General features: G+C 38.6%; 1 protein-coding gene and 1 long non-coding RNA gene across 3 annotated transcripts; one reads left to right on the top strand and one right to left on the bottom strand.

Annotated features, from left to right (window-relative positions):
- Positions 1-35,679: 35,679 nt before the first annotated feature.
- On the bottom strand, positions 35,680-39,641 carry LOC141594261 (uncharacterized). Its single transcript, XR_012522083.1, has 4 exons — positions 39,386-39,641; positions 38,777-38,865; positions 37,208-37,287; positions 35,680-35,968 (listed from the first exon to the last, which is right to left on the bottom strand). It is a non-coding gene; the product is annotated as an uncharacterized LOC141594261 (long non-coding RNA).
- A 2,563-nt stretch (positions 39,642-42,204) lies between these two features.
- Positions 42,205-51,943, top strand: LOC141596670 (ABC transporter C family member 8-like). 2 transcript variants are annotated; one of them, XM_074416889.1, is made up of 12 exons: positions 42,205-42,361; positions 45,477-47,419; positions 47,543-47,863; positions 47,940-48,026; positions 48,497-49,099; positions 49,261-49,425; positions 49,515-49,809; positions 50,037-50,251; positions 50,383-50,688; positions 50,896-50,959; positions 51,184-51,423; positions 51,514-51,747. In XM_074416889.1, exons 1-12 carry the CDS (start codon positions 42,295-42,297, stop codon positions 51,642-51,644), a joined length of 4,437 nt encoding a protein of 1,478 aa, XP_074272990.1. In that variant the 5' UTR covers positions 42,205-42,294; the 3' UTR covers positions 51,645-51,747. The 2 variants fall into 2 exon arrangements, with proteins under 2 accessions (XP_074272990.1, XP_074272991.1); XM_074416890.1 differs by lacking the exon at positions 42,205-42,361 and adding an exon at positions 44,899-45,278 and having other exon boundaries at positions 51,514-51,943.
- Positions 51,944-72,089: the final 20,146 nt, after the last annotated feature.

Below are 72,089 nucleotides of genomic sequence, written 5' to 3'. Positions count from 1 at the left end.
ACTTTATAGGTTATCCTAAAGGAACACTTGGTCATTACTTCTATTCGCCAACCGAACAACGTGTTTTTGTTGCGGCTAGTGCGACATTCTTAGAGAAGGAATTTCTCGAGAATGCAAAGAGTGATAGAACCTTCGACTGTCGGAGATTCCCGAGAACCAAGTCCGAGCATCTATTGGAGGAACTGTTCCTTCAATCCCTACCTGATTAACATTCTGAGGAACCTAGGAGGTCGGGAAGAGTCTCTATTCCTCCAGGCAGATACATTGGTATGGTCGAGGAACATGACATAGATGACGTTCTACTCTTAACGAGTAGTGAACCACCAACCTATAAAGGTGCCATGACTAGTTCCGACTCAAAGCTATGGCTTGAGGCCATGCAATCCGAGATGGACTCTATGTATGAGAACAACGAATGGGATCTTGTTGACTTACCTGCTAAGGTTCGTCCCCTTCAATGCAAATGGCTTTACAAGATAAAGCATTCTGTGGAAGGTCAACAAGATATCTATAAAGCACGACTAGTTGCTAAAGGTTTCACCCAAGTGCCAGGTTTGCACTACGATGAAATTTTTGCACCCGTAGTCATGCTGCGTTCCATTCGGATTATCTTAGCGATCGCCGCTTTTCATGACTATGAAATTTGGCAAATGGATGTGAAAACCGCCTTCTTAAACGGTTTTTTGGAGGAAGAGTTGTACATGGTACAACCCGAAGGTTTCATCGATCCACAACATCCTAAGAAAGTATGCAAACTTAAGCGTTCCATTTATGGACTAAAGCAAGCATCTCGGAGTTGGAATCATCGCTTCGACCAAGTGATTAAAGAAAATGGATTTACTCGATCGGTCGAGGAACCATGTTTATATATCAAGTCGAGTGGGAGCAAGATTGTTTTCCTAATATTGTATGTTGACGACATACTCCTGATTGGGAATGACATACCTCTCTTAACTTCGGTGAAAGTATGGTTGAAAAACCATTTCCAGATGAAAGATCCGGGAGAGGCACAAAGAATTCTAGGCATCCGTATCTATCGAGATAGATCACGACGGATGTTATCTCTCGATCAGAGTCTTACATAGACAAAGTCCTAGAGAGATTCAAAGATGACTAACTCCAAGAAGGGGTTTCTTCCTATGGCTCCAGGTGTGCATTTGAGCAAATCTCGGGCACCGGAGACACCGAAGAGAGAAAGAGCGCATGACACGGATTCCTTACGCTTGGCTATAGGATCAATCATGTATGCCATGATATGCACACGCCCGGCGTGGCATATGCATTGAGTATGACAAGTCGATTCCAACAAAGCATCCGGTGAATCACACCTTTGGTTAGCTGTCAAGAACATTCTTAAGTACCTCCGGAGGACTAAAGATTGGGCATTGACTTATGGAGGCGATCAAAAGCTATGCGCAACCAGTTACGCAGATGCTAGCTTCCAAACGGATCGAGATGACTCGAAATCTCGATCGGATTCGTTTTTACTCTTAATGGCGCTACCGATCACCGGAAGAGTTCGAAACAAACAAAGCATGTTAAGAGATTCTACGACCGAGTCCGAGTACTATGCCGCGTCCGAAGCTACAAAGGAAGCGATATGGATGCGTCAATTCTTACATGGACTATCTGTAGTGCCTAGTTCGAATGACCCGATCACCATCTATTGCGACAATAGTGGTGCCATATTCCAAGCTAAGGAGCCTAAGTCTAGCAACAAGTCTAGACATGTACAACGGAAAGCTCATCTAATCCGGGATTACGTGGAGCAAAAGGAAGTAGTGATAGAAAAGATTGCTACCGATGATAACATAGCAGATCCTCTCACTAAAGCATTACGACAAGATAAGCATGAAGGGCATGTTAATTCCATGGGAATTAAACGTGTTCCAAAGTTGTAGTACTCTTTTATGGATTAGATTCATTCCCTTTTGTACTCTATACGACATCATCGTTTCGATATTTTATACATATTTTGTTTTTTTTCATGTGGAATTGTACGACAATTTTTGAACACCACAAAGTGAACTGAACGAACATTATATTTTTCAGTCCTTAATTGCCCACATGAGCTGATAACTCTGGCAATTATTTTGTGACGTTGGTTGATGGTGGGTTCAACGAGCCATAAGTCAACCGGTTGACTGACCAATCACAGAGGCGATTTATACGGATATCTCGTAGGACACAATTGTGACATCGACGTGGAGTCCTAAATGTTTCATAACATTCGGTGCCCGGTCGTGGATAGGACTTCCATGGTGATCCTAAGAGTCGATTCTTTTGACTATCGACTGTCTCTTGAGACTAAGGCAGATTTTGGGTGACTTTGGTTTTTTTCTCACGGTCATCCGTAACGGGGGACCAAGTAGATTTTTTCCTGGTCATTTCATCTTTGTGCTTAGATCGGAAGGAGTCGAGTTGAAGGAAATATTCAGCCTTTATCGGTACTCGATATTTCTCGGGGCCACTCGAGGAGTCAGAATGCGAAATGCATGGCCATGCTCGGATACGGATTCGTTTTATCAGTTAAGTTACTCTCTAGTCGGGAAACCACTCTAGATACAGATCGATTGTAAAATACGACCTTTGCGGATCCGGATCTGCAAATTGTTTTACATTGAGTGGGAGAAATTTTAAATGAATATGAGAATCGGTTATCGCACATACACTTGTACGGACAAGTGGGAGTTTGTTGGAGCTTGTGTCCTCCAGTTAGTGCGGATAACGTCATTGCACATACACTTGTACGGACAAGTGGGAGCTTGTTGGGGTTGGTGTCCTTAACAGTTAGTGCAAGGACTTATAAACCTCTAAAAGGATCAAAGGGCATACTTTTGGTATTATTATCAGTTGATCCACGTTTATCAATAACGGTTGGCTTGCTAGATAATTTTGACGTTATTGTCATACAGATGGCGGTGATCAACTGGTCCCTAAAAGTCACGCCTATAGGATACGTTTGAGAGATGTGACGGTATGAAAATACGATCATGTAGATGCCAAATTTGACTAACCAGATTAGTTCGAGTTATTTGACTAATATTTAGTCAAAATGTGATGTTGAGATATGTTATTTAATACGGATTAAATAATAATGGGCTAAGCGAATTAACCGATTAATTCGTAAATTAAATATAAACGATTATATTTAATTAATGTATATTGAATAAATTATACAATATCGTCTTTGTCGGACATGTATAAATACTTCAACTAACCCATGTTATTAGTTGATGTTTTAATAGCCGATAACCGATGACGATTTATAATACAAACCGCGTCATATACATTTTAGCGAGTGGGGTCGGTTTAATCGGATCACGAGTTAAATGAGGAGAAAGTGGAAAGCCCACTCCCTCCTCTCATGACCCGCGGACCGAGGCAACAAAAGGAGAGGCTCCCTCTCCTTTTGACCTAGCGATTTTCATTTACAGAAAAACTAGGGTTTTGGAGATTAAGCTTTCTCTGAAACCGAGATCTCACATCTCGAGAAAAACTCACATCAAGTTCTCCCAATATTGCAAGGCAATCGGAGAACACGTTCTAGCACAAGGGCATTTCTCGGACGGTCTTGGGTGCAACAATTAGGAGGAATCTCTATTGATTTACATTCTTTACGCCGTGCATCAAAGGACCCGAGGTTGATTCTTTATCTTTATCGTTTCATTATTGTATTTCGTTTATGACCATATTTCACATGTTAAATTTACGTTATAGTCCTAAATTTAAAGGGTCTTATACGGATATTACCCCACAGCGTGGGTGTACTCCTACTTCCCGAGTCTCGCGCCCAAGAGGACGGAGCCGCTGGAGAGGGCCTATCCTGTGGTGAGGGATTGGGTGATGTGCCGGACGAAGAGCAAGCGTTCTTCTCACAACGTCTACCGGCGGGACGTGAACGCCCTTCAGCTGAGCAGCGTGAGTATCCCATTCGTATTCACTTATACTTCTTATACTTTGCCTTTACTTGATCATAGGAATGATCTTTGCCTTATCTTGTCATAGTGGGTGCCCAGGACCTTGGCGGAGTCTGTTGGAGCGCCTCCTTTTGTCGCCGAGGTCCTTCGACCTAGGAGCCCGAGCCGATAACTTTGTTGAGGACGTCGATGGGTTCTGTGTGGTACTTGGGCGAGCGTTTGGCTCGTCAGTGCTCTCGGGACGCGTTGACGGTTCCGTCGATCCTCCCGGGACGATGTTTAGGGAGCCTTACGAGGCCGAGAGGGAGGCGGACTTGGCTGGTGCCAGTGGCGACGACCTTCTTCTCCCTGGCGAGGACTACTCGGCGTTCCTTTACGGGAGGTTGGCGTACTGGCCGGTAGTGGTGAGTATCTTTTACTTTTTCTTGATTTGATTTTGAGAATTACGATGAAAGATCATCGATTAATGAGAGCTATTTGTCTTTGCAGGAGGTCGAGGCGGCGGGCATCGAGCCCCCAGTGTACCCCGAGACCCTCGAGTACACTGACGCGACCGGGAGGACGACGATCTCCGAGCTGCGTGACTTTGATGTAGCTATGACGGATGCTGGCCTAGACGACTGGCAGCATCTGATTCGGAGGGTGAGCCTCTAGCTTGTATAACTTTTGTGTAGGAACACATTTGATTGAGCTTGTTCAATTTGCTGAGAATTTTGAAAATGCAGGTCGCGCCGTCCCGGTTCGTGGCACTATGGAGGGTGGCCAACCGGCTGCGAGCTACTGCCATCGAGGCACTCGTCGGTAGTCGAGGTCGTCAGGTATGAACCTTATTTGATTTTTTTGATTTTTGATTTCCAATTTTGCTTGCATCGATTGACATGAGCCAATTTATTGCTGTTTACAGGGTGATCGCGAGCTGGAGCGAGAGTTGTCCCAGTCTCGGGAGGAGACAGCTCGCGTGTTGAGGGAGCTCGAGGTTCGGGATGCCGAGATCGCTGCTCTTGTGGCGAGAGTTGCCGAGTTGAAGGGCGCCAGCAGTAGTTTTGTGTAGTTTTGTAGACTTGTACATTTGGACATCTGATTTTGAACATTTTTGGACTTTGTTTGGGGCGCAAGCCCCCAGTTTGCTTGTACATTTGCTCTGTTTGGTGTATATACGACGGCCTGAGTGCCTTTGCTGCTGGGTTGTGTTGCTTGTATCTGCAGGTTAGTTCTAAACAGGTTTGGTAGATAACGGTTTACGCCGTCATGCTGCCGAAATTTTCATAGAAATCACGCAAAACATACATTTTTATATACATATGGCCTTAATTAGCGCAAAATGAGACTCAAAAGAGCACAAAAAAGCAAAAATTTTGCCGGAAATGACCGGACGGTAGGGAGGGTTACCCCCTAAAAAAAAAAGATATATCTATAAGTTAGAAAATGTAGAAATGAAATGCTGAAATTCGTTAAAAATGAAAACAAAAGAAAATTATTTCCCAAAAAGAAAATGAAAGTTATTTCCTAAAAAAAGAAAATGAGAATTATTTCCTAAAAAGGAAAGGAATTAAGTGTGATGAAATGGCGAAGGTGTCGACGTCGTCTCGAAATGCGTGCCCGCGAATTTAGGAAACCTGAAACATGGTAATCTTCTCGTATTTACCAAAATAAAACCCCGCAGGAATAGGAAATCATGCGTTATAGAATTAGGAAAGATCCAACGCGGAAATCATAGAAGTGAGGCGGGAACAGTAGCGGCATGAGCTGCGTCCCTTTGAAGAGGCGCGACAAGTCTTTGCTGTTCCCAAGCTGGTCCGTTCTGGCGGATTTTTGGAAACAGCAACTAGTATAAATAGAAACGTCGACGGAGCTTTGATTCACATAAATCTTCCGTCTCTTCGTCGTCTACTCTCAAAATAAATCTTCAAAAGAAAATTTTCATTATGAATACTTTAGAGATCCGCTTGAAGGAATGGACCAATGAATTTTCAAATATGGAGAAGCATGACATGGGTGCTTATAACCTTGGGTCTTTATTGAGTTTGAAACTCATTAAGGTTGTAAAACCGTTCTTGGATGCTTGCCTTGACTATTGGGACCCGAATTATCATGTTTTCGCGTTCCCAGGAGGTGACATTTGCCCGTTTCCCGAAGAAATTGCTGCTATTGGTGGGTGGGACCCCGAACATTTACCTGCCATTCCTTCCACTTCACAAGGGTATAAGAGCAAATTCAGAGACTTGCTTGGACTGACCAGACTTGAGGTGGACCGTCTAGTCACCCCGAAAGGTGTGAGGATGTTGGATTTTATAGACCGATTCATCAACAGGGCCGATCCTACTGTTTCTCATGTTGCTAGGAGGAGGGCATTTGGCTTTTGTTTGTTGCATGTGTATGTCTTCCAAGGGCACGTTGATGAAGACTTGAGAGGTGATCCCCGTCTTTTGGGCCTTATTGAGCAGATGGAGCTGCGCAGGAGCCCAGCTTGCTTATGCTTAGGAGAGATTATTTTGGGTTTGGATAATAGGAAATCCAACCGCGATCTGCCGTATTTGGGGAGTCCCGTCATTTTGCAGGTAAAAGACATCTTTCTCTTTTTTTTTTTTTTTTTTTTTTTTTTGATGTCTAATGCCTGCTTTTGGTAGGTTTGGCTTATGGAACGGCTCCGATTGATCGAGCCTCCAGTTCATGCACTTTCCTATCATTCCCGTTCGATTGCGATGAGGACGAGGTTGTACATGGTGGACTTCACCCAGGTCTGCGATTATTGGAAGAACAAGCTGAAAAGTGATGATGGCCCGTTGATCAGGTAAGTCGTACCGTGGTGGCACCTCAAGTCTGTCACTGGAGTGTCTTCTTTGGATCCCACTAGGTCTGTGCGCATTCCGGGATTGGAGTTTATGGTATGCATCTTTCCGGAAAGACTGATGAGGCAAGTTGGGTTGAAGCAGACGATCCCTAGGCTTGACACCGTCCCGCAGACTGCTATGGCACTTACTACCGAGAGCCGAAGGGAGTGGGCTATTAAATGGGCCCAAAGAAACATGTGGTTCTTGAGCTTCTCCGCCAATGCTTTGTGGGTGTCGGATTCTTATCTGAGGTGGCGAAACGCTGCAACTCCGGAAGAGCGCGAGAGATCGAGGAAACGCGAGCCTTTGTACTACAAGGTGCGCGAGGAGATAAAGAGAAAGAGAAGCATCGACGGAGAGGGAGAAGAAGAAGCGGGTTTCAAGTCATTCATCCTTCAAAGAAATCAAAGACTACTCCTGTCGCAGCGATGGTGATTGGCAAGAATGGAAGAGCCAGGCCTCGAGAAAGACCGTTGGTGATTAGGTCTGAAGTGGTGCAAGAGCGTCCAGCTCGAGGTCGTGACAAGAAATATGCCAAGAATGACAAGGGCAAAGGGAAGGTGGAGGAATAGCCCGAGTCTTTATTTATTATTATTTGGTTATTATTATTATTGTTGTTGTAATAAAAAGGAGGGATTTTTAGAATCCTAGCCGATTCTATTTTTATTATGTAACGTACTATTATTATTCAGGAAACGAATGAAATAAAAGGTTAAATGGTTATGAAACCGTTAAGATTTTCTACTTTATTATTCTTGTCGAATTTCAAATGCAATGCAAATGTCCTTCTATTTACATTTTAGATATAATGAGTTGAATCCTGTGAAGGATTGCCTACGTATTCACTTGAAAAGCGAAATCAAACCCTTGCGCGTAGTTCGAGTAAATGTAAAAGAATAATTGTTCGAAGCAAGAGCTTGTAATGAACATAGAAAATAAGCATGAGCTTTTGCTTACTCTGGAGGTGCGAATTTAGTTTATTTTGATGATATGAGGATGACAAACTTGTCAAAATGCAAGAGCATAGTGACATTTAGCTTATTTCAGCTTGGCCAGGGGCCGTTTATTTAGTGCCACAAGAGCGACACATGGGTTTACGCGAGGCGCGTGTTTGTTCTATCCTAGGCATAATACCGTTTCAGTTGGTCAAGGTTTGTGGGGTTTGAAAACTCATTCCCATCTAGGTCTGTAATTCTAACCGCACCCCCTGGGAGTATGGATTTGACTAGAAATGGTCCGGCCCAATTAGGTTTGAATTTTCCCCTTGGGTCAACAGGTAAATGAGCTCTAACCGATTTGAGTACTAAGTCTCCTTCTTTGATGTTTCTTGGCCTAACCCTTTTGTTGAAAGCTCGTTTGATACGTGCTTGATATGTTTGGACATTATGTAAGGCGCGCAGCCTACGTTCATCCATGAGGATGAGTTCTTCATATCTATCCCTCTTCCAATCGGCCTCCGGGATTTGACTTTCTAGTAGAATACGCAGGGATGGTATTTCTAGCTCGACTGGTTGTACGGCTTCCATGCCGTAGGTCAAATAGAAAGGAGTAGCCCCAGTGGGCGTCCTGACAGATGTACGGTATCCCCATAAGGCAAAGGGTATTTTGCTTGGCCAATCTCTGTAGTTGTCAATCATTTTCTTGAGGATCGTGACAACATTCTTGTTTGCCGCCTCTACCGCGCCGTTAGTCTGTGGTCTGTAGGGCGAAGAGTGGTGATGCTTAATCTTGTATTTGGCTAGCAATTGCTCGGTTTCAGCTTGGAAGTATGACCCGTTATCGCTAATGATCTCATGTGGGCAACCATATCAACAGATGATGTTGTTTTGTATGAACCTTGCCACATTTTTAGCCGTAAGACCAGTATAGAAAGCCGCTTCTACCCATTTGGTAAAATAGTCGATTGCCACTAGAATGAAACAGTGACCTCCTGTTCCGGCTGGGGTTATCTTTCCGATTATGTCAATTCCCCATGCAGAAAATGGCCAAGGAGATGTCATTGTATAGAGCAACGAAGGAGGGACATGTTGTACATTCCCGAAGATTTGACAATTGTGGCAATGTCTTACGTATTTGATGCAATCGGATTCCATTGTGGTCCAATAATATCCCAGACGTGTGATTTTCTTTGCCATCATAGGCCCACTCATGTGAGGACCGCATTCTTCGTCGTGGACTTCTTCCATCACCTTTCGTGCCTGTGAATGATCAAGGCAACGTAGGACTACACCAAGAGGTGTTCTTTTGTATAATTCTCCTTGCATCAGAATGTATTGGGAAGCTAATAGACGTATAGCACGTTGTCCCCTCTTGTCCATATCCGGTGGATAGGTACCATTAAGCTTAAAATTCAGGATTGCTTGGAACCAGGGCTCTTGTGCGATTTCCTCTTCATCGGTGATTTGGTGGACATAAGCCGGCTCTGACCGTCGTTCGATGCACAAAGGCATTTCTATCATGTGATCTGGCATATTTATCAAAGATGAAAGTTTCGCAAGAGCGTCTGCAAATTGATTTTCCTCCCGAGGTAGGTGTAGGTATGTTACGTGATCAAAGAATTGAGCGACTTGGTCTATCCTAGCCTGATAGGGTGCGAGGCTTTAAACCGGATTTTCCAAGATCCTGTAACTTAGTTGATGATCAGTGATGAATCCCCATATACTCGGAGGTTTTTAATGCCTAAGCTTACTGCGCTTGTAGTCCAATGAGACAATCTTCGTGATTCTGCGGATTGTTTGTCACCTCGAAGTCGAGTTTGACGACGAATTGGTGTATGCTCACCTTCAGGAGAAATGAGCAACACTCCTATTCCGAATCCTCTTAAGTTTGATGCTCCATCAAAGTATAGGTCCCAGGAGTCTACATCAGTTTGAAGTATATCCTCGTCGGGAAATGACCAAGTATCTATGGTTTGTGCGTCGTTGATAGGATTTTCTGCGAAGAATTCGCCGACGGCGCGACCTTTTATAACTTTCAGTGGTACGTATTTAAAGTCGAATTCTGAGAGCATCAGAGTCCATCTTGCCAGACGTCCGTTGAGGACGGGTTTCTCGAAGAGGTATTTGACTGGATCCATTTTGGAGTATATCTTGACGGAGTAGCTAAGCATGTAGTGACGTAGCTTCTTCGTTGCCCACACAAGAGCGAGGTATGTCTTTTCGAGTTGTGAGTATTTGCACTCATATTCCAAGAACTTCTTACTTAGATCGTAAATAGCTCTTTCTTCACTTCCTACAGTTTGAGCCAGCATAGCACCCATGGCGGTTTCAGTTACTGTGAGATATAAACCAAGAGGTTGATCTCGTTGTGGCGGCATGAGCACTGGTGGTTTAGCCAATATTTCTTTGATTCGGTCAAACGCCTTTTGGCAATCATCATCCCACATGGTGTGGTCTGTTTTCTTGAGTTTCTTGAAGATAGGCTCACAAATCATCGTAAGTTTCGATATGAATCGACTTATGTACTTCGTACTTTTCCCAGGAATCCTCTGACTTCCTTTTCTGTTTGAGGTTGTGGCATTTCAATCAGAGCCTTGATTTTGGAAGGATCTATTTCTATACCCCGTTGGCTAACAACGTATCCTAGGAGTTTGCCGGACGTTACCCCAAATGTGCATTTCTGAGGATTGAGCCTCATGTTGTACTTTCGTAGCCTTGCGAAGAACTTGCGAAGGTTCGCGATATGTCCCTCTCTTTCCTTGGATTTGACGATCATGTCATCTACGTATACCTCAACTTCTTTGTGCATCATGTCATGTAGGAGTGTAGTTGCGGTGCGTTGGTACGTAGCTCCGGCGTTGATCAATCCGAACGGCATTACTGTATAGCAATAGGTTCCCCATTGGGTGACGAATGCGGTCTTATGCATATCTTCCATGGCCATCTTGATTTGGTTATAACCCGCATATCCATCCATGAAGGATAGTAATGCGTGGTCTGCAGTATTGTCTACCAATATGTCAATGTGAGGTAGAGGGAAGTCATCTTTTGGACTCGCTTTGTTCAAGTCCCTAAAGTCAACACAAACACGGATTCTCCCATCCTTTTTGGGTACGGGTACTATGTTAGCTACCCAAATCGAATACTCGGAAACTTTGATGAACCCGGCTTTGAATTGCTTGTCAACTTCTTCCTTAATCTTTAGAGCCCATTCTGTTCTCATTCGTCGAAGCTTCTGTTTCACGTGTTTTGAAACCTGGCTTAATCGGAATCCTATGTTCGGCAATATTCCTGTCGATTCCTGGCATGTCTTTGTAGGACCAAGCGAAAACGTCTTTGAATTCATTTAGGAGGTCTATGAAATCGGCCCTTTCGGTAGAGCTCAAGGTAGTCCCTATCCTAAGTTCTTTGGGTTCTAGTTCGGTTCCTACATTGATGGGTTCGGTGTCCTCTATTACTGGTCCCCCTTCCCCTTCCTGTAGTATTTCTTTGGCTACGTAGGGAGGTATTTCGATTAGTCTGGTCTTGGTCATCCTCGGTATCATCGTAAACAGAATTGCACTCAAGATAACACAAAGAGTAAGCAGAACCTGATTTATTCATATTAAGATTTGAGTAAAGTGGAAACAAAGAAGCCAACTGATCCATGGTCAGTGGCGGCAAAGGGACAGTGGTTGGGGCATTTCCCGAACTACTGTGACTACTCGAGGCTAAGCTAGGAGAAGCGAAGGGAGTGGGGATGACAACAGGAATAGACTCTCTAATGACTTCTCTAGACTCCGACTCTGACTCCGACTCCGACTCGAACTCATCGTCTTCTGGTTCTCCTTTGAACATCTCTCCTTCTCCCGTGGTGAGCTTGAAGAGTCTTCCTTGATTGATGGTCCATTTAATTGATTTTCTCCATCCTTTCTGCTGCTTCGCGTCGGTTTCTGTGATCAACGCGGTGGGGTTGAAGCGATCGTCTTGAAGTATCATAGTAATGATCTCATCCTGCGCGGCCCTAACGAATTGGGCTAGCGCGGCCAGGATTCGATCATTACTATTCTGGAGTTGGTGGAAGTTTGTTTCATCACTTGATCCGGGCATCTTGGAAATTGGATAAGAGATCGGCGACGAATCAAAACACGATCGACCATTCTATCACACTTGGTAAAAGAGGAAAAGTTTTGACTCGTGAAGTGGGTGTGTGCCACTTGTGTTGAGTGAGCTTTGAAAAAAAGACAAGTTTTTTTTTTTTTGAAAATGTGTGTCCTAGTCAACTATAGTGTAGTTGTAGGAGTGGACTTGAAGTGAGGTTTTGAAATGGGTTTGTGGCCCGAATTTTGACACGACAAACGGACAGAGTTTTGACCGGATTTTGCGCTAATTAGAAGCCCTATTTCGAAATTCTTGTTTGAAAAAGGGTTTTGATTTTTGGAAATTCGTCATGGTTTTGTTTAGAAATGGTGATCACGTAAGGTTTACACATTTATACAAGCATTATAACGGGATGCTGAGTGCATTTAGAAGGGTTTTGGTTTAAAGGGTGGGTTGCCATACCGAACCATCAAACCCGAAATCTCAGGGAGAGGCTCGTGCCAAACAAGAGTAAGGCCGATTCCTAGTCCATTTCCTCAAGTAGTGAAGGCCCTTGATACAAACAAGAGTAAGCATCATGGTATGGATGACGTCAATCGCTATCCATCCTTAGGCCCAAATAAGAATTAGGACCGTTTAGATGGGACGATTGGTCGAAAGGGTTGGGTTGGGCCTAGGAAGGCCGAATTAAACGGTCAAGGAAGACCGAGTTATGAAAACCGACAATTGTCTTGTACAAACTATTCCCTAACCTTGTTCAAGTTTCACCCTTGGCTACACGTAAGTGTATTATCCCCAGCGGAGTCGCCAAACTGTGGACATCGGGCCGCCCACGGGGGCGCTTGGTGAGAACGAAACAAGCGTTTGCATTTTGTATGAAGTCGCCACCAATTTTTATGGGAAATTGGAACCGTTCGAATACCTCGTGTCATGTCAAGACACAAAGCAGTGACATGAATACTAAGCAATCGTTACCCTTAGCATTCTATGTCTAGAATGACTCTCGTGGATGCCAATGAACACGGGTGCTCACGGAGATCTGGAGTAAGGGGTGAGGGTACGTATTAGGAAGCTCTTTTGATCGAACACCTAATCCCGCCCGCCTCGATAGCGGCCTCTACTAATGATTAGGGAAGTTATTCGTACTTGATATATTGTCGGCTATATGCATGCAATGCAACATCCAAGTTTTAATCCTAGCATGTGAGAATTAATACTAAGTCGGTTGACACGTAATTAGCAAACAATTGGGTCGAAGTAGGAATTAAGATTGATTACATGTGAGAACATACAAGCAATAAAAGAAATACAATAATTATGAATTACAATAATGAAAATTACAATAATTACAATGGATAAGGCGATTTATGTCGAAAATACCTTTAAAATGGATAATTTGAGAAAAAGAATAAATTAACGAACAAGTCAAAAGGTGATAATACAGATAATAGTCAATTATACGTAAACTAATTAGCTAAGTCAAAGCAGAAACGGAGTTCGGGGGACGAACTCGGCCAGAACAGCGCAATGCAAGCTGCGTCCTTTGGAATAGGCGCAGAGACGATCGTCTTCCTTGGCTCGGCCTCTAGGCCGTGAAGCCGTAATTGCAAGCCGTTAATGTTAATTGGTGATTTAATGATTGATTAAATTATTTAATCAGATGAAAGTGATTAATAGGTTATTTACATATGATTAGGTCATGAAAGCAGTAAAATATGAATGAGACGGATGCAAACGGATTAATTACATGATGAAATAATGATAGAAGTGAAAAATATTAATGAGTCCTATGAATTAAATCAATTAACTACGTTAGATGAGATGGATTAATGACGAATACGCGATGAACATGTGAAAGGACAGATTAAACTATATCAAGGACGAATTCCAGAAACCCAATATGAACAAATTGAATCTCTACAACTCGGAATTGAATTTAATGACGGAAACCCGCAAATATCGGATTATTTGGGATTTAAGTCGGATTTGCGACAAATTAAACATGTTAATGACGGTGATTACAACATACATGTGGAATTATTATGATACTAAGACGAAGAATTAACAGACGAACAAGCAAAAGAAAGATTTTGAATACGAATTACGAGAGGACAAACGAAGAAGAAAGAAGCGAGAATCTGGCGGCCTCACGAAGAGGCGCAGCGGAATCGCTGCGCTCCTTCAAGAGGCGCAGATTCTTTGCGTCCTTTCTCGATGGTTATCTACTGGAAATCCGCAAAAACAGGTTTTAACAAAGGGTTTTAGAAATCGGTTTTAATGGTATTTTCGACGTAAACCTTACAATTGATGATACGAAAAGTAAAATACAATAAATAAAAGGAGAGATTACACCCTCAGACTTACATGTTGACGAAACGAGAAGGACTAAGATATCGATTAGTGATGCTCGACGCGAATGCAAAGAAAGTGCCCTCGTAAGAGGAAAACGATTGATTAATTAAGTTGATTGATGTGTAGTTGGTCAAATTGGTCGGTCATGCAACGGAGAGGCTGGTACCCGGAAAGATCCGAGCTTACGTGGTCGAAAGTTCAAGCACGTAGGCGCCAATAAGTAAGAACAAAGTCTAGAATGCAAAGGGAGAAGAGAAGGGCGGACACTCGCGTGAGAAATATGAGGAGCGAAGGCTCCTATTTATACTAATCACGTGAAGGAATTAGGGTTTCGGAGACTCTTTGGAAGTGAATCTCGGAAAGATATGAAAAAGATACGAGAAACACGCAGAAAAGGGCCTGGGAAGAGGCGCAGCAGCCACTGCGTCTCTTGGAAGAGGCGCAGCACCTGCTGCATCTATTCCCAGGAGGTTTCCTCCTGCTGAAGAAAGATTTCCGCGTTTGAGTTATGGTAGGACGGAAATAATTCGATTTCCTTAATATCTTATATGAATATTACGGGATATTATTTGCCAAAAGATAAAATTTATGAAATATGGAATAGAAATATCCGGAACATTCCGAGAACATTCCGACTCGGGATTTAACATTTATCAGAAAATGGAGACGGTTTTAGGCCCGGTCTCCGAATGTACTCTAATTACTGCCAAAACGACCGTATCGGGACGTAGATGACAACTAAGAGGTCGACATTAATTTTTGAGCAATCACTTGATGATAATCTTACGAACTGTCACAAATCGTTCCGCGTATCAAACATGCGGCCCAATCATCACCGGGTGGTTTGCGGGAGGTGTAGAAATAAGGTATCTACACCTGGTCAGGATGGGTTTTCATCTAGCTTCTCCAAGAAAGATTGGGACACAGTTAGGGATACATTATGTGCTGCTGTTAAGGAGTTTTTCAGAAAGGGCAAATTGATGAGAATGGTTAATACCACTCTCCTGGCTCTTGTTCCTAAGAAAGAAGTGCCTCTTGCAGTCCAGGATTTCCGGCCTATAGCTTGTTGCTCTGTGGTTTATAAGACCATTAGCAAGATTATAGCCAATAGATTGCAGTCTGTGCTACCTGATTTAGTGGGAAGTGAACAAGCAGCTTTTATTAAGGGTCGAAATATCTTTGAGAATATCATGATGTCTCAGACTTTAATCAAGGGTTACAATCAGAGCCTCATTTGTCCTAGGTGCCTGATTAAAGTTGACATAAAGAAGGCTTTTGTCTCTCTTCAGTGGGACTTTATTCAAAATATGCTTCAAGGGTTGGGTTTCCCTCAAAAATTTGTCACTTGAATTATGGGTTGTATTGCCTGCACTTGGTTTTCTCTTAATGTAAATGGTAGCATTTGTGGTTTCTTTCCTGGCAAATCTGGAGTCAGGAAAGGGGATCCTTTTTCTCCCTATATATATGTGCTTAGTATGGAAATTCTTTCCAGACAACTCATAAGACTTTCCCTTCTTCACCAAGTTTCTCTTCATCCTAAATGTGCAAAACTTAGATTAAATCATCTGGTTTTTGCTGATGATCTCATGATATTTATGAGAGGGGATGTGCCTTCTGTTGTTGCTGTTGCTACTTGCCTCTCTGAGTTTGCTAAAGTTTCTAGTTTACATGCTAATCCTTCTAAGACTAGTATTTACTATGGAGGCGTCAGCCAAGAGGTTAAGTACCAGATTGGGGCACTTACTGGTTATTCTGAGGAGCAATTCCCATTTAGGTACCTGGGTATTACCATGAGCCCTGGTAGATTGGCTCATGGGATGTTTCAGGCTATGGTGGACAAGGTTCAGGCTTTCATTCAGTATTGGACTGGTAATCTTCTATCCTATGCTGGGAAAATGCAACTTATCAACTCCGTCTTGTTTGGCCTTGAAAATTATTGGTGCCCTGCTTTGTTATTACCTAAAGTGGTAGCTAAGTTGGTTAATAAGTTGTGTAAGAATTACTTCTGGGGTACTCCTTCTGGACAGTGCAAGATGACCTTCCAAAGTTGGGGTTCCATTTGTGCTCCTTGGCATAAAGGAGGGTTCAATATCAAAGAACTCTTGAGTTAGAACAAGGCACTTATAAGTAAATGGTTGTGGTTGCTTACTCAAGGTAAAGAGGGGATCTGGGCAACTTGGACTATGTATTATATTACTCTTGGCTCCTCCATGTGGACTGTCCGGTGCAAACCTTATTATGCTGAGAGTTGGCGTGCTATCCTTAAGATTAGGGATCATCTTTTGGCTATTTCTGGAGGTCAGCAGGGTGCACAAGCATCTCTAGACTCTTGTGTCATCAAAGGGGATTTTGTTGTTGGTAAAGCATATGATATTTTCAGGAAGAAACGCAGTAAATTAGGCTGGACCAAGGCTTTAGCCTGTATTGAGATCCTCCCTAAGCACAAGGTCTGTGTTATTCAAGCTACTCAGCAGGTCTTGTCTACTATTGATAAGATCAGAGCCCGTGGCTATCCTCTGGTGAATTGGTGCTGCTTGTGTGAAAAGGCTTGGGAATATCATAGGCATCTATTCTTTAGATGCTCCTACTCTCAGCATATATGCAGATTAATGATGAATTGGCTTGGTATAACTGGCTGCAGGTCTAATCTTTCTCTGAAAAAATTGGTTGTATAGGATTTCTGCTAAGGGTGGTCTGAGTGGTTGGAAGAAAATCTTGGTTACTAGTTGCATTGCTGGGCTGGTCTATTCAATATGGGAGGAACGGAATAAACGAATTTTCAAAGGGCAAGCTAGGCATCCTGATTTAGTTGCCAAACATCTGTAGTGGACTTTACAAATCCGTTTGCTAGTTAGTAACAACTCTAGTATTCGCAACTGGCTAGCTCTTAAGTAAAGTAGTGGACTTGTAACTTAGTTAGTTCATGGTGGTGTTTTGTTTTTTGTAAGAGCTTTCTCATTTATTTTTTCCCTATATGGATGAATATAGATGAGTATAACTTTCTTGCCAAAAAAAAAAATTAATAATAATAATAATAATAATGATAATAATAATAATGGTGGGTCCTTATTTGTCGTCTTATTTTGCTGGTTTACAGTTTGGGGTCGGTGTGTCCGGTGGAGGAGAGGCTATCTTATATGCCTTGAATCGGCTCATTGAGGCTCGGGGTGCTGAGGTGGGACTTTTCATGTTGCTGGTTGATTTCCATAATGCTTCCAACCTTATTGATCGTACGACCATGCTTCAGGAAGTCCGCCGTTGTTGCCCGGTTCTTTCCTGTTGGGTGGAGTTTTGTTATTTCAGACATGCCCGTCTTTTTTATGGGGAGCATTGCTTGTGGTCTTGTCAGGGTGTCCAGCAGGGTGATCCTTTGGGTCCGTTGCTTTTCGCTTTGGTTTTGCATCCCTTAGTATGCAAAATCCGGGACACTTTTGACCTCACTATGCAGGCGTGGTACTTGGATGATGGCACCATTGTGGGGGATACTTTGGAGGTCGGAAAGGTCTTGGATTTGATTATGGCGGATGACCCCCGTTTTGGACTGCACCTTAATGTCTCCAAGACGGAGGTATTTTGGCCTGTTGAGGATCCTCGGAGTCGGCTCCCGGGGGTTTTCCCCCCTTCTATTGCTCGGCCCGTGCGTGGTGTTACGGTTTTGGGTGGACCTGTCAGTACTTGTCCTGGGTTTGGCAGTGAGATTGTGGCGAGGAGAGTAACTAAGACCATTGAGCTAATGGACTTGGTTGCGAGGATTGAGGATCCGCAATGTGAGTTGCTTCTACTTCGAGCTTGTACTGGTATTTCTAAGCTCTATTTCTCCCTTCGTACTTGCTCCCCTAGTGTTTTTGGGTCCGTCCATCTTCCTTTTGATGCTGCTCTTCGTTCCAGCTTGGAACGTATCGTCACCGCATCTGGCCCGGGTTTTAGGGATTGGCAGTGGCGCCTTGCTACTTTCCCTTTTCATCTTGGTGGTCTTGGTGTCTATGCGGCAGGGGATGTTTTACATTATACTTTTATTGCGTCCCGTTTGCAGTCTGTTGATTTGCAGGCTAAGCTCTTCGAACCTTCTTGTATTGTAGCTGTTGGCCCTGCTTTTGATGATGTCGCGCGGGTTTTACTGCGACTACAGGCTCTGGTATCTTAGGTAACCCTAGTGAAATTGCTGCCCCCAAACTTATGAAGAAATTGGTACACATTTATTTCGCGACGGTTGCTGCTGCCTCAGGGTCTGTTTTCTCTTTGACACCACGCCAGCTTGCTTTGTGGCAGTCTCAGCAGGGTCCCCACTCCTCTGATTGGTTGTGTGCGGTTCCTATCTCGGGGTTGGGTCAAACTATGAACGGGAGGACTTACCGTAGTGTGCTTGGGTATCGTCTGGGTGTTCCGTTATTCACGGTCTCTAGGCCCTGTCCTGCTTGCTCTCGGGTTTTTGCTGATGATGTATTTGGGGACCACGTTGTTTCTTGTACTCGTACTGTGGGCGATAAACATCGGCATAACCTCGTCCGTGACACTCTTTCGACATCTGCTATAGATCTGGTATTTCTGCGGGAAAGGAGGTTGATATCGGTTTGGTTGACAGGCATGGTGGTTCTCTTCGTCCTGCGGATTTGCTGCTTTATTCTTGGGACAGAGGACGTGATGTGTGCGTTGACTTGACAGGGTCTTCTCCTTTGACTCGGGATCGGGATGACGGATTTTGTGCCTGGCCGGGTTGTTCTTGATCTTTGCTCGAGCGTAAGTGTGCTAAGTATGGGGATTTGTGCGCGGCAGCGGGTTATGGTTTCCTTCCCTTCTCTTTCTCATAACTTGGGGAGCTGGGTTAGGATGTTGTTGCCTTGCTCAAGCGGATCCAGAAATTCTCGGTATCTCAGGATGCAGGGGCTCGGGTGGCCGCTTACATTTTTACTAGACTTAGCTTTGCTGTTGCTAAGGGTGTGGGAGTCCAGCTTGTTTCTCGGCTCCCCACCAATTTCATGTAAACTTTTATTTTTCTTTTAATGAAAGCTGCGCGCATCCTTATAATAATAAAAATAATAATATTAATATTAATATTAATATTAATATTAATAATAATAATAATAATAATAATAATAATAATAATAATAATAATAAAAATGATGATAATAACAATAATGCATAATACATGTATTATACACTCCCACCTACCATTCTACCCTTATATATATACCCCTATCCATACTGCCCTATCCTTATCATTTCATTCATCATTTTCACCACACAAAATTGAGGGAAATCTCAGAGAGAAAAAGAGAAGAAAAGGGAGATCATCATTTGTCCCTCCGCCTCGAGTTCGTAAGGTAAGACCGTCTTATACTAGCCCATATATTATTTAATTAATATCGTTGACCCGCCTCGACCCCGACTCATCTTTGACACGTTTTTGACTACCATATGACTGTCGTTAACCACCCATATAGGGCTTTGACCAAGTTGTAAAAATGGATTTTTTGGGGGTTTGGTGACTTGGGTTAGGGCAGCGGGTTTCACCCTTTTAGGGGTTGGTTTGGGTCTGATTCTGGGTTGAGGGTTGTGAGAGGAGTAGAGTGGTAGTTATGGGTGGTTGTGAGGGCGTTGTGAATGGCGGTTTCAGGGGGAGAAAGGAGGGATGTCGTGGTGTTGTTATTGTTGTGTGTTATCTTCGTTGTTGCTGCTCTCGTTGGTGTTGCTGGTGGTTGTTGGAGGGGCTGGTGTCGACTATGGTTCGGGGACATGGTGGGGGCGGTTAGCACGGCCGACCGTGGCCAGTGGTGGCCATGGTGGATTGGTTGTCATGTGATTGTTGTTGTTGTTGAGATCGTCGTATTGTTGTTGTTGTTGGAGGGTCGTACGTGGTGGCTGCCGGCCGTGGTCCACCGTGGTTGCGCAGTGCAAGCGTTGTAATTGTTGTTACAAAGAGACCGGGTTGACTTTATTTCAACCGTTCTCTTAGATAAAAGAGAATGCTTGGCCACAGGACGGTCCAAAATTCCTTTAAGAACGGTCTCTAACTGTTCTCTTTGATTAATATTGTAGTAGTGCGTGGTGGCTGCCGGCCGTGGTCCACCGTGGTTGGTTATGGTGGCCACGGTGGCGGTGGTAGGTGGTGGGTAGCGGGTTTGACCGAGTGTAGTGAGACGGGTTTTGGGTAGTTGTATAAGACGGGTTTAATTAGTCGTATACGTATTTGTATAAATGATTAGTATATTTATGCATATTTGTATACGTATTAGATTGGTATATTTATACATATTTGTATAATTAGATTAGTATATTTATGCGTATTTGTATTATTATCGTATTTTAGGAAATGGGTTTTGTGAGACGGTTTTACGAGACGGACCTGGCTTGTGTGACGGATTGCTTATGCGGATTTGCTGTGAGGTAGATAGGTTTATCCTACTCAGTTTCATTGTCGTATTTATTTATAAAATGAGTCTTTTGTCATTTAATTGCATCGAGTGAGTCGTATTGCATGTTGTTAGTCATGACGACTCGAGGAGTCGGGATATTTGAGGAATTGGTATCCATGGCATGTTTGGCATGTCATGGGGTATATTATCTGTCATGCATTTTATATTGTGACGGTTGTTGTATGTTATGATCGTATATGTTGGAAGATATGTTGTTGTTGTTATTTGGAGACGTAAGACGGTTGGGAGACCGTCTTGCGCTTAAATCGCCTCCTGGAGCTTCCCACTCAAAGAGGGATGTGCACATTAATGGCTTGAGTTATGGAGGGACTCGTGTGGTTGAGACACGACGTCTAGCAGAGGATATGGTTGGCTTCCGGACCCGGTATGTCTGGGCGTGTCCTGGTACCTGTTTGTGGTTATTAGTATGTCTAGGCGTGTCCCGGCGGTACCAGTGTGGTTATCGGTATGTCTGGGTGTGTCTCGGTACCGTAGTGGTGGTTGTTTGATAGTGGTTCATTCATATCATAGTCATGTTGTATGCTCACACACTCGAGTCGTGTAACAATTTATTTATTTTCGGGGTTTGTTGTGTGTGCGTAATTGTCACCTTTTTTCGGGGTGAGCTGTGTCGATCCATATGATATTTTCGATCATATGGGGAGCAGGTTAAGTATAGGTTGTTTGGATAGCACGCGGGAGATGGGACGAGCTTGATGAGTCATGAGACGAGTCTAGTTGATTAGAAGAGTATAGTTGTCATGAGTTGTACTTTTATTCATTTGTTTATATTTATGTAAATACTTAAACTTTACATTAATAAAATGTTCTTTGATTGAAGTTTTGAAACCCTACCTCGGGAAACCGGGATGGTAACGCTCCAATTATCTTGGCCGGATAGTTGGGGTGTTACAGACATGGGTTATTCACTTGATGGAGATGAGCGGGGCTTAGGTGGGAACGACTACGGTCCCCACTGGCGGCGTGGAATATCTGTTGCGATAAATATTCTTGCAGGGCTACACACTTTAGTGTGTAGTCAGATGATTGGTGATGTGACGGTGTTGGGGAATTATATTGTGTTGTTGTTTGTTGTTTTTATCGTATATTGTTTATGCAGTAACTGACCCCGTTAAATGTTTTGAAAACTATGGTGATCCATTCGGGGATGGTGAGCAGTTGTTTAGCAGGTATGGCTTGGATGTGCGCGGGGTAGCTGGGGATGAGTCACCATGAGTCCGAGTAGTAGACTTTCGATGTAGTGTCATAACATTTTATTTACTTTGGTTGGATTTTGGTTTAGAACAGTTGTATTGCACTTTGCAGTTTTGGTTTTGATGTAAACACTTTAAATTATTTACTTAAAGTACGTTTCTTGATGGTCACTTTTGATTACTATGCCTCGGGTAATCGAGATGGTAGCATTCTCATGCATTAGGTGGTCTTGGTAAGGCACCTTGGTGTATGGGGGTGTTACAGTTTTGGTCACCCTGTTTATAATATTTTGATGTTGGGTTGAATAGATCAATCGGTGTAATATTCTGATGATGCAGGATTGAATTTTTTGCAATGCGCAGCTGCTGAAATGCTATTTTGCAGTAGCATTTCGGCGGAACCTGCTACTGCAAAAATTAGCATTTCAGCAGCTGTTGGAACCTACTAAAACAATTTTTTTTAAAAATATTTAAAAATTCGATTACGGTTAAAAATAAAACCGAGTTCAATAAATATATTGACAACGGTCGCATTTAAATAGAAACCCGTTGACATATTCATCCATAATGCTACGGCCAAAAATATAATATAACGAAATAAAACCGCTGTCGAGTTCATGACATTTAAAACTGTAATACTACGGTTTTATGTGCTTTTGGGTAGTATATCGAGTAAGTGAGTTTTACGTACGAAACAGTGTTATGTCTGATGGGTACTCGATCGAGTAGGGGGAACTCGGTCGAGAAGGGGCCACTCGATCGAGTAAGTCACTAACTCGATCGAGTAAGTGGGTTTTTTCGGGTTATTTGTCGGGTTTTGATAGCAACGTGAGAATGATATAAAAACACCTTTCATCAGTTTATTTTCACTTTTACCTTATTCTAAGTTTCACAAAAGATAAAAACAAAGTTACGTTGCTCTTCTCTCTCTCATTGCTATCAAATCCCAAGGCATGTGTCGTCGGAATCCAGAGTTCTTTACGTCGTTGAGACCGTCGCGTTGTGGGTAAGATCCTAGTACAGTTTTTGTATTGTTTCGTTGATTTTGGTTTAAACCCTATATGGGTAAATTGAGGGTTTTGGGTGTATTGTTGGTTTAGATTGTGATTGTATGATTATATGTTTGATAGGAGGTGATTTCGTAGAGGAAAGTTTCTGATTCGTTGTTGTGACGATCATAATAATTGCATTTCCAGGTAGGATTTCCTACTTAGTTATTGTTTACATGATCATGAGATAGTTGTTGGTTGTTGATTAATGGCATTTGTCTATATCGTATTTGGATTAGTTATTGTTGGTGTTGTAGTTGGTTGTTGTGTTTGTCTATGGTTCGCGAGGTGCGCTCTCGGCTGAGTGGAGTCACTTGCGGGAGTGGCTTCACGCCCTTGATTTGCCCCTTATGGAACCCGCCACAAGAGGGGATGTGCACATTAAGGAACACGGGTTTGCGCTCGAAATAGATGAGCGGTGCTTAGGTGGGAATGGTTGCGGTCCCCCACTAGCGGTGTGGATTACTGGTTGCGGCCGTAATCTGGCAGGACTAGACCTTCAGGCTTGTCAGGTGATTGGTGATGTGACAGTGTTGCAGGATTGTATGTATTGTTGTTATTGCCCTTATCTTATATTGTGTAATCAGTAACTGACCCCGTTTAATTGTTTTAAAATTGTGGTGATCCATTCGGGGATGAAGAGCAGTTATTGAGCATGTATGATATGGATGCGGGAGGGAAATCTGGGCTTGAGTTATAACGAGTCGTTTAGAAGTCTTCTGCTGTGTCGTCACATTTTATTTACTTTACTTTGTTTTGGATTTGGAACAGTTGTTTCACTTTACAGTTTTGGGATTTGTGATGGAATCGCTTTAAACTTATCTATAAAAGTATGTTCTTTTATGGTCAATTTGATATACATTGCCTCAGGTAACCGAGATGGTAGCACTTTCATACATTAGGTGGTCTTTGTAAGGCACCTTGGTGTATGGGGGTGTTACAAAGTAGTATCAGAGAGACGATTTTGGAACCTATAACTAATGAATCTAATGAACTTAGGGAGTCAAATTAAAATAAACTCGGGTAGGAGTTGTTAGGAGCTAATGCAAAGACCTTGGAGACGTCCTAAAGTCGCGAACTCGCCCTATAACTTTGAACCGGTCACTAAGGGGTGTCATGGGATCGCTATGTGTTTACTAATATTATATGAATATGTTGAATGAATCATGTGTGGTGGAATGGAGGATGTGGTGGATGTGGTGGAAAAAGGGTGAAGGTAGTTGTATGTGATAATGTGTTTGTGGTTAAATATGTTGCATGATTGATGATTTATAATATGGCGATAATAGTATCATGTGAATAGAAATTATTGTGTTGTATACGTATATCGTTTGTTGCGTAAATTTTTATGTTAAAAGCATGAGGGTAGTTAGAAACGTCAGCATGACACGATCAAGTGGGGGTAACTCGATCGAGTAGGGTGGACTCGATCGAGTGAGCTGAGCTCGATCGAGTGGGTATGTGACAACGTTGGGCAGTAGCTGCTATTTTGTGCGACTCGATCGAGTAAGGGGAGTACTCGATCGAGTGGGGGCTACTCGATCGAGTACGTATGGGGATCGATCGAGTGTGTTTTAGTGTCAGTTCTGGTCAGGTTCTGGAGTTCTGAAGTTAAGGTACTCGATCGAGTAAGTGGGCAACTCGATCGAGTGACCTCTACTCGGTCGAGAAGGTGTAGTTACTCGATCGAGTACGTGTTGTACAGGTCGTATATGCTTTGAGTCGTAGGCTAAGTGCTTACGTTTATCTCTCCTCTTAATAGCTCAAAGATATGCCGCCAAAGAGATCTGCCATGTATACTAGGGCGCAAGAGATGCGTGTTGATGAGATTGTCAAGATGCTTGAGCATCAAGATACGCTTACCGAGGCCCTAAAGAGATTTGGGAAAGACAAAGATGTCGGGGTAGACGTTGCTAAGATGGGCACCGTGATATCCCGCTTCAACCCAAAGGAATATATGGGTACTGGTGCGCCAATTTTGCTCGACAATTGGCATAGGGAGATGGAGAACATCTTGGGAGTGGTTCATTGTCCTGAGGATTTTAAAGTGGAACAAGGTGCGTTCTACTTGAGAGATACTGTGGGAGACTGGTGGGACAAGGTGATGGAGAGTGCCCTAGATCTTTATCTGAAGCAAGGTTAGTCAGTTATACCATAGGTTGAGTTCAAGAGAGCTATGCGCATGGAGTTTGTTCCAGAACATGTTCGTAGTAAGCTGAGGGAGGAGTTTGATTCTTTCAAGATGACTTCGGATATGACTGTGGCTGAGTACTACCACAAGTTTAATTAGAAATCGAGGTATGCAAAGGATATGGGGATGAGTCTGGAGAACTTGGCACTGCGGTTTGAGAAGGGGTTGACCTATCAGATCATGGAGAAGTTACCGGTTGGGGTCCTTACAGATGTTAAGGAAGTTTATGAGAGGGCGGGGAGAGCTGATAGATTGGTCGAGATGGCCAAAGAGAACAGGGAGAGGGGACCGGAAAAGAGAAAAGCTGAGAGTGAGGGTGGTGGTGGTGGTCAGTCTAGCTACAAGAGGGGTAATCATAACCAGGCAAGGGCTTACTCATCGGGATCGGGTTTCAGTGGTGGAGCTTCTTATAGGTGTGGTCGTAGTGGTAGCAGTAGCAGCTGGAGTATCTCTTGTTTCAACTGTGGCGGTATGGGCCACAAGAGGCGTGAGTGTACGAGTGCCGGGGGCAGAGGTTTTCTGAGGCCATCGCAGGGGAGCTTTTTGCAAGGTCCGACTCAGAGCTATGCTAGCAACCGACTGGCTGGGTCATGGAATAATCAAGGAGGGCATGGTAACAACAATGGTGAGTCCAATCGCAATGGCGGTAATTCTTATCAGAAACCGGCAGCTAACGACAACTAGGGGAAAGCTGCCAAGCCATCTACTTCAGCTGGTACAGTCTAAGAAAGTGAACAAAAGACTAGTGGCAAGTTATTCATGATGGACAAGAAAGCTGCTGAGAATGATGCACACGTGATCACTGGTACCTTTCTTGTTAATGATGTTTTTACCTTTGTTTTGTGTGATTCGGAGGCGTCACATTCTTTTGTATCGCCGGATCATGCTAAGCTTTTGGGTTTAAAAGAGTTTCAGTTTGTAAGAGATGAGGTTTTTATACCGTCGGGTGAGTCAGTGTCTTGTGGGAGGTTGTATAAGGGTGTATCTATGATAGTTGGGCAGGTTGATCTTCCAGTGGATTTGTTAGAATTTCCTATGGACGGTTTTAAGATGATAGTTGGTATGGATTGGTTGGGTAAGTACAAGGCTAGAATAGATTGTCATCAAAAGAAAGTCTCTTTGAGAGGTCCTAAGGGAGTTAGTGTGTCTTATCGTGGGTTTGTTGTCAAACCCAAACTCAAAGTGATTACAGCGGTGACCTTGAAGTCTTACCGGAAGAAGGGGTGTCCTTCGATTCTATACCATGTGAAATATTATAGTATGGTTGAGCCGGCAGCCGATGAGATACCAATGGTAGAAGAGTTTCCAGGTGTTTTTCCGGAAGAGATGCCGGTTTTGCCACTGAAGAGAGAGATAGATTTTGATGTGGAGTTGAAACCAGGGACGGGACCAATCTCTAAGGCCCCGTACCGCATGGGTCCTAACGGGTTAGGGGAGATGAAGAAGTAGTTGGATGATTTGATAGAGAAGGGATACATTAGACCTAGTGTATCGCCGTGGAGAACACCAGTTCCATTTGTGAAGAAGAAAGATAGGAGCTTAATGTTGTGTATCGACTAAATGAAGAACAGGTATCCTTTGCCAAGGATAGATGATCTGTTTGACCATTTGAGTGGGGCAGGAGTCTTTTCAAAGATTGATCTAAGATCAGGGTACCGTTAGGTGAGGATTTGGGTTGTCTAATACGCCGGCTGTGTTTATGGATTTGATAAACCGGGTCTTCAGTCAGTTCTTGGATCAGTTCGTGGTGGTGTTCATAGATGATATCTTAATCTATTCTAAGATTAAGGAGACTCATGAGAAGCATTTGAGTTGGTGTTGCAAACTCTACGCGACAACCAGCTGTATACAAAGTTGTCAAAGTGTGAGTTCTGGCTAGAGAAAGTGGCTTTCCTAGGCCATGTGATTTCTAAAGAGGGTGTATCTATGGATCCTACCAAGATAGAGGCGGTGTCCAAGTAGGAAGCACCAAAGAATGTGGCAGAGATCAGGAGTTTCTTGGGTTTTGCAGGGTACTATCGTTGGTTCGTGAAAGACTTATCGAAGTTTGCCAGGCCTATGACTGGGTTGATGAGGAAAGAGAATAGGTTTCGATGGAATGAAAGTTGTGAGACGACTTTCCAAACATTAAAGGAGCGTTTGACCACAGCTCCAGTCTTAGCTTTACCTGAAGGGTGTGAGAACTTCGAGGTGTATACAGATGCTTCAAAGAACGGGTTGGGTTGTGTGTTGATGCAGAATGGGAAAGTCATTGCATATGCTTCTAGGCAATTGAAGCCTCGTGAGGAGAACTATCCGACGCATGATCTAGAGTTGGGTGTTGTTGTGTTTGCTCTCAAGATTTGGAGGCACTATCTTTATGGGGCGACCTTTAAGGTGTTTTCGGATCACAAGAGTCTAAAGTACCTCTTTACTCAAAAGGAGCTGAACATGAGACAGAGGAGGTGGATGGAGCTTATCAGGGATTATGACATGGATATCATATAGCATGAAGGGAAAGCAAATGTGGTTGTTGATGCGTTGAGCAGGAAGAGTGTGCTTTCTCTATGCACAGCTATGTCTTTGATGAGGTTGAGAGATGAGGTGGGAAAGATGGGAATTTATGTGATTCAAAAAGGGGATGCTAGAGGAGACTTGACAGTGGAGCCAGATCTTTATGATGATATTCGCAGGAAGCAGGCTCTTGATTCTAAGATTCAGGAGTGGAGAGTTGGAGTAGAGAAAGAGACAGTGTCTCGGTTCTCTATTCATTCTGATGGTAGTGTTCAGTTTGATGGGCGATGGTGTGTGCCGAGGGATGAGGAGTTTAAAAAGGTGATCATGACAGAGGCTCATTGCACACCGTATTCAGTGTATCCGGGTGGTGACAAGCTTTATAGAGATTTGAAGAAGACTTTCGGTGGCACAGGATGAAAAGGAGACAGTGAGTTTCGTGGCTAGATGTTTGACATGTCGAGAGGGTTAAGGGGAGCGGCGACGACCAAAAGGTAAGATTCGATCTCTTGAGGTACCGGAGTGGAAATGGGAGTCTATCTCCATGGATTTTATAGTGGGTTTACCGAGGAGCCAGCAAGGTAATAACATGATATGGGTGGTAGTGGACCGTTTGACTAAGTCAGCTCACTTTATTCCATTGAAAGATACATGGAGTAAGGTGCAGTTGGCTAATGGCTATAGGAAACATGTGGTGAGGTTACATGGGGTACCAAAGGACATTGTGTTAAATAGGGATGCGAGGTTCATTTCTCGGTTTTGGCAAGCGTTGCAGGAGATGATGGAACAACCTTGAAGATGAGTACTCCGTTTCATCCTGCAACAGATGGTCAGACAGAGAGAATTATAAAGACGTTGGAAGATATGTTGAGAGCTTGTGTGATGGAGTTTGGTGGTAGTTGGGAAGGTAGGTTGGACTTGATCGAGTTTTCTTACAACAACGGCTACAATACGAGTATTCAGATGGCTCTGTTTGAGGCTTTGTATGGGAGGAGGTGTAGGAGTCCGATTTGCTGGGATGATAGGGCTGAGGCAGTGGGTTTAGGACCACAGATGGTTCAGGAGATGATAGAACAGGTGAAAGTGATTCGGCAAAAGATGAAAGCGACCCAGGATCGACAAAAGATCTATACAGACTTACAACGTCGGGACATCGAGTTTCAGGTTGGAGATAAGGTTCTTTTGAAAGTCTCACCCATGCGTGGGGTTATGCGGTTAGGTAAGAAATGGAAGTTAAGCCAAAAGTTCATTGGACCGTATGAGATTTGGGATCGACTAGGAGAGGTTGCTTATCGGTTAGCTTTGCCACCAGTTTTGGATCGTGTACATAATGGTGTTCAATGTATCTCAGTTACGGAAGTATGTGAGTGATCCTTTCCATGTGTTACAGGTGGAGAACATTGAGTTGGATGAATCCTTGTCTTATCTTGAGGTGCCTAAATAGATTCTTGATCGCAAGGTTCGCAAAACTAGGTCCGGGGGAAGCAGTTTTGCTTAAGGTTCTATGGTCTAATCACGAGGTTGAGGAAGCTACTTGGGAGGCAGAAGAGCTTATGAAGGAGCGGTATCCGTCTCTTTTTTATCAGGTATGTGTGGTTACGGGGACGTAACCATGTTTCTTTTAGGGGGTAGGAGATGATCGCATAAGGTTTTGGTATGGTTTTATGTTGGTTTTAGTACAGTTAGTGGTTGTTTTGAGTCGGTATGAGTTGTGGTTGGGTTTTGTTTTTGAGTTTTTGGTTTTGTTTTTGAGTTTTTGTTGCGTTGTTGTGTCGTAGTGGAGATGGTAAGTTTGTTTTTGAGTATGGGTTTGAACTTCAGGGACGAAGTTCATTTTTAAGGAGGGAAGACTGTAATACTACGGTTTTATGTGTTGTTGGGTACTCTATTGAGTAAGGCTTACTCTGTCAAGTAAGTGAGTTTTACGTACGAAACAAAGATTCTGTCAATGGGGGTACTTGATCGAGTAGGGGTAACTCGATTGAGTGGGGGCCACTCGATTGAGTAAGTCACTTACTCGATCGAGTAAGTGGGTTTTTACGGGTTATTTGCCGGGTTTTGATAGCAACGTGAGAATGATATAAAAACACCTTTCGTCAGTTTCTTTTCACTTTTACCCTATTCTAAGTTTCACAAAAGATAAAAACAAAGTTATGTTGCTCTTCTCTCTCTCATTGCTATCAAATCCCAAGGCTTGTGTCAGCGGAATCTAGAGTTCTTTACGCCGTTGAGACCGTCGCGTTGTGGGTAAGATCCTAGTACAATGTTTGTATTGTTTCGTTGATTTTGGTTTAAACCCTAATTGGGTAAATTGGAGATTTGGGTGTATTGTTGGTTTAGATGGTGATTGTATGATTGTATGTTTGATAGGAGGTGATTTCGTAGAGGAACGTTTCTGATTCACTGTTGTGACGATCGTGGTAATTGCATTTCCAGGTAGGGTTTCCTACTCAGTTATTGTTTACATGATCATGAGATAGTTGTTGGTTGTTGATTTTTAGCTGTTGATTAATGGCATTTGTCTATATCGTATTTGGATTGGTAATTGTTGGTGTTGTAGTTGGTTGTTGTGTTTGTCTGTGGTTCGCGAGGTGCGCCCTCGGCTGAGTGGAGTCCATTGCGAGAGTGGCTTCACACCCTTGATTCGCACCTTGTGAAACCCACCACAAGAGGGGATGTGCACATTAAGGAACATGGGTTTGCGCTCGGAATAGATAAGCGGGGCTTAGGTGGGAACGGCTGCGGTCCCCCACTGGCGGTGTGGATTACTGGTTGCGACCGTAATATGGCAGGACTAGACCTTCAGGCTAGTCAGGTGATTGGTGATGTGACAGTGTTGGAGGATTGTATGTATTTTTGTTATTGGTTTATCTTATATTGTGTAATCTGATACCGTCGTTTCAGTACCAAAAATAAATACCTAAGTACTACTAACAGAAGTCAGTGGTAAGTAGGGTCGATCTCCAAAGGGAGGCGGTCACTATCTACTTGTCAATTCAGTCTGCCTAAGGTCACCAGATGGGGGTTTGAGTTGTTTAAACTAAACTAAATGAGATTAAAGTAAGAGAAAAGAATAAGAGGGATTTAACAAAAGAGAGAGAGAATTAGGATTGTCGGGTCATCAATGAATGTCAGATAATTGCAGCTAAGGTCATAGATCGGTCGCTTATATCAGTCTAAGGGGCAACGAATATCTCCTTCCGGTCTCAATTCGCCCTAAAACACTATTAGCTTAGCTTCCGCCCTCACTAAAGCATCCTAATGTTCACTGCAGGTCTCACCCCTTCCAACCTTCCGGTCTAGGTCAAGGCTTACCAATTCAATTAGCTAAATGCGTCGACTCAAGCAGCTAATTACATTTAATTACAGTGATTAACAACAAAGACATGATTTAAGTAACAGATCTGCAAACCTAATTAGCAACTACCATCAACTCATTGAATCCCCTAAATCCTAGCAGGAGAATTAGCTAAACATAATATCTAATAATGCAATGACAAAGGATGTAATAGTAGACATGATAAAAAGATATAAGCAAAAGAAAATTAGATTACATAGAGAGAGAGAGAGTAAAGAAATTACAGAAGTTTAGAATCCGGCAATAGAAGAGAAAAAGCATCGTTCAACAGAGAAAAAGGGAAAAGAGAGAAAAGAAGAGAGAGAGTTTTAAACCTAATTACGTCTCTCCTATTTATAGGGGAGACAATTATTAAACATAACCTAATAAGATAAATAGTTCTCGCGGAATAAAATCTCGAATCATATAGAAATCCACTCGATCAAGGACTTTAGAACTCCTCGCCGATCGAGTAACTCCTAGCAAAAACCTCTCGATCGAGGAATTTAGGTACTCGATCGAACACTATCAAAAAGAGGGCATTCGATCGAAGACAATAACTACTCGATCGAACAAGATAGTACTCGATCGAGTACTTTTCAGCGCACAATTCCTGCTTCGCGCACTGAACTTCAAACGGTTGTCATTTCTTCTTTACTGGGCAAACAGAGCGTTTCCGGTGGCGTTGGAAAGCTAAGAGGACTTGAAATCGCCTGAAAATCAGTTGTAGAACTCGAGATATGGCTCTTCAAAATAGGCACTAGTAATTTGAAGTTCTTCCTTTGCTCGTCTAGCTATCTTACTTCTTTGCGCATCACAATTAGTAGTTTCCAAGCTCCGACTCAACTCATCTCCTAAATGCATGCATAGGGACATGTTTTAGGCTTGATTACGCTCCTTTCCAGTTCATACCTGCAAATAATACAAGACAAACCAAAGTAGACTATTCGGGGGACATTTGTAGCTTAATACTACGTAATATGCATAGGAATGGGTGCAAATGAAGTACAAAATGCCTATATAAAATGCACGCATCATAATCAGTAACTGACCCCGTTTAATTGTTTTAAAAACTGTGGTGATCCATTCGGGGATGGTGAGCAGTTATTGAGCATGTATGATATGGATGCGCGAGGGATAGCTGGGCTTGAGTCATAACGAGTCGTTTAGAAGTCTTCCGTTGTGTCGTCAAACATTTTATTTACTTTACTTTGTTTTGGATTTGGAACAATTGTATCACTTTACAGTTTTGGGATTTGTAATGTAATCGCTTTAAACTTATCTATTAAAGTATGTTCTTTTATGGTCAATTTGATATACATTGCCTCGGGTAACCGAGATGGTAGCACTTTCATGCATTAGGTGGTCTTGGTAAGGCACCTTGGTTTATGGGGGTGTTACAAAAATGGTTTAATAAGCATAAACCATTGTCATATTTAATATTTTACAACGGTTTTGTATCAGTAAAACCGTTGTCAGAGGTTTCCGTAGAGCATCCCAACTAATACTACCATGGCTTCAATATTATAGACAACGGTTTTTGAACCGTTCTTAATATTGTATTACGGTTATTTGAACCCATTATTTACATTTTATAACGGTTCCACCATTTTAACAACCTTGATCACATAATAACAACGATCGATGTAATAATGGTTCCGTGTTTCGTATTACAACGGTATATCACCTTATCTAACCGTTGTTGATCCTATTATTTGGTGTAGTGGAAAAAAAAACTACCCAATACATCTCTCACAGTACCTTTTTTTTGTTCCTTTTTCTAAATTACTCCATTTTTCAAATTTAAAATCCTATTGAATTCATTAAATTCATAATTTCATCGATTTGTATTCGAATTTCATCAAATTTAGTTCATAATTATCAAATTAGGCCGTCATATTCACTAAACTCAAAGTGAATATAATAGTGTCATATGATGAATATCACATTACACAACACACATGTTCATCAAATTAAACTATCATATTCATTTACCTTAAAGTGAATATAATATTATCATATGATGAATACCATACTACATACACATATTCGTCAAATTATATTATCATATTCACTAAAATCAAAATGAATATAATAGTGACTTATGATGAATATCACACTCGATAACACATATTCATCACACTAAATTATCATATTCACCAAATTATGAGTGAATATGATTGTGTCATATGAAATATCACATTCGAAACCACCAATTTAATCATGAATAATGAGAGATAAAACATAAAAATTCAATTTAATTTGCACTATTATACAACTTTTAGGGTTTGATGTAATTTCAACAATTACCGATAAGTTAGAATTTAATTAATCCAAAAACAAATAATGATTACAAAACCAATACGTCGGATGGAAAATTAAATTTTATTCATGATTTTTTTTTTTTTGTTGTTGTAAATATGAAAGATGTAGTTAAAAAATAGGAGGAAGAAAGAGTTTATGGAAAGTGGTAACCGCTAAGTAGTGGGGGATTTTGTTTTTTTTTTTTTTTTTAATATTGAGAGTATGAAGTACCATACACTCGGTGTATGATTTAAGAATCCATAGTCACGTGGCCTGCCATCATTTGTTCCTCACATGAATGTCATGTGTTACCCTCTAATTGGTTAGTGACAGTTTTTAATATCTTTTGTTTAAAAATAATATATTTAATATCAGTAGTTTAAAAAGATTAAGGTACGTCGTTGATAAACAAAAAAAAATTACAATTGGTTATATTAATAAGTCATAAATAACTATAACTTTTTTAATGATGACATAGGCCGTAAGCAGCTATTGATAACCATATTTATAAAAATGTGAGAAAGGGAATTTATAAATATGGTCCGAACTCAATTTATTTTTAGTTGGGTTTGCATTAGAGCTGTTTAAATGCGGGTTTGGGCCGGACATGAGCCGGGCCGTGAAGAAAAAAGTTGCCCTTTAAGACTATAGTGGGTGGGTCGGGTCGGAATTATGGGCCAGTTATCCTTGCCCTTACCCGCCCTTTAGTCAAAAGTCGGGCGGCCCATGGGCTAATGGGCCGTAACACTAAACTTTAACAGTTAATTATGTATTCGGTATAGAATGACTTCAATTTAAACTACTTTTTTATATCTCACTAGTGTGTAACCCGTGCATAAATGCACGGGTATAATATGAGTTTATGTATAATAGGTGACATTAACAACAAAAATATAAATATTTTATAGAAATGTGTAGATATTTAAATAAGTGAATAATTAAATTGGAAAATTTTATACTTCTTCCATTTTTATATGATGTACACATTTGTTGAATATATGAATGGAATATTTTAATCCAATGGGAACATTATATGAAAATGGAGGAAGTAATATTTTAGCAAATACAATCATTTTACATCTCTCTTTTGTGAAATCCAATAAATTCACATACTGAGATACGTAATTCATTGATTTTTTTTTTTTGTTTCAAACCAATATTCGGATTATAAAAAGTGCCATTGAAATCTAAACTACGGAGTAACAAAGTTAATATACAAATAGCACAAAATATATAGATAAATGTCGTGTATTATTTAAAACAATTACTCCCTCTTTATTTTTTTTTATATATATGACTTTGTCATATTTTGAGACACTCCCTTCTCTCTTCAATATCTCTTAAAATATAAGACTAAATATTATGATATGTATACTCATATGAAAGAGTTTTTCGTAAGAAATTTAATGGTACTATTTTTATATTTTTTGAAAAATATATTTTTGTAAATATTAAAGTCAAGGGCTTACCTCGTAAATGTAAAACGTCATATATAAAAAAAATGGAGGGAGTACAATGTATAACCTATAGTCCAATATACCACGACATTCAAATTTTCGGAAAACAATTTCAAACTTTTATGACTGTAGTTGAATTCCGTAACCATTATCCTTATCCCATAATAAGAATTTTCAAACAATATGAAATACATAAGAATTAGACATTTGATATACTTTTACCTATGTATATAAGCTTTTATTTTTATGATAAATTTCATCCAACTTTGTTAAAAAAACTTTACCTTCGGAAAACTAACAAAGCATTTTTATATTTTTTATGATTTAGTTAACGTCAAATAAATGCATTGCTTGTGTAATTCCACATCAACACAATTAAAGTGAACTATCAACCTACTTAAGTTGCGAAGAAATGTATTGATAAAATTTAAAAGTGCGGAGTATAAAATTGGTACCCTTCACAATTAACATAAAATATTTTAAATCCATCATAACTCACAAAATTGTATTTGAAATTACGATTAATCACTCACAACTTTAAATAATACTCATTAGAATCAATCTTTAAACAACAAACTAAAATTAAACAATAAGGACAAACAATATATAGGGAAAGCATAATGCCACTCCAAAATTACTAATGTCACTCATGTTTGTGAGAGGTTATATAATCTTTGTAACATGCCTTTGACGTAGCTTGTATTGTTGTGGCATTAACAAAAAGTATAACGACATTATCGTTTCCCTAAATATATGAACCCTACGTTAGGAAACTATTTGAGAGGTCAATTCTTATACGAAGTATATCGAATCAATAGTTATCCGAAATCATATTTTTTGTTTGATATGTATTGATTAAAAATTAATCGGAAGTTGTTTAACATGAGCACTAAGTTAAAAGAAATCTAAAGCAAAGAGAATTCTAGCTATAAATCTGGTTATTGGTAGGCAATTAGGCATATCACATACGGAGTATATACCTATTAGCCTAGTATTTTTTTTCACTATGGTGGGATAATTTGTTCTTTAATGATGAGTTGTTTGACTTGTTTCCTAAAGCAACACGAATACATAATTCTTTTACACTTTGATTTTGATAAATGAGCTAAAAGAAGGACTAAAATAATACGTATAATTTTCTAACGTAACAATGCAAGAGGTAAAACTAAGAGTGATTATTGGACCTCGTGACCCTGAGTGTGTCGATGAATCTCTGCCTAGTCTTCATGTCAACCATTAGTCGTACTTATCTGCCAAGTTGTCGTCATATCGTATTTGGGATTACGGCTTGGTTTAGCACTTAGCAGACATAGTGACTTCAGTAGACGATGGCAAAATGGTTCTCAAGAGGGCGTAATGATCGTTCAATAATCATTACCCATTCCAATCCTAAACAGAAAGAGAATTAGTAAGGAGGTTAAAAAAATATGTGTTAAATTCAACAACGGGCTTGGGTCGCACCCAAACGGAGGAGAAAGAGTCCACAACGTAGGCCCAAGAGGGTTCCACTCTAAAACCAATTGACAATAGAGGGAGTAGCCCATTGCCTTATAAAGTGATAATTCTTCTCCTCTTTTATCAATGTGGAACAACCCTCACATGTGGAACTTTGGGTTTCTTCAATATGCATTGAATATGGAAGCACGACAAACAAAACGCATAGTGTAGCTTTGACTTCATTATATGATAATTACGCCATAAATCATTTTCTTATCACATAGGCAAGAAAGTAGTGTAACAAATGGTCCGTACAAATTAGAATACAGGGAGCATCTCAAATAAACAACACATTTTCCACGCTCCTATAGTGACGGATTTTATACTGAATTATCGGATAACAAAATCTCATAAAGCATTGTCAAACTACATGAGTAAATAATAAATTGTCAACAACGCAACATATAAATGCAGTGTCACCACTCAAAGGATCAAGTCATCAAACACATTATTACTCATAAATTATTAAGCTAAAACCCTGCATAAATCTTCTATAGATAATACATAAATCAATAAAATTAAGTTAACTTAATGTTGAAATTATATAAAAATAACCAAGCTAGAATACTTGTTATGTTGAATAAATAATTGATAATTTTTTCAGAAAAAGGTGCATACAAAAAAAAAATCTGGATAAAAATAGTTTCGCTTAATAAAATAGGAAAGTTGTAGCTGTGGAGTCCATATCCTAATTCGTAGCGAGCCCAAATTGAGCCCATTTCCTTTCAACGGTCAAGGTCGCATTTTGGCAACAACTAACAGTTCGAAACTTGCACATAAAAATAAAGGGAAAATGAACGCTAGAAGAAAAAATATTGTTAAATGAGTTTGGGAGAGGAAATGGGCTCTCCCAAAAATGAAGAGGATCCTAATTCGTAGTTGTGAGTAGCAAAATTCACACGACTATAGTAAACTTCTTGGTTAAAACGTTCTTTGAAATTACTTTCCTCATCATTTGGTGGCTCGTATCAACCTGTAATCCTCCCTAATCCTCCCATTGGAGAAAGCTACGTTTGAGAAATATAATAGCAAAAAAGTGGTAACATATACCCTTTTTACTGGTTCCAAAAAAATGATTGGAGAAAACCACAATCATGTAGAGTCAATTCTTGACACTTTAAGAAGTTATACCTTTGTACCATAATTTCCAAGCCGAAACAAACCGTGGTATTTGTGTGACGCTCTTCCGGGTATGACAGGCTCACAAATATCTATCAAGCGAAAATTGATATACTCGTATGAATTAATGAAACAAAAGAGAGATAAAGAGTACCTTAACAACATTTGTATTAATTTGAGGATGATGAAGATTCATAAATAATAATGTCCACAGATAGTAAAGGTTCTCATAATTAATACACAGCTTCCAAACTTCGTATCTCAACACCGTGAAGTCTAAAATTCATAAATATGCCCATATGCCGACTAAATCAATCAATCACTGTGAAAAATAAGAAAATAACAATTGAAAGTGTGGATGTCAGGCCTATGGTGGCTATGGCTAGCCATCACAGAATTAACATCTCATTCACCCCCAATTGGATAATTTTCATAATCTATACCGAGAAGTGAGACAACAACAACAACAAAGCCTTAGTCCCAACATAGGATGGGATCGGCTAACATAAATCGTCAAATTTTGATAAAAAGAGAGTATCAAGTTTGACCAAAAGTCATATACTCATATCCCTTGAAATTCTTAAAAATAACAAAAAGAAACTATCAAATATCAAGTATAACCATGTAAGTCATATACTCATATTCCTTGGGATATTACTCCCCGATTAATTGAGTGTGTAATAGAAAGAACATGAATATATATGCACAAAAAACTTATGACAAAAGTGCTCATAGTAATAATGCATATGTTGAAACGATTAGAAGTTGATCGTCAAACATAAGAACATAGCTATAAAAGCGGTCATCGAATGCTAGAACGGTCGAGCATGTTAGGAACACCAAGAAAGAACTGTGCCAAGATACGACATCAAATGGATCAAATTTGACAGCTTTTTTATTCGGTCTTAAAAAAAAACATTAGCAATACCGCGTCAGAATCAAGTTTCAGTTTAATCATAAAATAAAAAAGGACGAAATTTCGGAGTAGTTAATTACCCAAATTAGATACTAACTTCAAATATAGTTTCTTATTAACTTGTAACTTATAGAATTGTTTGTACTAAAATCAAAATCAAAATTGATAAGAAAGATAAAAGTACCATTTCTCAAACAATGAAATTGGGAGGGAGTAGGAACAAAGAGATTGGCTGATAGTGTCCCCTCTAGAATTTGATAAGACCTTAGAATTGAGAAACGATGGAGAGGTTGAGGTGGACTACCGACTCTATGATGACAATTTAAAAATGACACGTGGACAGGTAGTATGCGGTGATGATACAATGAATTAACCATAGGGCAACACTTCAAAAGCTTCCTACTGGGTAGTTGGCAAATTATACAGTGAACTAATCGTTTGGGTAGTCTAGAGGTCGAAGAGAATATATAACTAAATCAGAAAAATAATTATGGTGGAGAGAGCTAATGATGAGAGTAGGTAATGAGACTATAAATGTGAGATAACCAAAACTGCCAGAGAGTATAAATAAGTTAAAAGGTTTTCCCTGATTCTGAAAGAGTTGCGTAATTGATAGTATCAACAAATATACAAACAATATGTACAGTAACATAAAAATTACTTACTTCTTATTTATCATTGGAGAACAACGTTGTTCACGGCCATGTAACTTCTTATAAAACACTTGCTCGTCTATTACAGTAGATAGGTATTTCTGCAAGGTGAAACAAAATGTAAAAAATTACCACTATAGGATTGTGAAAATGTCATTTTCTTTGAATTAGAAGTGGAGTATAAAAGAAGAACACGGACGGAGCAAAGAAGAACTATCACACAAAACCTTAATCAGACTATTAATTTGAGCATTGATAGTTCCATAATGCTACGACTATCACCAGCATTAATTTGGGTTCAATCAGACTATTAATTTGAGGATTACAAATCAATCAAGATCCCCTATTATTTCCGGCCAATAATTCCATAATTAGCTAAATTAAGGGTCCTTAAATTACCCTAAAACCACACTATCACGCAAAATCTTATAGTAGCAAGACTTAAGACAATCGAAAACAACACCAAGCAATGTTAACACCATCCTAAAGTTTGAAAAATCACCATTCTAGGGTTTCAATATCACCAAGAAATATATTGACTTTAAAATTAATACCCAATTTATGTCACATCTAGCAAACGTAACAAACTAAAATGAATTAAGAAAAAAATAAGGGAATTACCGGATAAGTAACCCACGGTGACCAATTCGCCGTTAATTGTAATCTAAAGGTATCAAAGACTTTAAATAAACCGGGTTTTACCGCTGCTGTTAAGTAATCTGGCCGGAGATAAATGTTGCTAATAATCTTATTTTTGATTAAAAAAAATGGGGGCGGGACTCAGGAGATTGGGTTGGTTAAAGGTTGAAGACGGGATACAACCAAAGAGGAGAATGAGGTGTTGAGGTAGTGGGTAGTTCCCCGCAAAAAAAAAAGGTAGTGCGTAGTTTTTTAATGTTGTCAGTTCTGTTATACTCCATTCTGTACGTATTCATATATGCGTATAAATACGGTAAAACGACCACAGCTTGACACGTAATCATTTGATTGTATAGTGGCTTTTGCTTTAATATATTAATTGATACCTTTGTTTAAAAATTTGAAGTTAGGTGTATAATATATATGGATAGTGAAAGAATACATATAAGGGTAGTGGTAAAGATTGGATTATATATTATTGCAACTTGTAATACACGGTAATTAGTGGTGTTTTGAATATATGCGCCTATTGGAAAGACAATCAAATTTTAATTAGCATGGATATATTTGGAAAGACTGCGGTTTAGGTTCGACTTTATTAAATAAAAATATACTTTTATTTTCTTTCATTAAAAAAAATCATTATTTATAACTTAAATCAATTAATATACACAAATAAATTGAAAATTTATTATCTTATATTTTTAGTGGGTCGGGCGGGTTGGCCCGTTTGGAAAAGCTCGTGTCTATGTCCGGCCCATTTACTTAATCGGGCCGGGCTTGTCCAGCCCACGACCCATTTTTTAGAAAATTTTGTGTCCAAACCGCTAAAAATAAGGGCCGGATGGGTCGGGTTATCGGGCAATATGACCCATAAACAGCTCTAGTTTGGATCCACCCAAAAAGTAAAATCCTTGTGATTGGCGACACTAATGTAATCCAGCTAGTCTTGCTTGTGACGGGCTAATCCCGTCACAAGCTTGTGACCTCTCACAAAAAGGGAGAGGGGACAAGGTGGTGCACCCCCATGTGCTTCCCACTCACCTTTCAATGGGCATTTTGTGAGAGGAAACGGTATCCGTCACAAGCTTGTGATGGATATCGCCCGTCTTCAATGAGATTTTGTGAATGTAATCTCATTAAGTGTGAGATTATGTTTGGAACATTACAAAAATGCTGATGATTTACAAGTCCAATAGGTCTTGGTATAGACTGGTGGGGCGAACAGACGGGTAAAGACCTCTAATAAAATGGGCATGGGGACAAGGTGGGGCACTCCCATATGTTTCTCACTTTATGGCAAATGGGTATTTTATGAGGGAAAATGGTATCCGTCAATAAATATAGACGGATAGTGTCCGTCTATAATGAGAATTTGTGTTACAAGTCAATAAGGGAGTTGTTGTTGTCGTAAATGCTTATTTACGTCGGCCTACGTTTGATGTGTTTTGTAATTGCATATGGTCCGTTGGTTACTCTTATAATACTATGAGACGCACTAACATAATATAGTGCACGTACAAATCAAGTGTGATTGCACTTTTTATAATTGGCAAATCAAAGTACAGTAAAAATAGTGTAACAAGTGATCATTACTCGGCTTATACTTCCTCTGTCTTGATTGTTAGTATTTGTTTGCAGTGATCACTATCACAAGGTAGAAAAGCTAGTTTAAAAAGAAATTTCCCACCATTTTACTTGCAATATACTCCATATATCTCAAAATTTCTGCTGACGTTTTTGCAGCGGACTTATAAAAATAGGTGTAAGAGACCGGCTCACTACCAAGTGAAATTGATAATGCATCGATCCACAAGCAAGTGAGATTCCCTCCTGAATTCAATTCTCACACTCAAAATGCTAATAAATCGTAAATCTAAAAAACCTAACAGATCTTAAGCTTGGGACATTGGTACATTGATGATTGATCACACATTCACACCCATATACTTGCATTGCTCCGCTTTCGATCACGCTTAATTATTGGCCATGAAAAGTGAACCGAACTATAACTTATAGTCGTAAACTATCAAGATTAATTCATTCATCTGTCTCGTCATCTTTTTTCTTCATTCTATTACAAAATTAATTTATATAAATTAAATAATGAAAAGTAGAGAGAAGTAAAATAAAATGTACACGAAAACCACTCACTTTTAGTATTATAAAAAAGTAAGGAAAACTATTTTCTGATGGAATGAAATAAAAAGTAAAATAATTATTATGAAGTTAAGGAAGTACTCGTATTATTTTAGCCATAATATATTGAAATAAGGCTCTATTTTTTTTGGTTGAACTGGAACGAACTTAATGGAGTGGAATTGAGTTGATTGAACTGAATTGAGGTAATAGTTCATTTGTAAATAGATGAGTTGAGCCGAACTGCATAAAGCTGAACTGAATTAAAATGAGCTGAAATTAAACTTAAAAAAACAGGACATAGGCGTTGAGCCCGAGACCCCAGGTTCCACCCTTGTTTTTTTACAATAACTATGGAGACTTGGGAGAATCGCATTTGGCCCGTTGATTATAATAGTCATAATATATTAATAATAATGCCAAATCAAAGTGAAGCATAAAGATGAAACAAACAACTACTACTGGCTTATGCATCCTTTATCGAAATGATTATAAATGATGAGTACTGTAATAGTTTAATTTAATTGATCTCCACTTTATAATTTTGTCGTATACATTTTCACATCATTGCTTTGTTTGATTATAAATAACTAGCATAAAAATCTCACAATATTTTATGGGTTGCAATTAAAATTGGACAGCTGCAAATACATGAACATTTAATTAATTACTCGTACATGTTAATAGTTAGGGTTCACAATCAGATGTGACTTATTGATTAATTTTGGAGGCAATAAAAGGAGGTTCTAATCATGTCAGAATTTCTTCACCAAAGTTTACCACAAACCAGCATGGCTTCATTCACCAACTTATTACGTGGTAAGTTACACATTATTCCTCTTCCATTATCTCCTTGGCTTGTCAAAAGCTTTTCTAATAATTTGTAACTAATTTGTTGTCAATTCTCATGTTATTACATTCTCCATTTATGGACTGTGTTTTGCACTTTGAATTAGTGCCATTCGTGTGCTTTCCATACATGCATTGTTGCTCAACTTTTTCTATAACCCATTTTTTTTCTTTCATCATTTGGATCTTCGATTATGTCGGGATTTTTCACTTACATTGTATGCATGACATATTTTTATTTGAGGGTTAGTCGTCGGTTTATTGAAAGAAAATAACTTAATTGATATTATTTAACAGTTGTAGAGACAGCTTACCACATACATTACCCACGCAACATTTCAAAGTAGTATAAGTGAAACAGCTAATAGTAAATTAGTGATTAATTATCCAATTAGACCTGAGCAACATAACACAGTTAGGTTAGTCATAGTTTATTATCGTCCAGCTAGACGTTGTTCCTGCCAAAAAAAGGGACTTAAAATGTCGTAATTTTACGTTAGTACGCCTTTAAGTGGAATGTCAATTTCTGTCATGTATAAGGCGTTGACAGTTAATAGTTTTCAAACGCAAGCATTTAAAATTACAATTAGTCTCCTTGTGACATGCACTATCCATTACAAGGGAGAGACGAGTTGAATACATACCATATTATGTTATATGGATACAAGTGAGCCACTTTGTGTGTCAATATATTAAAAACTGATTTGACAATACACAATAAAGAATAGAAAAAAATGGGATTTCCCCATGCAAATACATGCGTGTTGAGTACTGTCGATTTTTACTCATTACCGTTCTTTTTACACCCAACTTTCCATTTGTCTACCCTTGACTAATGGAGCTCAAATTTAATTCTCTCTTTCTTCTCTCTATTATTGAATCATTAACCCTTTTTAACCTCTATCAAATTTCAATTATTCAACCAGAGCAACTCTTTAATTAATTAATCCATTATCCATTATTACTAGTTAAATTGACTATTTATTATAATTTTGTATTTTTTACTAATTAGGGTTTATGTTAAAATTAATTAGAGGTTAGTTGGTGTGGGATGGTTTGGGGTACTTGGTTGTTGCCGGCGATATAGACATCACTGCCAGCGTGAATGAGGACAGAGGTGGTCGACGGAGGCCGTTCGAGGGTGGCTGGTGCAAAAATTATTAAAGTACTACATTAAAAAAAATAAAAAACTTCCTTTTCCTCACCAATGTGGGACACTTGGAAAAAATAGAAATGGCTCAAGATGCCCCTATTTCCAACAAGAAGAAAAAAAAAATTGGAATAATCATATAGATCGAGAAAATTTGCCTTTGTTCCACCCAATAATCAACAGATGTGCGGCACTTGCATAGTTGCATTATCTTGTCACAGAATTCCAACAAAATGTCACAATTAGCTCAAGCTTCCTTGTACAACTATCATCAAGAGGATAATGACTCTGTGGAGGGGTAATGTACTAATATCTTGACCAGTTTTCCATTCTCAAACTGGACTCCACAAGAGATAAACATAGGAAAACACAAAAAATACTCTGACCAAAATTAACCAACGAGACAACAAGGGGAACAAAGAAACCCCAATAAAATTCAGATCTGGTTATAAATCCAAAAAGGATTAGAAATTTCAATACACATTCATGATATACATAAATAGTTAATCTAAAGAAATTAACAATGATATGGTCAAATTATGAAGTCTCTAAAAATATTGCTAGTAAATTCTTGATTTAAACCTTGCTTAACTAAGACACACGACTGAAAAAAATGCTCCCTAAGCTAAAATAGAGAGCAAATTAAAGTCAAATCTTTAAGACGGAGAAAACCAAAAAAATAAGCTGATTTTTTTTCTGAAAAGGGAAGAAGATACTAAAAAAGTACCCCTTCTGATCCAGACAGATGATAACACTTACCTAAAATGGATGAACCACACCAATAGTAACATAACCATATTTGGCATGAAAATAATTAAATTACCCTTACATCCACTACCTATTTACAACTTTATCATCCACTCATCCACTCACCAACTACTCCCTCCATTCAACTCAACATTGCATATATCATTTTTGCACAAATATTAAGAAAACTATATTATAGTAATAAAAGTACAACAAGTGGATGGAAAGTGTTAGTATTGTGTGTAATTTGTGTTGAAAAAGTAGGCCTTAATAGTGACATTATAGTATTATAGTATTAAAAGTACAACCAAATAAGGAAATGTGTAATGTGGAGTTGAATGGACCAAAAAGGAATATGTGTAATGTAGAGTTGAATGGAGGGAGTACTTATTTAATCCACCTAAACGCATGTGGCCCCAATCAATATTTTCTACTTTAACCTTCACTTTTCTACCTTTTCTTAAATAACCACTTTTTACTTATATTTACATCTGTCTCGATCGAAGGGAGTAATAATTAAAGAATAGGGAAGTAAAAGAGTATGGATAGAAAGTCTTCGAACCTACTCCGTATTTCTTTTTTCTGAGTTTTTTTTTTTTTTTTTTTTTTTGGGCTTTAGAGAGGATTCTTTCTCAAATTTTAGAGAGAGGTCCCTGCTCTGTAGTTGTTTATGATTATGATAAAAACACAAAAAAATTCGAAAACCAAAAACTCCCTCCTTTTGCTACCACAGTACCACGAGTTCCCTTGCCTTGATCATCTCCAAATGAAATTTACTCCATATTACAGCCATCCAAGTGATGCAAGCATCATCGGCTTCAACAAGCTGTTAAAAATGAAAATCTCAATTGTTGCGGGGAGGGTTTATCGTAGGATGATGATTACGGTGGGTATAAGAGATGAGGGCATCGGGGTAGACGTGCCAAGTTGGCTATTCGGGTTGAATGTAGGTTGGATCAGTTCGTGATGCTTGTGTTTTGATTGTTTCAGGTGTGTTATTATCGAGTCACTTTGGTGTGTCATGTGTGGGTCAATTGTAGTCTCATTTTACCTCAGTTTTGTCCGGTCTTATGAAAATACATTGAAAAAATGTTTGTAAAACCGCTGCGAACTTGAGTATTTTCTACACTAATTTACAGCATGGTATAATCATAAAAATAATTATTAACCATTTAAAATTTTATGCAGGGTACTTAATAGGAGTTGATGATGGAGGGGAGTTTGAATTAGGTTCTTCCTCATTTCACAGGAATTTGATTCATGCTATTAACCTCTGTTTCATCATCATATTTTATCTCTTAGTTTTGCTCTCATTATCTAGTAGAGGACAAAGTCGTCCTTATTGCAGGAAAGACCGCATGAGTATTGCTGTGTCTATCTGTAGTGCCCTTGTAAGTCTCTCATATTTCGTGGTCGGGTTGCTAGTCATTCTACCTTCTGAAGAATATCCAGCATTTGGTTGGCAATTGTATGTTTTTAGAGGGGTTGTTTGGTTATCTTTAGCCATTTCTCTACTCTCACAAAAGTCGAAATGGATGAAGCTTTTCACGTGTACTTGGTGGATGTCGGTCTTTGTACTAATTACAATTATCAACATTGAGTTACTTGCTAAGCAAGAAGAAGTTGAAATCTTAGATTTTGTTAGATGGCCTGTAAGTGCCTTGCTCTTTATCTGTTCTATCAAACTTCTTTGCCAAAAGGAGCCCATTGATTTTGATGATTTGTCAAAATCGTTCTTACCTGAAAACCCCAAGACTGCGAAATGTGAGCAAGCGAAACCAAGTTTGTTAAGTAGATTGACCTTTTCTTGGCTTAATCCATTGATTTCCTTAGGATACTCGAAACCCTTGTCTCTTAATGATATTCCGTGTCTCTTTTCTGAAGATGAAGCAAATTTGGCCTACACCAAGTTCAGTGAGACATGGGATGCCCTCAAAACTGAAGAAAGTTTTGTGAATGAACAAAACATGGTTATTAAGGTTTTGTTAAAAGATAACCTTAAGGACATTATTTCAGTAGGGGTACTTGCATTTCTGAAAACGATCACTGTCGTAGCATCACCCTTACTACTGTATGCATTTGTGAATTACTCAAACGCCTCTGAGCAGAAACTATCCCAAGGTCTCACCTTATTAGGAATCCTGGTTATCGTTAAGGTGGCCGAGTCTTTGACTCAAAGGCAATGGACTTACTATGCAAAACGATCTGGTTTAAGAATACGGTCTGCTCTGATGGTTGCTGTGTACAATAAACTTCTGAAGCTTTCTTGTACTGCAAGAAAGATGCATTCCACTGGCGAGATAGTGAATTACATAATGGTTGATGCGTATCGTACGGGTGAGCTGGCGTGGTGGTTTCATTTGGCTTGGAGTCTTCCATTGCAGCTTCTTATAGCCATAGGTGTTCTAATTGGCGTGGTGGGTCTTGGTGCTGTACCTGCCTTGATACCACTCTTCATTTGTGGTCTTTTGAATACCCCTTTTGCCAAAAGGCTACAAGAATGCCGGGCTAAATCCATGGACGCCCAAGATAAGAGATTGAGATCAACCTCGGAAATCCTTAATAGTATGAAAATCATAAAGTTACAATCTTGGGAAGATCATTTTTTGGAGCTGATTTATTCTCTTAGGGATAGTGAGTTTAAGTGGTTGACAGACACACAGCATAATATTGCCAATTGCACTGCTTTGTATTGGTTTTCCCCAATAGTAATCTCGACATTTGCCTTTTGGGGATGCACTTATCTAAGCAGTGTTCCATTGGATGCTGTGACTTTGTTCACTATCCTTGCGACATTGTCAGTTGTAGCGGAGCCAGTAGTTATGTTGCCTAATGTTTTCTCATACATGATCCAAGTGATGGTCTCATTTAATAGAATCAACAAGGTTTTGATTTCTGATGAGGTAAAAATTGATTTAATTGGGAGGACCGAACTAGTCAATAAAGAGAACAGTGTCGAGATTACTGCAAGTAATTTCAGTTGGGACTCAGAATCTGGTATTTTGACATTGACCAACATTGATTTAGAGGTGAAGCAGAAGGACAAAGTTGCAGTTTGTGGCCCAGTTGGTTCTGGCAAATCCTCTCTATTATATGCAATACTTGGTGAAATACCAAAAATTTCTGGCAATGTAAGTATCCTAATCTCTTGTTAAATTATGAATTATGTAAGCTGATCGCTCCTATTGGTAGGTATTTCAGTACTTCTTAAACTGTGTAGTAACTAAACTACTCTTGAAATTACTTGAATTTAGGTTGGGGTTTTTGGATCCATAGCCTATGTTTCACAAAGTGCTTGGATACAGAGCGGGACAATACGCGACAATATATGTTATGGAAAGCCCATGGACAAAGATAGATATGAGAACGCCATTAAAGCATGTGCATTGGATAAAGATATCAAAAATTTCAGCCATGGTGATCGTACAGAAATTGGTCAGAGAGGAATAAACTTGAGCGGAGGCCAGAAGCAGAGAATTCAGCTGGCACGAGCTGTTTATAGTGATGCTGATATTTATCTACTTGATGATCCTTTCAGTGCAGTTGATGCTCATACTGCAGCAACCCTATTTAATGTAAGCATCAGTTTCGTATATTAAATCTAAAAAGATGTCCGTTTATTTGCTAACTTGGTTGCTTGTTGGACTACAGGATTGTGTTCTGGGTGCTTTAGAGAACAAAACTGTTATCCTTGTCACGCATCAAGTAGAGTTTCTGCCACAAGTTGACAAAATTCTGGTAAAATTCTTTTATTATAAAATCATCTTGCTATGTCACATTTCTCTCCAAATGTGAATACTTAAACCTTAACAGCTAGTTCCTCTGTTTGAGCCTCCTTTATCTTATGAGATTACTCGAAAGGTTTTATGTATGCTTGAGAAGTAGCTAGCCTAAACATCAAAAGGTAGTTTTTAAACAAAAATCCTCATATGAGATGGCCTCATGACCTATATAAGAACCACAATGATGTAGGTATTCTTGACAATAACATATTAACATGAGTTATACCAAGTACTTACTAGTTGAAGCTCAAGGTCGTTATTTTAGTCTCGCATAAGAATTTGGAAAACCCATCATAATTCACAATATTGGAACAATGTGTTGATTACATCTAAGCTCAAGATTGCTACCCTGTGGCCTTGAACTGTAAACCCAAATCGTAAAATTGGAATAGTGTATGTGATGTTTAACTATTTAAGATTATCTAGGTTATGAACAAAGGGCAAGTGACTCAGTCTGGAAGCTATGAGGATCTTCTAGAGGCAGGCAAGACATTTGAGCAGTTAGTGAATGCACATGCGAAAGCAGTAACCCAAATGGATAATTCAAGAGCTGAAGTTGAGGAAAGTGAAGGCCCAACATTGATTCAACAGATTATGATTTCTGAGTCGTTTCATGGGAGTATGGAAGATTTAGAGAAAGACATGCCAATGCACCTAACACAGGATGAGGAGAAGGAAGTAGGAGACGTCGGAATCAAACCATACTTAGATTACCTCTCTGTGTCCAAGGGCACAGCTGTATTCAGTTGGAGCTTAATCTCACAATGTGCTTTTGTGGCTTTTCAAGCTCTTTCAAGATATTGGCTGGCCTTCGCCATTGGCATCCCTATGATAAGTAGTGGCACCCTAATAGGGGTTTACGCAGGGCTCTCCATCCTTGGTTTGGTGGCTGTACACATTAGGGCATTATTAACAGTCAATCTAGGCCTGAAAGCCTCTAAAGCATTTTTCGAGGGTTTCATGAACTCAATATTCCGAGCTCCTATGCTCTTCTTTGATTCAACTCCAGTTGGGAGAATTCTGACTAGGGTAAGTTGTTTTTGTCCTTATGAACTCAATATTCCGAGCATATGGAATTCCGAGCTCACTTTGATTTCTTAGTAAAGTTCTCTTACCATAAATCATTGTAAGAGTACTTCACTTCGTACAAGAATGTGCTTCTTAATCATCCTTTTTGCTGAACACTTCAGGCATCATCAGACTTGTGCATATTGGATTTGGAAATTCCATATGCTCTTTCCCATTTTTTGGCTGGTGGCATTGAGCTAGTAGGAATTGTTGTCGTGATGGCCGTAGTCACCTGGCAGGTCCTCATTGTAGGAGTTTTCAACTTTCTGATAGCACATTACTTTCAGGTAGCTGTTCACAACTTATCACCTTAATTCTTTCTTGAAAGCAAAATCATATCTTAGACTTGACCTGACTTATGCATTTTATAACACAGAAACGATATATAGCGTCTGCAAGGGAGATATTGCGTATAAATGGAACAACAAAAGGTCCAATTATGAACTATGCAGCAGAAACATCACAGGGAGTCATTACAATCAGGGCCTTTCGAAAGATGGACCAGTTCTTTTACAAATACTTGACTGTTGTTGACACTGATGCAAAGCTCTTCTTTTACTCAAATACAGCCATGGAATGGTTGTTGCTAAGAATTGAGGCACTTGAAAATATTACACTTTTTGCATTTGCTTTTCTACTGATTCTACTTCCCAATGGCTATGTTCCCCCAGGTAAAAATAAACTCCCTCTGTTTTTTCTTTTTGTCATTGACCCTTAATATCTCTCAAGACAATTATTATTTAATTGAAAGTCGAAAGCTTACCTTGGTAGATGCTCAATATATTAAAACAGAGTGATTAGTTTCTATGCTTCCTTCCTTATTGTATTTAGTAACTGCAAGAATCATTAAACCGTGGCTTTTTTTCGATATTCATTTGTTTCTACTGATGTTATGTAGGATACGTTGGTCTCTCGCTTTCTTATGCTTTGTCGTTGAAGGCTACTCATGTGTTCATGGTTCAATGGTACTGTAACATTATGAATTACATCATCTCTGTTGAACGGATTAAACAGTTCATGCACATCGAACCAGAGTGTCAAGCTACTTTTGACGGGATGATACCTTTATCAAATTGGCCGTCAAGAGGCAAGATAGAATTACAAGATCTCATGGTACTACGACTATAAACTACCTTTAAACTTAATCAAGAATGTTGGTTAAAAATGAAAACCAGGCTACAAAGTTTGTGTCTTTTAGCCTGTCGGATTCTCCTCTGCAATTCATTTTTTTTTTACAATTACAGGTGAAGTACCAGCCTGGTGCACCTCTAGTTCTCAAAGGAATCACTTGCACTTTCAATGAGGGCACAAAAGTTGGAGTAGTCGGCAGGACGGGAAGCGGGAAGACAACACTGATAAGTGCTTTGTTCCGGTTAGTAGAGCCATATAGTGGAACAATTTGCATTGATGACATTGATATCTGCTCCATTGGGCTCAAAAATTTACGGTCTAAGCTAAGCGTCATTCCCCAAGAGCCGACTCTTTTTCAAGGGACCATTAGATCAAACTTAGATCCCCTTGGTCTCTACTCAGATGCTGATATATGGGAGGTAACCCTACTAACAACTCTTTGTCATTTGTTAAGCACATTACAAACACTTTAAAAAATGTTGAAAATCTTTGTAACTACCATACCATAATGGATGGTTTAACAACAATACATGACAAGTGTAAAACCACTTTACGAGAGATTTTATGTAACTCGTGGTTAAAGAAAAGATTGTCTTACAAATTTTTCTCTCTGTTGGTCTTGGCAGGCATTGGAGAAGTGCCAGCTTAAACTCACAATTAGTAACCTACCAAATCAGCTGGATTCGTCAGGTTAGTTGAAAGGACTGCCATTTTATTTCATTACTTTCTGTTTTTATTCAAGTTGTCTTCAACTCATATCTATGTTAGTGGACCCTAAATCATTTTGGGACTAAGGCTTCGTTGTTGCGGTTGCTGCTGTTGTTGATTATGATGCATTTACATACTGAATGTTTCTTCTTTTAGACAAATGTTAACTTGGTGGTACAAACTGAATGTTTTGGCATCCTTGGTAGTTGGCGATGAAGGTGCAAATTGGAGCATGGGGCAACGCCAGTTATTCTGTCTTGGAAGAGTCCTCTTGAAGAGAAACAAAATTCTGATCTTAGACGAAGCAACAGCTTCTATAGATTCTGCAACAGATGCAATACTTCAGAAAATCATTAGAGTTGAATTTGCCGAATGCACAGTTATAACAGTTGCTCACAGGATTCCAACTGTTATCGACAGTGACATGGTTATGGTCCTTTCTTATGGTATGCTTCACCTTTATCGGTGTCTTTGTCCTCTTAATGCTAGAGTATAAGGCTCTGTTGTTGTTGTTGTTGTAATTCCAAATTGCGCAGGTGAGCTTATTGAGTATGATGAACCCACCAAGTTGATGCATTGCAACTCGTCATTTTCTAAGCTAGTTACTGAATACTGGTCCAGCTACAATGGAGGTGCTTCATCAATGAGACGCTCAGCTACATTTTAAGGACGAATGAGTCGTGTTTTACTGCTTGATGGGATTGTATGCAAGTTAAAACGTGGTTAGGGAACTAGTCCGTGCAACCATCTGCAATGGAAGGGGAAGGCAAGGCTATTATAAGATAAGTTAGAACAAGGTTTGCTGTATCTAGATTTTTTTTTTTTGTTTTTTTTTAATTTGTTTGTTTTTTGCGCAATGAATGTTCGCTGTTAGTAATTAGTATGGAGTTCATGTTTGTGATTTGTAAATTATATATCTTTGTATAAATTATTCTCTATCTTCCTTATTCAAGAATGTTGCCGTTTTAATATGTCATACGGTGCCTCCCCATTGGGTTTTTAATAAGCACTAGGTTTGTGACCCGTGAAATTCACGGGTTTATTTGTTTTAGTTTTGATATTTTTATTGTATTGTTAATATTTGTTCGAGCAATTAGTTGTTGATCCATTTAAAAATATACAGTCTTGAAATACATAGAAATTAGTTAGTTAATACCTTATTTCTTTGACAACTTTGATTTAATTTTGTAAATCGAATCCGGCAAGTGACAAGGTGTGTTTTACTCCGCAATATAATAAAGTGAGTTTTTTAAAAATTAAAAGTTGAAACTATCCGTATATAATAAATTCCGTATGGAAAAATCTTCAATAACGCCTTATCTACATAGTATAAAAGCCAAGTTTTTTCTTGGCTTTTGATTGGCTGTTGAGTTTCTACATGTGGGTCCCTCCATGTTTCCTATTCTATTTAATTATCGTCTTTCTTCAACCCAATTCCAATTCATATCTCTTATTCCTATTTTAATTTCTTATGTTAAAACATAAGTTAAAATATCACAATTTACATAAAATGTTGTAATTTACATATATATTCAACAGGTCTAACATGTCAAATACCTTTAGTATAATTCTAATAAAATACGGTTGTATATTATCTGATATTCAAATCTAATATTCATCAAATATTCGAATCTTCAAATATGGACTATCTTCCTTTATGTTTTACTGATATTAGCCTCACATTAGTCAAATTTGCCTTGTTTTGACCCTTTTATTCAACTACATTCCTATATGGCCTACCCTTGTCAAGCTAGTCTTGTTGGTAAGTTTGGAAGTCTCGTTGTTATCAATTAATGAAGAATGCTGTTATGTTGGAAGGAAGGTGCATAAAAACATTGATGAATGAAAAAAGTACTGAAAAAGAAATGAGAAAAAAAAGTGATAAGAAAAATGAAGTTGAAAAGAAAAAATGAGATGTGAATTTCATATTGCTCATATATTTATCATATTCATTGTATTTGAGGAGCTTAGTCGTTGTTGTGAGTGAGTTTATGCCAAATTTGACATTGTGTCCAGTTTTTGACATATTGGGATTATAAGCGGAATATGTTTATTTTTGGTTGTGTTCGCTGCTAGCTTGGCTTTTACCTCCACATATACAAATTGTTTGCCCCTTCGTACCCAATTACCTCATCTCAAATTTAAATGTAAGTCCTCAGCATGTGTTTTGGAACTCGTTTGGTTGGAGTGTATGTGTACGATAGCTGGAGATATCTATCATGTTAGACTGCATGCATGCTTTTGTAGGTCGTAGTTAGGTGAGTAGCTATTATTCTTCTCTCTTACAAAATTTGTACTCACCTTGTGAGAGTCTGGCATAGATGGTCTTGCAAGGTCGACGGTTTGGTACTCTTTGGTCATTAGCTTAACTCGTTTGCATTTGAATTTTTGTGCTTTACAACTTTGGAATTCGTTCCTTAGCATGAGTGTTCTATTGCATTAAATTGGTTTAACGAGTCTTTCGTATGGATAGCTCTGAGATTGTATACCGTTTAATTAGTCCCCTTTATTGTCTTTTGTCTATTGCTTGCTTGGGGACAAGTAAGGGTTTGGTTTGGGGAGGTTTGATGAGTGTCTTTTATATGCATTTACTAATACTTTGCACGCATTTTTATGCATATTGAGTAGCAATTAGCTACTATTTGTAACACCCCCATACACCAAGGTGCCTTACTAAGACCACCTAATGAATGAGAATGCTACCATCTCGGTTGCCCGAGGTAGATTATATTAAATAGACCATAAAAGAACGTACTTTAAGTAAATAGTTAAAGTGATTACATGCAAACCAACCGATAAAATACGATACAAGTGTTCCAAACAAAAAACCAACTGAAATAATAAAAGTATCTCGGCACGACAGGGGAAGACTACTAGCTGACTCGTGGTGACTCATCCCCAGCTAACCCTCGCGCATCCAAGTCATACATGCTCAATAACTGCTCACAATCCCCGAATGGATCACCACAATTTTTAAAACAATTAAAAGGGGTCAGTTACTGTATACACAATATAAGATAATACAACAACGATACATAGACACAATTCTCCAACACCGTCACATTACCAATCATCTGACTAGCCTGAATATCTAGTCCCGCCATATTAAGGCCGCAGCCAGTAATCCACACCGCTAGTGGGGGACCGTAGCCGTTCCCACCTAAACCTCGTTGATCTTTACCGAGCGAAAACTCGTGTTCCCTAATGTGCACATCCCCTGTTGCGGCGGGTTCCACAAGGGGCGAATCAAGGGGGGTGAAGCCACTCCCGCAAGTGACTCCACTCAGCCGAGGGCGCACCTCGCGAACCACAGACAACTAACAACAACCAATTACAATATCAACAACACCAAATCAATTACGATATGAACAAATTCCAATAACCAACAACCAACAACCAACAACCAACAACCAACAACCAACAACCAACAACCAACAACCAACAACCAACAACCAACAACCATCTCATAATCATGTAAACAATAACTGAGTAGGAAACCTGATAGGCTATCGCACACCTATGCAATAATATTTATACCCTAGCAAACAAATGAATGTAGTACGTAGGGGTCGAACCACATAGAGACGAGAGTTGTTAATTAGTTGTTATGGGTTGAATTCTATCAAGGTCGGTTACATTTGATTGATTGGTTTGGTTTGATGATTATAAAATAATAAACTAAATGATAAAAGGAGTCTAGGGAAGTCGGGTCACACATGCAAATTATGTAAATGCTTAAATTAAACATAGAAGTTGATGAAACGTTAATTGTTTAGGCTTAGAGACACCCACCTTACGGCATTAGTGACAACCATAGACCGGGTCCTAGAGAAACTCTCATCCATGACTAGGTCGTCCTACTACACATGCTTAGTCTAATTCAATTCCGTGCCTCTCGACTTTAGAACGAATGAACAAACTTAATCGATGAATAAGGCCTTTAAACAAAGATTAAACGTTAAGGTGCAAACATGTGATAGAAACAATTAGACAATATTATATCAACCTAATTTAACATTTTACAAATACTTTTTATGCATGGCTCCCTTCATTCCCTAGACAAAAGAAACTACTCTAACATACTGTAAATGTAAACTAAACTAATGACAATTGAAATGATAAACATAATGAAAATAGGAATAAAATTACCTTGAAATGGAAATGGTAATGGAACTAGGAATTGAAGAACAATGTTTAATAGAAATAATCTTGAAATGTAACTTGAATATGACTTGAATGGAAATTATATTGAAGTGCTTAAGGTAAAATGTTTGTAACATAAAACTAAAAGTAATTATAATCTAAACTAAACTAAAGACTAAACTAAACTAAGACTTAGAGATAATTTCTATGTAAAAATGTGTGTAAAAAAGATGGTGTCTAGATGTTGAAGTCTACACCCTTTATATAGGAAATAAAGGGTGAAACTTAGAGCAAATACAAGGGGTTAACCCCAAATATTTTCTCTTAATTACTTGAGTAATTGCCTAGAGAATCCCATGTTGGCCATTAACTCCTTCTTAATTGCACAATTAGCATCCAAATAGCATCTTAAGATGAGCATCCAAGGCATTCTCTCATATTCTTCTACTTGGGCTTTAACACTTGATTTTATACTTGGGCTCATTTCTTGACTTGTGTTGTGCATTTCTCAAATTAATCCTCCACATTTGCTCATGCAAGTCCATGCTTTAATTCATTGTTGGTCCATTCTTCTCTTCAACTTAGCTTTGTATCCTAGTGTTTGTAAATATGTGGAATTAAGCTCCTTAAAGCTTAAGTACCTACAAAATATGATAGAACGTGCAAATGCAACTAGAAATACAATATTAGCTCAGAATCACTAAGATTAGTGCATAATGTCAAATATATTAGAACTAAAAGAAGGAGATAAAGTCTATATAAAATGGACTTATCAAACTCTCACAAGCTAAACTCTTTCTTATCCCCAAGCAAGAAATCATACCCCATCAATTGCAATATCCTAAAACAAGATAAGCATAACGATTCAAAACCCGAGACAACATGGGCATAAGGAATAATGCAAAAACATGGATGAGATTTACATGACGGCGTAGCACGAAAGACTTTGAATGAACCTTTAAGCTCTTGCATGATCTTTTGACTAATGGACTCTCACGATGCACTCAAACTCTTTTATATCTGATAGGACAATTTTTGTGAATGAACACTCAACTATCCTCGACTTATAATAATGTGCCCGCAATCTAATATGGTAAACATGTCAAAACTAGTAAGCCAAAATAATCAACTGTAAGCATGATAAATAAGCCAAATGAGTGGGAATAAGGCAATATGTAATGGGTAAGAAGGGGGAACAAATGGATTATGGATTGTGGAGCTAATGTTAAGTTAGTAACAATCAAATGCAAGGATGCTCAATCCCAATTCTAACCCAATTTTGCAAATTAATTATAAGACAACTCTTCAAAATATATGAATAATGTTTAAGAGTTTCTCACATCTCTTTCTTTTTCTCTTTCTTTCATTTCAATGCATTCTTCTTTTTTCTTGCGTTTTCTTCTTTTTTCTCATTCATTTTTTTCATCTTTTCATTCTCATTTTTTTTCATTTCAACTCTTCAATTTTTCATTTTTCATTTTTTCTCCTTTTTTTTCTTTGAGCATTAAGACCAAGCTCACACGATTTCCGAAACTTTGAAACAAATCCCAATTGAGCACCCAAGCAAAAACAAACAAAGCTACTAGCTCAACAAGGTAGGCAAAATTATAATGTAGCTAGGGAAAATGTTTGTGAAAGGGGTCAAGAAGGCAATTATATCATGTGAATGGCTCCAAAATGCTATAACAAATGAATGCATGCTTACAAAGAAATGACATGAGAACCATACTTGTGCGTATTGATGAAACAAACATCATAAGGAGACACCTACACTCACCTAAGAGAGACCGGATATGGATGCGTCGGTCTAAAGAGGTTCTACCTTACCAATTTGTAGCTTGCCAAAAGTCAAGATCAAGCCTATTTGGTTCATTTTTCATCTCCCACCTACTATGTCAAGACATCCCCATGTGGCAATTATCCCATCATAAAAGAATAAATCATTAGCTTAAGCAATTATTAGGATATGCAAGAGGGCATAAGTAGGACAAACAAAGAATTAGAAGCAAAAATTCACACAAATTTTTCAAAAATTCTCACTAAATTTATACTAACTAAATGCAAACTAACTAATATGCGAATGCAATCTCCCCCCCAAGCTAAACACAACATTGTCCTCAATGTGCCAACAATGAAATTACCCAACTAAACCATAAAAAATGGCGCAAAGCACATAAACAAAAAAGACAAGAGGTCATATTTAATGGGATGCGAGAAATAAACTAAAATGCAAAACAAAGAAAACTTACTAGACTAGCGAGCCTCCCCCAAGCTAGCATGTATTCGGGGGACTCTTCCATGCATCAACAATTCAAGAAAAGGGCCAAAAATTGAAAATTTGATGAAGGAATGATGTTTGCAAGTGATTAGGCAATTTTCTATAAAAAAAAAAAAAAATTTCCCGAAAAAAGTTGCGTCCCCGATCGGGGTTGACCCTATCTTGCCGTATTTGACTTTTTCCGCATTTCTTTTAGCTCCCCCGTTCTTGAAAGTTACGACCCCGATCGGGGTCTCATGCATGAGGAAGCGTTCAATCACCTTTTCTTCATTGTTTACCTATAAATCACAAAACAAACATCGTCAAGTCTAGTAATTTTATTTCTATTTCTACGAAAACATTAAATTTGCGGAAAATTAAAAACAAAAATAAATAAAAGCGATTTCCCGAAATGAATATCTATTGTCCTCTAAAAAGCATGTCAACGCCCTTAGAAGTTGATCATATTCCTGCGCATGAGCAATACACAAGCATATGTAAGCAGTTGATAAGATAAAAACATGATAAAGCAAAGGTAAGAGATATGATATCTTATCAAAATGCTTATGGAAGATTTCATAGAGAACCACCGTACTACTCCACTCGTCAGTAAGAGATGGAGCATCATGCTTAAGACCATGAAACAAATTGTTAGTGCACAACATATCATCATAAACTGTCTCAACTGGGTGGTATGAAAACTCTAAATGGTAGGACTTTGGGAAATTGGGGGTTTCATCCCTATTAACCTCTATGTCACATAGTCCACCATCTACCTCTAATGGGTCCACTATATCCTCAATGGAAGGATTTGTAAAGGGTTCTAAGGTCTCAGATAAAACCTCGTCCTTTTCATTGAAAACGGGCCCAACATCGTCCACGGTGGGTGTGTCATCTAATACAAGGTCAATGTCATGAGTCTCTAAATGGTCAATCGGAGTGATGTTATGGGGAATTTTAGAAGAAAAATTAGGACCATCATCATCATCTTCCAATAGTTCTAAATTATTAGTTGCAAAAGACTCACATTGGGAAGGTGGAAGAATAGAAGCTTTGATAAATCGCTCATTTCCTTCTCGCATTTCTGTGAGCATGTCTTCGAGCATTTTTATGATACGAGCCTTGGACGCTTGTTGCTCCAAATGATCTTGAAGAAGCATTGCACGCCTCAATTCTTCTTGGCGAGATACCTCCCGCAATTGACTTTGGCTAGCCATGAAATCAAAGAAATCCCAAAGTTCTAGCCCCATCATGTAGTAGACACTCCCATTACTCAAGTTTAGAGTTATTTCTCGGGTCTCAAAATTCATGCCATTAAGCGTGAATTGAACCATGTAATCCCCATCAAGGACATGTCCAAGAGAGAGGAGACTGTCGCAAAAATGGCAGAATCGGGCAAGATAATCATGAAAAGGCTCGGATTGGAGTTGTGGGACGAATTCGTAATTCATTATGAATGGCCAATAGCTTTATCACCTACAAAAATAGGCACTAAAACTACAAAGAAACCATGAGATGATCCCAAGGAACAAGTGTTCTCCGAGACAAAATAAAACAAGATAAAATTCAACAACTAATAACAAACAAAACCGTCTCCCCGGCAACGGCGCCAAAATTTGATAGGCTATCGCACACCTATGCAAAAATAATATTTATACCCTAGAAAACAAATGAATATAGTACGTAGGGGTCGAACCACAGAGAGACGGGAGTTGTTAATTAGTTGTTATGGGTTAAATTCTATCAAGGTCGGTTACATTTGACTGATTGGTTTGGTTTGATGATTATAAAATAATAAACTAAATGATAAAAGGAGTCTAGGGAAGTCGGGTCACACATGCAAATTATGTAAATGCTTAAATTAAACATAGAAGTTGATGAAACGTTAATTGTTTAGGCTTAGAGACACCCACCTTACGGCATTAGTGTCAACCATAGACCGGGTCCTAGAGAAAATCTCGTCCATGACTAGGTCGTCCTACTACACATGCTTAGTCTAATTCAATTCCGTGCCTCTCGACTTTAGAACGAATGAACAAACTTAATCGATGAATAAGGCCTTTAAACAAAGATTAAACGTTAAGGTGCAAACATGTGATAGAAACAATTAGACAATATTATATCAACCTAATTTAACATTTTACAAATACTTTTTATGCATGGCTCCCTTCATTCCCTAGACAAAAGAAACTACTCTAACATACTGTAAATGTAAACTAAACTAATGACAATTGAAATGATAAACATAATGAAAATAGGAATAAAATTACCTTGAAATGGAAATGGAAATGGAACTAGGAATTGAAGAACAATGTTTAATAGAAATAATCTTGAAATATAACTTGAATATGACTTGAATGGAAATTATATTGAAGTGCTTAAGGTAAAATGTTTGTAACATAAAACTAAAAGTAATTATAATCTAAACTAAACTAAAGACTAAACTAAACTAAGACTTAGAGAGAATTTCTATGTAAAAATGTGTGCAAAAAAGATGGTGTCTAGATGTTGAAGTCTACACCCTTTATATAGAAAATAAGGGGTGAAACTTAGAGCAAATACAAGGGGTCAACCCCAAATATTTTCTCTTAATTACTTGACTAATTGCCTAGAGAATCCCATGTTGGTCATCAACTCCTTCTTAATTGCACAATTAGCATCCAAAGAGCATCTTAAGATGAGCATCCAAGGCATTCTCTCATCTTCTTCTACTTGGGCTTTAACACTTGATTTTATACTTGGGCACATTTCTTGACTTGTGTTGTGCATTTCTCAAATTAATCCACCACATTTGCTCATGCAAGTCCATGCTTTACTTCATTGTTGGTCCATTCTTCTCTTCAACTTAGCTTTGTATCCTAGTGCTTGTAAATATGTGGAATTAAGCTCCTTAAAGCTTAAGTACCTATAAAATATGATAGAACGTGCAAATGCAGCTAGAAATACAATATTAGCTCAAAATCACTAAGGTTAGTGCATAATGTCAAATATATTAGAACTAAAAGAAGGAGATAAAGTCTATATAAAATGAACTTATCAAAACCCTACCTGAAAGCCATCACCACAAATCGACACAAGCAGCAGATCAACAGTGCTCCTCTACGAAATCACCTCCTATCAACGTATACAATTACTAACCATCATCAACAATACTCTCAAATACCTCCAAATTACCCAATTAAGGTTAAACCAAAACTAACGAACTAACATAAAAACTGTACTAGGATCTTACCCACAATACGACGATCTGAAAGGTATAAAGAACTCTGAAATATTATCTCTAACCCCTTGGAATTAATAGCAATGCGAGAGAAGATTCAACGTAGTTTGTTTTCTCTTGTAAATATTTAGAATAACGTAGAAAGTAAAAGAAACTGATGAAAAATACTTTATATAACTCTCTCGCGTTGCTTATCAAAACCCGGCCAAAAACTCACACACTCGATCGAGTAAGTGAGGTACTCGATCGAGTTGCCCCTAATCGATCGAGTACCCTACAGGCATAACACACTCTAGAACGTAAAACTCACTTACTCGACAGAATAAGCCCTACTCAATAATATACCCAACAGTCCATAAATCTGAGGTATTACAGTATTCCCTCCTTAAAAATGAAATTCGTCCCCGAAGTTCAAACTCAACCTATAAAACATGAACTCCTAACACTAACTCCACCAACTATGCCTACCTCCACAACATGGCTCACGATATCGTATCAACTACATTATAGCATCTCGGCACTAACTCCATACACTACCGAATACCATCCACAAACGTCGCTAGCTTCGTCTCACTAACATATTATCCACTAGCAAATCCAATATCAAGACAATCCACCAAGAGAGATCAGCCACCAAACGGAATGTTACATTCTACCACCCTTAAAATGAACTTCGTCCTCAAAGTTTATTCATACTCATAAACATCATCACCCAAACTATCAACACTATCGAAGTTTACTCACACCCATAAACATTATACTACTACCAGCACTGTCACTACCTTTAATAATATCAACCACAATACAAGTCCATCCTTTATTCTCCATCAAGACTCAAACTTCCAAATATATGAAACTTCTAAATATACTGCAACATGTACAACCATCAAACTCTCTTTGTCGGATCCTACTCCTCTTAAGATAAATGTTAGATCCTCGTAACCCACTAATACGAGATCCTTAGCTATATCTTCTCATTATCCTCATCACCACCGCATGTCAACGATAACCGCTTATAACCTCAACACCTACAACTATGCCTATATCCAGGGATCTGTTTCTCTAACAGTTCTCATACTTCAAATCATTCGGCACATCACCTAACCTATACCACAAAATACATAGCATAACTAATACTCCAACTCTTCCACAGTACCGCAAGGCGATATACTCATCTATACATGCGCTTATCTCCATAATCATAACTCACGATCCACAATTGTTACACACATTCTCACTAGATCCTCAAGTTCTCCATTTTATTGCCACAAAAGTCATCCATAACTTTACATCATACTAATTTCCAACACCCTATACCCATTGTCCTAATAAATATTAAGAACATCTTCTCGCTTCCAGCTCAGCACACACACGTTCCACGATTCTCTTGCCACAACTATGCCAACCAATGCCTCCTCTAAAACAAGAGCAAAAGTACTCTAATAGCCTCTCACAACTGTATCCCATCAACAGGATATCACTATACCATGACAAAAACGACCACATGCGCAACTCTCTTCCATATCATACTCTACCCTCACTCCCAAGCCGAAACTCGTAAGAAACATCAATAAATAAAACAACAGTCTATATGTCCAAATCGAAACTCAGAGAAAACAGCATTAAACAAAACAACAATCTATATAACTGGTATACACTTTCGAAAACTCGACTCATAAGTATCCCGCCTACTCCACCACAACCGATGACGACATCGCAACACAGTCACCAACAGCCGCACCGCTGCGCGAAAATACTTGCATCCTAACACAAAGTACCGTGCCCGGATCGCCACCCGAGGCACAACAACCACATCGATAGTCATCGCAACTTATACAATCCCATAAACACTAACTCGGCATAACTTCCTTGACACGAAAACTTCCTTAAAACCGCTATACTAATTCACAACGCAACATATCACATGGAATAAACAAATAATAACCTTATGGATATCATCCATACTATTAATCATGAGGTCGGAACCTCATACTATCACTTACATGTATCATATATACACGTACAAGTACAACTAGCCATTCTAGCCGACCCAAATTACCACTTTTGAAAGTCATCCTATCAGATTATCATACACAACATATGACGCGGAACACTCAAATAACGACTTTATAATTATAAGACTATACCACTATTCGTGAGGTCAGAACCTCGCACAAACACCTACACAAATCATAGACCCATAATCGAGTCTAACTAACCAATCCTAATCAAAGTTACCACCTGATAAAGGTTACCTCTCGCCCAAGCTTTACTCGTATGCCCCTCATAACACAATCTCCTATTCGCATAACTATCACCTCCTCACAAATGTAACCATACCATTAATACTCAGCTACTAGCAACCGCCTCCTATAACCACATCTTATACTCCCTCCCAACCATACATATCAGTCTGGCTTCTACAAAATCAGCCTCTTAAGAATAACTATCTTTCCTATTTATCATCACCCTTAACCACTAGTGACAATACCACAACACCACCACTGTTCGTTTATCAAACCTCTTACGCTCACCTCTAAATATAATGGTTCATTTCCTATCTTCGGTTAACATCCCAAATAACGAACATCAAATCTATCAACAAAATTACCTGAACATTCATTCCAACTCTATCCTTAATTGTATCATCACTCAACTCACCAGCAAAATCTCATATCGTGCAAATACTTTACCAACTTTTTACTTTCCTTAATTCCTCGAAACTCATGGCTAACATGTTGTCCTGAAACTCCTATATAACCATTGACTCACACCCTCTCATGATGCTATCGCACATTTCCATGATTCCTTACTTTCATGTTCCTTAACTCTGGTCAACGTGCTCTCAGCTTACTTCCATCCTTCTTTTCCCTTTACACTCAACAATACCAATTAATATTTCATCTCCTTACTCCTTTTACCTAACTATTTAGTAAGCGGTTACCTTTTCGCTGCTCCACAACTCAAATTCCATTCATTCATATCAGTATCTTTCACTCTCCCTTATCACTGAATCTCTCTCATCATGCTACTCACTCACACTTGCCACCATTAAGTCCACACAATCAACGATTACTCTTCAATTAGTTGTATCCTCCTTTCGTATCCCTAGAAAACCAAAAGTTCACCTCATACCATTAATTGCCCAAAGAATTACACACTAGGCTCACCTCTTAATAATATAAATTCCCAAACTCGGTCACTATCTATAAATTCACGTCGCCGCATAACTCAATCTAAGTTCACTCTATACCATTCTTCTCCATCCCTTTACAACGACCTTCTATTATATATATTTTTAACCAACCCAGTTATAACTATCTCCCTCCATAAATCCTTAAATATCCCAAGTTACCACCATTCTTATCCCTCATTTCAATCTTTTCATTCTCACGTTCCTTTAACTTACATCACCCCCCTTGACCATATTCACTTACCTTTACATTACTCAAACTCGTGATATCACTATCCACATCTCACAAAACATGCTCCTTGCCTCAATAAACTCACCAGTCTTCCTTTCCTTTTCCACTATCCATCACAACCACATATAACCCATGTCCTCCCCACCAAACTCATACCCATCATAAGGTGTTACTCCTTACATCATAAGATCTGGTAACTTACGCATCAAAACCAACACATATGTAAAATAATTCATAAAGAAGCAAAAGAACACCTTTGAATTAAACACGATATGCGACGAAGTCAAAAGATAAGCATATGACCCAAAACAGGGGTTAGTAGATCGAGTACAACCAACTCGGTCGAGTAGGTAAAGGTCGGAAGCACGCATAATAAATTAGCAGGCCTACTCGATCGAGTACCAAGAGGTGTACTCGATCGAGTAAGGGCTATTCGATCGAGTACCCTATGCAATTCTCAGCACTGTCCAATTTTCGTAAAACGGTCATATCTCACTCGTTTCTTGGTTATTTTGGGCGTGTGACCTATCGTTATAATAGTAATAGAACAAACTATCACCTCCAAGTGTAAACACATCAATATCATATATTCATCTCAAGTTATAATAGTTTAAAGACAACTTCTCTATTATCGGATAACATAACTACTTGATTTTTCCTTTCTAGCAACTTAAACAACAAAGCAAACAAAATCGACTCGATACTCGTAAAACCAGTATCCCTAAACACATGTTGCTATCTATAAAAGCCAAACAATAACATCGATCTTGCTCATACAATTTTCAACTTATCAATCTTGTACTACCCCATGTTTTTATTCTATAACTTTACGTAAAAACAATAACATAATATACAACATCAAACCCCTTATTCATATGTTACTAAAATAAAAACATTATGAAATCACTTCCATCATACAATATGCTTAACCATAAATCATATTATCATGCAACGATTATTCATCTTTTTCCACCAATTCATCCATCATACCACATATTCCTCCAACATATATATTCATCCAACATATTCATCCAACATATGCACATGAACAATAATAAACACGTAGCGATCCCATGACACCCCATAGTGACCGGTTCAAAGTTGTAGGGCGAGTTCGCGACTTTAGGATGTCTCACAAGTCTTTGCATTAGCTCCTAGCAACTCCTACCCGGGTTCATTTTAGTTTGACTCTCTATATTCATTGGGCTCATTAGTTACAGGTTCCAAAATCGTCGCTCTGATACCACTTTGTAACACCCCCATACACCAAGTATCCTTACTAAGACCACCTAATGGATGAGAATGCTACCATCTCGGTTATCCGAGGTAGAGTATATCACATAGACCATAAAAGAACATACTTTAAGTAAATAGTTAAAGTGATTACATGCAAACCAACCGATAAAATACAATACAAATGTTCCAAACTAAAAACCAACTGAAATAATAAAAGTATCTCGACACGACAGCGAAAGAGTACTAGCTGACTCGTGGTGACTCATCCCCAATTAACCCTCGCACATCCAAGTCATACCTGCTCAATAACTTTTCACAATCCCCGAATAGATCACCACAGTTTTTAAAACAATTAAACGGGGTCAGTTACTGTATACACAATATAAGATAATACAACAACGATACACAGACATAATTCTCCAACACCGTCACATCACCAATCATCTGACTAGCCTAAAGGTCTAGTCCTTCCAGATTATGACCGCAGCCAGTAATCCACACCGCCAGTTGGGGACCGCAAATGTTCCCACCTAAGCCCCGCTTATCTTTACCGAGCGAAAACCCATGTTCCTTAATGTGCACATCCCCTCTTGTGGCGGATTCCACAAGGGGCGAATCAAGGGCGTGAAGCCACTCCCGCAAGTGACTCCACTCAGCCGAGGGCGCACCTCGCGAACCACAGACAACTAACAACAACCAATTACAGTATCAATAACACCAAATCAATTACGATATGAACAAATGCCAACAACCAACAACCATCTCATAATCATATAAACAATAACTGAGTAGGAAACCCTACCTGGAAAGTAATCACCACAAATCGACACAAGCAGCAGATCAATAATGCTCCTCTACTAAATCACCTCCTATAAACATATAATCATACAATTACCAACCATCATCAACAATACTCCCAAATACCCCCAAGTTACCCAATTAGGATTTAACCAAAACTAACGAATTAACATAAAAATTATATTAGCATCTTACCCACAATACGACGATCTCAAAGGTGTAAAGAACTCCGAAATCTGACGACTCTAACCCCTTGGAATTGATAGTAATGCGAGAGAGGATTCAACGTAGTTTGTTTTATCTTGTAAAGATTTAGAATAACGTAAAAATTAAAAGAAACTGATGAAAAATACTTTATATAACTCTCTCGCGTTGCTTATCAAAACTCGGCCAAAAACCCGTAAAAACCCACGCACTCGATCGAGTAAGTGAGGTACTCGATCGAGTGGCCCCTACTCGATCAAGTTACCCCTACTCGATCGAGTACCCTACAGGCATAACACACTCTAGAACGTAAAACTGAGCCCTACTCGATAGCGTACCCAACAACCCATAAATTTGAGGTATTACACTATTCTCCCTTGAGTTGGCTACTTTGAGTTGTTTTCTATTCCATGCAGGTGTTGGGCTCAACTTTGATGTTGGTGAAGATTAGCTCGGGAATGACTACCTCGGGATGCATGATTGCGATGAGGAGCAAGATAGAGTAAAAGAAGTGACGTCCATTGAAGATCAGTTTTGACACTTTAGTCGATCGAACGATTAAGATGACTTTTGTGAGGATTAGTTTTGTCAGTTTAGTCGATCGACTGTCTTTTTTAGTCGATCGATTGATGTCTGGTCGATCGACTGATGTTGTTAGTCGATCGACTGAAGTGTCTATGGCGAAGACTCAACTTGGTGTTTTAGTCGATCGACTGGGATTGTCAGTCGATCGACTGGTATTTGTTTTGGCTGAATTTATGCTTTCTTTATTTCGACCCATTTAGCTTTTAATTGTTATTTCTTTTGGACTTAGTATAAAAGAGAAAGTTGTAAACAATTTCTAGGCTACATTTTACACACAATAAACTCTTCTACGTTACTTTCTCTCAAGCTTTTGGATCTGAAATCTTGGAATTTTTAGCTCCTTACTTTATTAATTCAGTAATCAATTAACCTTTATTTTATTTTCCATTCTCTTCCTTAGTTTCTCTTTACTTCTCCTTTATTCTTGTTCATTGTTTATGATTAATTTTTCTCTTCATACATTTGTCATGCCTAATTTGATTATCATTATTATCACTTTTAATAATTTGATTAACAATTACTCCCTTTTATAAACCACTTTTCTAAAATAACTCCCTTATGAAAACTTTTTAATAATTTACTCTCATAAAATGTTCTTAGGTCAAAAATTGCACCCATTTGGACAATTCGGTGACATATTCCGCCAATATTTGAATTTTCTCTTTAAATACCTAATTTTATGACAAAAATGCCCTTCTTATTTTTATATAATCCATCTTGTTGTTCTTGCTGTTTGTTTATTCTAGGCATTGATGTTGGGATCAATTGAATGTACTCATTTAGAGGATTAGAGTACCACAACTTGTCATCTACAAGGTAGGAGATATACAATTCCATAACAATTCGCTTAGCATTCTTCGGAATTCGAATCCGTCTCGAAACTACATCCATTTCATGCTTAATCCTAAACCAGTACCCCTTATTTACTTCATCCATCACTGGAACACTCAAATCCGCAGGTAGTTCATCACTTATCCCATGCAAACAATCAAATCAGACCGCAGCATGGGCTGCACCCGCTTCATTTTCTCGATTTGAACAAATCAGTCCACCTGGAAAACGTGGTCAAGGGGGCAGTTTACCTGCGTTTTTGGGCGCTTGTTTAGATTTTTCATTGAAAATGATCCCAAAACTCGCTATTTTAATTACTAAGTCGGTAATCGGTTTAATACACCCAGAAAAATTGGAGGGTTAGAGAGAAAAATAAAAATTGGGTTTTTCAATGGGAGAAGAAATTTGAAAACTGGGTTTTTCAATTGGACTAATAAATAAGTGTAAAGATCTTAATAAAAATTGGGTTTTTCAATTGGAGTAATATGAGTGTAAAGATCACACTTCGATCACCGACGAGCAATTCATTTCATGAATTAAGGCCTTTTGCTGCTTGAATGCCACGTTTCGATCTTACGACCTGCAACGGGACTTGTCGTCCAACACTTTCTTTAAACAGAAATGGCTAATGCGCTTGTTTCGCATGAGAATTGGGATACTGAAAGGTCATTTTCGGACAAAGTAGAAGAAGAAGGATGATTAATTTATGAAATTGGGTAGAACACGGATTTCGATCTGGGTTGCTTGGATAGTTGAAGAAGATGAAGAAGGAGGAGGATTGATGAAATGGTTGAATGAGAGGATGACATAATAAAAGACTAAAAAAGAATACATAAGGGCAATTTCGTCAAAAAAAAATTTACCTGAAAGTGCAAATGAGTGTAATTTTTTACCTGAGAACATTTTATGGGAGTAAATTATTAAAAAGTTTTCATAAGGGAGTTATTTTAGAAAAGAGGGTTATAAAAGGGAGTAATTATTAATTTACTCTTAATTCTGTTAATTTTATTATGTGTAACTAATTCCCTTTGCTAGGATTTAGGGAAGTCATGATAATAAGACGGTCCTAATTAGTTTATTAGATCTGCCATGAATATGAATCTGTGCTGTTAATTGTAGAAGTTAATAGCGATTAGTTGATTAATGTATATGATTAATTAATTGAACTGGTAAACTCCGACCTAAGATCGAAAGTCTGGTGAGAGTTAGACCTGCTACAAACAATAGAGTGCCCTAATGAGTTGTGAGAGCCCGTTAGAAGCATTTTAGGGTGAATAGTGATCCGAGATGACCTTTTCGCTACCCTGCAGACCGTTTTATGACTGATCCTTGAGCCTAGACTTGACCGTTGCATTTTCATGGTGACTCGATGTCCTAGCCTTTTCTCTCATTATTTGAACTCGTTTTCTACTCTTTATTTCTCTTTCCTTCACTACTTGTAGTTTAGCAATCAAAATCAAACAACCCCGAATTGTTACTTAGACGGACTTTAGTTAGCAATAGAATACATTAGTCTCCTTATGGATGCGATCTCGACTTCCCTAGCTATATTAGTTAGAGACCAGTTGGTTATCTTTGGTAGGTATACGATTAGCCTGTCAGACATACACAAGAAGAAGAAAAAATTGTTAGCACTTTATACCCGTAAATTGCAACTTAATTATTCCCTCCATCCCACTCATTAGTTATTAATTGAATATGAAAGCATTATTGTAACAATAATAATATTAATATTGGATCATAAATCTCCCACTTGGATATTGGCACTCCGCACTTGCAAGGTAAGATAAAGTTTACAATAAATAGAACTGAAAATTATTGATTAATACACATAAAATGAAAAATGGTAAATATTGCCGAGATAGAGGGACTGAGGGAGAATCAATTTGCTACACAACATATTATTACACACAAATACAGTAGGGTTTCTACACATATTGACCCATATTCATTTTTAGATATCACAAGTCCAATACATACTTCATAAGTTCATAGAAAATGGGCATAATACGTTCATTTAACGATACATATATAACATAAAAATGTATTTATAAAAATACATAACATAAAGTTTATTTAGAAAAATACAAGTAGGAATCGATCCATGCGCTTATGGTAATCATGCAGCTTCAATTTGCTTAGTTGAATCTTCATCATCGTCTTTGAGAAATGGGGAGATGATCTCGTATAAAGTATCTGTGAGATGAATATGATCTCCAGGTGCCTTTATAAATGTCACTTTTCCTGCTTCATGCAACGTCTTTAATCCTATCAAGTCTTCTTTATACAATGTGGTCTATTCAACAAGGATAAACATATTAAACTTCATTAGTAGAACGAATATGAAAATTTAATATTTATTAGCGTGATCCTTAACTTTAATATTATTAACAATACTTATTAACGTAAACAAACTAATTCAATTTTTCAATTATTCAACGAGAATGGCCTCCTAAGAGCCCTAACTCCACCACTATTATTATCAGATTTTATTATATAATTTATTTTGCAATTGAATAACTTAGTAATAGACTTGGTTTGACAAAAAAAAAGTATTTCTTGTACAATTAATTTATAAAGATTACCTACTACACACTCTGTATGTAATTGCCAATGGACACTTTACATAAAGAGTATTTAAAATTGGGTATTTTGTTAATTGTTACCATGTATAATTCAGATTTTATCAAATGCTACTAAAGTAATATTTCTTTAAAAATTGCTACCAATATTGTTATTTCAGATTAAAACTAACTACCACATGACCACGAACCTCCTATTTGCGCATGAGAAAACAGGAATACCCCTATTTTACACTCCCCTCACTCATACCATCCATTTACCCAAACATATCCCCTCTTTAACCTAATTTTTTTTAACTTCACTCATAATTCAACCTAAACTTAAATTACTTCCCAAATAAATTGGGCATTCTGAAACTCATTTCAATCTTTTAAACTTCTTCCTCAAATTGAATCGCATATTAGGGTGTATATCTAATATAAATTCACAATGAGTTCCAATATCAGGTACGTTTTTACTTCTTCCCCAAATTCCTCCCTTTTGGCACTTGCTACAACAATTAAAGCAATTAAAAAGAGGATATGTTTGGGTACAACAATTGCTACCTCAATTAAAAAACAAACCCAAAAAAAAGAAGAATGAAGAACCCTAATCTGAAAACATACAATGGTTAGATCAAATAGAGGAAGTAATAAAAAAAGATAATAATTACCTAAACATGAAAATAACAGATGAAATAAGTAATCAGAATGAGAATAATAGAGTAGATAGAGAGTGAGTGAGAATGAGAATTTAATTTGATTAACTTGAAATTAATGGAGTTATTAAACAGTGTATTAGAAAACACATAAGGGAGGGGGTCAGGATAGTAAAGGAATTAAAAATACAACTTAAGATGTCAATTTGAAATGGATGGTTGAGATCTTCTGTTTTTGCTTCCTATTCTGATGTGGTAGTTATTTTTAATCCAAATCAATAATATTGGTTGGCATAGTAGCAATTTTTAAAGAAATATTACTTTGATAGCAGTTGGTAAAATCTCAATTATACGTGGTAGCAGTTATAAAAAAAAACCTTTAAAATTTTGTCTTTTTATATGTTGTTTTTCTTTTGAATGAATTACAAGTTCACAACTTATACATGGGTCAATTTTACACAATATGAAGTAATATTAATTTAAAACAGTTTTATCCAAGGCTAATTGATTCACCAAGTTGTAGCAAATACTAACGATAAGAAGGCTAATATTGTTGGTTGTTACCTCGTTGAAAGGCAAGATCACATCGATGGACCCATCAGGGTAATATCCGAACCAGGAAGACTCTCTTGGTACAATAACTGTGTCTTCCTCGAACTATGTGGAAAAACAACAATAAAGTATTTATGAATCACAAATTCTTGTTTAAGGCGGCAATATATACGAATTAACGAACGGGTCCAGTATGGTCAATGAGACAAAAAAATTATGCTTAGGGAGCAACAAAAAGTTTGTCAATTTTTATATAAGTGGAACCATATTTGACTCGTCTTCATCTCTCAAAATTAAAGACTTATTGTTTATACATCAGCATATATACAACGTTCAATGTGAAACCAATTCATATTAGTAGAGAGATATCTCAGACTTTGTCAAGAAATCATCTCAATTAGAAACTTAAACTGATGGTTGGAGTTCCAAGATCGATTTTATATTGTAAGAACACTAGTTATGAAAATCCTTTGAATATTACTCTACTACACTTACCATGACAAGGACTAAGTTATGTAAGCTCGAAAACCGCTGCTTGTAAACGGGACTTTGTGCAGTTGGTATTTCGTTGTTTGCATACGGCAGAAATTTGGCCGCTTTCAAATATGCATCAATTTCCTAATAAGAATTTAAAGTAACTC

Source organism: Silene latifolia, chromosome 8 (genome assembly GCF_048544455.1).
Source record: "Silene latifolia isolate original U9 population chromosome 8, ASM4854445v1, whole genome shotgun sequence".
NCBI classification, from domain to species: domain Eukaryota; kingdom Viridiplantae; phylum Streptophyta; class Magnoliopsida; order Caryophyllales; family Caryophyllaceae; genus Silene; species Silene latifolia.
This window is presented reverse-complemented; position numbering and strand designations above follow the sequence as displayed.

Coding starts and splice junctions, on each gene's coding strand:
- LOC141596670 (XM_074416889.1), top strand. CDS start 42,295: ATGTCAGAATTTCTTCACCAAAGTTTACCACAAACCAGCATGGCTTCA. Junction 47,864..47,939: donor CTGCAGCAACCCTATTTAAT/GTAAGCATCAGT, acceptor GTTGGACTACAG/GATTGTGTTCTGGGTGCTTT. Junction 49,426..49,514: donor TGATAGCACATTACTTTCAG/GTAGCTGTTCAC, acceptor TTTATAACACAG/AAACGATATATAGCGTCTGC.